We start from the raw sequence: 72,089 nt of genomic DNA on the forward strand, positions 1-72,089 counted from the left end.
ATTTGCAATTCAGAACATTTTTTCCCACAGAAATAATAGGAAACTATAATATTCTAAGTACCTAGTTCAGCCTCATTATGGTTTAAAGAAGGGTTTGTGGGCTGGCATGAGAATACAGCAGAGTATAACATTGCATATGTGGGAAAATTTCATTCTGAAGTCTAAACTGCTGTTTTTTAGAAGAAACTGTTAGAGCACCCTGGGATGTGTGGGCCTGGGACTGTTTGCCTTTCGCAAAGCTACGCTCAGAGCTTTGGAGGCGCCAGGGAAGAGAGGCCTGGTTCCTGATCTTAAGGCATTTGCAGTGTGCGCTGGGAGACAGAGACTGCAATGAAAAGATCATGATGCCAAGAGAGAAATGGCATGGTGTCACATTCCCAGGCAACATTTTCATACCTTCATCTATGCATTCTTAAAAATCATTGACTTCATAGTATTAGATAGTACAGTGTTTCCTAACTTCATAGTATAATTATCTTTCTTTTATCTTTTTCATTAATATATTTTAAATATTTTTCTAAAATAATATGTAATTGTAGTAGAACATTAGAGCACTATAGACTTATTTATAGTGACAAAAATCACTGGAAAAAACTTGAATGGCTGTTTGTAACTGAATGATTGAATTAACTATGGTTGATCTATTCTCTCGAATGTTATACAACAACAAAAATGAACGAATTGAGAATATCTGTTAACTGGGTGCGGTGGTACACACCTGTAATCCCAGCACTTTGGGAGGCCAAGGTGGGCAGATGGCTTGAGCTCAGGAGTTTGAGACTGGCCTGGATGAAATGTCTTCCCTACAAAAATACACACACACACACACACACACACACACACACACACACAAAATTAGCTGTGTTCATGGCATGCACCTGTAGTCCAACTACTCAGGAGGCTGAGTTGAGAGGATCACTTGAACCCAGGAAGCAGAGGTTGCAGTAAGCCAGGAGTGCACCATTGCACTTCAGCTTATGTGACAGAGTGAGACCGTGTCTCAAAAAGGAAAAAAAAAATCTGTTGATCTGGAAAGAGGACAGGATGTATTGTAAAGAATGAAAATCAAGATGCAAAGAAATGTTCATATTATAATCTCCTTTTTGCAAAGGCAACAGTGACACCGCCCAAAAACGTTTGAATTAAAAAAGATAAAAAGGTGTATATGCCATGCTACTAACATTGGTTACTCTGATGATGGGTCAGTTATTAATTCTTTTTTATATTAAAAAGAGTGAAATTTTTAAAACAAAATGAAAATGTAAAAATGAAAAAATTAAAATCAAATCACTAGTTTCTGATTTCTATTTTATTAGATTGTGTGTGTGTGTATTTGTGTGTGTGTGACCTGCCCCAGGTCATTAATCATAAGTAAGTATTTTGTAGCTGCCAACTATGTTTATGTCAGTCCAAGGGTCTTCTGGCAGAAGTCCTTTTTTTGTTTGTTTGTTTTTTCAAGACAGAGTCTGGCTCTGTTCCTCAGGCTGGAGTTCAGTGGTGCAGTCTGGGGGCACTGCAGCCTCGACTTTCGAGGCTCAAGTGATCCTCCCACTTCAGCCTCCCGAGCAGCTGGGACCACACGCATGTGGCACCATTCCTGGCTAATTTTTTGTATTTTTTGTAGAGACAGAGTTTTACCACATTACCCACGCTGGTCTCGAACTCCTGAGCTCAAGCCATCACCCACTTCAGCCTCCAAGAGTGCTGGAGAGTACAGGGATTACAGGCGTGAGCCACCACGCCTGGCTGCAGAAGTCCTTTTTTACCCAAAGCCACCCAACAGACCCAAACGGAGACTTTTAGCTAGCAATCAATTCAGTTCCCTCTGAGGCTGCCTGCTCTCCCTGTGAGAGAGCCCCATCTTAGCCCTTCCTGTGTATCTCTGCTGCCTAAAGGATGAGAGTTTCCTAAAGTGTCCGTGGGGGTGGAGGGACATTCCTCTCATGTTGGTGTGAGCCCTGCACCTGCTCTGGAGGTCCTTTGCCTTATACCACAGAGTTCGCCTACATCACCTTAGAGAAGTGACTGGATGCACCCCCAGGAAGGAAGCCAGCCACTGGTGGGGCCAGGCGCACTGAGCACTTGGGAAATGAAGAGCTGTGTACATTTCTGCTCAACGCTACTCATAAGCCCACAAGGCCAGTTCAGAGGCTTCAGGGAGAGCAGGTGCCTTTATGCACTTTCCGCTGTACCTCTTCTGATGTGCAGGAGATAGAGGTCCCTCATTTCGAGGTGACACTGGCATCAATCAAGCACAGAGCTAACCAACTGCCGATCATAAATAATGAAGCCAGTGACGACACCCAAGGAAAGGTGCAGAGAGCTTCCCCCAGGGAGTGGGATTTAAGCTCTACCTTACAGAACAGATTGAAAATAAAGAGCAGAGTAATCAAAATTAGATTCATGTGTGTATATGTATCTGTTGCTGATGTCCAGCCTTAAAAAGCCTTGACAGAAGGCTTCAGACTTAAACATCTTCTCACTCCACAGAGAGCACCGATCTGGCAAACCCCTTTGGTCCTCTAGTCCAGTCCAGCTCAGTTTTCAAACCAAGGGGATTTTGCTGAATTATATATTCAAGATATCAGTAGAGTTATAAAAGAAGGGTTGTTTCCCAGTTAAACTTAGGGATGGGAAGAGTAATCCTAGCTCCAACATATGGAAGAAATATGTGCATTTAATCAGATCTCTAAGGCAGCTCTTCAGCCTCTGAAATTATAGATGGAAAACTATTTTCTCAAGATACTTCAACCGATTCCTTAGGAATGAGAGAGAAAAGTTATGGTCACCAGATAAGTGACTGCAGACATGAACTCCTTGGCCCCTCTTACAGCATTCATCAGTGGATGGGCTGATGTAATGAGTGGTTCACTCATTCATGGTCACATGCAGGATATACAGAAGAGTAGCCTCAAGTTATTTGTTAACTCAGTGTTTTACTCATGAGTTAATTTAATTACATGGCTATGTCTATTCCATAACACCAAACATCTGGTGAAAACTAAAGAAGGCAATGTCTAATATCCAGATGTTTACCTTGTGGTCATACAGGGAGAACACCTGTGCACTAAAGTAATACTCTACCCAGGTGCTTGGTAGTATGTGCCCGTAGCCCTTCTGTGGAATTCATCTCTTCCACATAGCTGATGTAAAGCCCAAATGACATTAAAAATGTATCACTAATTGTAGGCTTCAATTTTTAAAAAACAAAGGAACTACTGAAATCCATGATGTGGTGACCCATGTTTTCTGCTATAAGAGACCTGGTTTCAGGCCGGGCGGAGTGGCTCAAGCCTGTAATCCCAGCACTTTGGGAGGCGGAGGCGGGTGGATCACGAGGTCAAGAGATCGAGACCGCTCTGGTCAACATGGTGAAACCCCGTCTCTACTAAAAATACCAAAAATTAGCTGGGCATGGTGGTGTGTGCCTGTAATCCCAGCTACTCAGGAGGCTGAGGCAGGAGAATTGCCTGAACCCGGGAGGCGGAGGTTGCGGTGAGCCGAGATCGCGTCATTGCACTCCAGCCTGGGTAACAAGAGCAAAACTCTGTCTCAAAAAAAAAAAAAAGAGAGAGACCTGGTTTCAGAATAACCAAGCAAAGACACACCCACCGGCTGCCTTCTCTCAAAAATGACTCAGAACCAGCAAGAGAACAAGTCACAGAAATACACCCCATCCTTGGGAAACTAAGAAATATCTATAAACATGAAATATGAAAACAGAATTTTGGAAGAAGGAGACATATTTAAGGTGATAGATATCCCAGTTACCCTGATTTGATCTTTACATAATATATGAACGCAACAGATTATCACATGTAGCCCTAAAAACATGTACATCTATTCTGTGTCAATGAGAAAAAAAGACTTTGGGAAAAGGAATAACAGATGACTTAGCAGAGAGAAGGAAAGTCAAATCTCACTGCCCACAAAGGGAGTTGTTGAAGGGCTTTTTCTGGGAGGTGAGCTAACGTTCCATAGAGAAGCTTCAAAGGCAAGGCACAGGAACAGGGCAGACCAGGCAGAAGCAGAGCAGGACTAAGCTAAAGCCTGATAAGGAACAGTTAGATCACTCCAGTTCTGAGTCTCCATCCAGTTCCCAAGTGGCTGGTTGACTCCTCTCACTACAGATACTGAAGAGGACAGAAATGGAGTTCTTTCCAGGCAAAATGATTGAAGATCAGGCAGCTTCGTAAATAGTAAGACATCTCCATTCCCACTCCCCTACTGCTCAGACCCAGAACAGCAGCCGCCAGAGTAAAAGCCTCAGAAAAGAAATTGCAGGATGCTATACCAGAGAAAACACTTGCAAACTCATGATATCTGGAGATCCTCAATGAAGCTGGTACCTCAGTTTTACTCAGCAAAGACCACTAGTGTCATAAGCCCAACACATGTACACAGAGCTTTCTGGTCAGCCTTTTTGATGTCTTCTTATTTTTATTATTATTTTTGAGACAGGGTCTCACTGTGTCACCCAGGCTGGAGTGCAGTGGCATGACCTTAGCTCACTGCAGCCTCGACTTCCTGGGCTCCAGCAATCCTCCCACCTCAGCCTCCCAAATTGCTGGGATAACAGGCATGAGCCACTGCACTGGCCCTTGGTGCCTTACTTTTAAAGAGTGGACACCCACGGATTAAGAGACACTCAAGGGAGAACTCTTACATGACCAAGATGAAAACAAACAAAATAGAAGAACGAGAGAAAAGCAAGATGATACAAGAAAAAAGGCCTGTGGCAGAGGCTCATGTCTGTAATCTCAGCACTTTGGAAGGTCAAGGCAGCAGGATCACAAGGTCAGGAGTTCGGGATCAGCCTGACCAACATTGTGAAACCCCGTCTCTACTAAAAATATAAAAATTAGCCAGTCATGGTGGCATGTGCCTGTAACCCCAGCTACTCAGGAGGCTGAGGCAGTAGAATCACTTGAACCCGGGAGGCTAAAGTTGCAGTGAGCCCAGATTGCACAATTGCACTCCAGCCTGGGTGACAAAGTGAGACTCCATCTCAAAAAAAAAAAAAAAAGAAAAAAAGAAAAAAGACTGCAAAAAACCTTTGATTAATATCACTAGTGATGTGAGGGAACATATTTCATCTATGAAATAAGAGCAAAGTAATATAAAAATGAATAATTAGAGAACAAAAGCTCTCAGAAATAAAAATATGATAGAAATTTAAAATCAGTAGAATAATTGGAAGATGATATGGTTTGGCTCTGTGTCCCCATCCATATCTCATCTCAAATTGTGATCCCCACATGTCGAGAGAGAGACCCAGTGGGAGGTGACTGGATCATGGGGGTGGTTTCCCCCGTGCTGGTCTCATGATAGTGATGGAGTTCTCCCAAGATCTGATGGTTTAGAAGTGTGGCACCTCTCCCTTTGTTCTCTGTCTCTCCTGCTGCCATGTAATACGTGCCTTGCTTCCCCTTCACCTGCCACCATGATTGTAAGTTTCCTGAGGCCTCCCCAGCCATGCTGAGCTGTGAGTCAAATAAACCTCTTCCATTTATAAATCACCCAGTCTTGGGTAGTTATTTAGAGCAATGTGAAAACAGGCTCATACAGAAGACAAGGTCGAGTGAATCTCATGTAAGATATAAGGAAATAATACAGAAATGGGCAGTATCCAAAACAAATGAAAGAAAGAACCAAGGAAAATAGAGGGTCAATCCAAGCGATCCAATATCCAATGGAAATTCCAGAAAATGAAATTGAGATAACAGTAGACAGGAAGCTAGCAAAGACATCATATAACAACATTGCCTAAAAAATTGCCAAGAGCATGATTTTCCTAATTTAAAAAGCATCTCTATGTATAGCACAATATCTGAATGAAGATCAGATGTGGAGATTAAGACCATCATCACAATTAAGGACTAAAGGGACGGCTGGCCACGAGAGAGTAAAAGCACTGGACTAGAAATCCTGGAGGAAACTGGACAAGACATAGGAAGCAACTGTTTTCAGACATTAAGTAATAGGCAGCACAAGACTATGGTCTTGAGAAGAAAGAAACAAATGAAGTCAGCCCTGTGACCATCTATGACAGAGGCAGTTTTCATCTTGCAGTTGCAGTGATGGGAGGACTCAGAGAGAGCCAGGAAAGGGAGCTGAGAAAACAAACCTCAGAGATCAGAGAGGCTGAGGCCGCTGGAAGCTGTGAAGCAGAGTTCTGGAAGAGAGGTGATTACACAGAGTCTGTCTGCTTGAGCATTTGCTGAATATGGGGCCACGTATGTGGACAACAGTATTCCACTCTGCAGGACAAAGAATGACCAAAGCATGGTAAACTAAATATTCCCAGAGCTCTCATGGGCCTTAGAACGGATCGGGCTCCTGAGAGCTAGAATGGAGCTTCCTTACTGATTAACCAAGGCATTTCTGTCTCTCTGGTAAGGCTGAACAATGCTTGGACTGAAAGCTATTTTAGCCTTGCCTGAGCAAAGCTAAAAAACAGTTCTTAAGGGATCAAGCTGGTCTGTAAGTATAACTGCCTGCCTGAATAAAACCAAAGTATTATTAAAGTAAGACAAAAAAAAAAAATCAAGTAAACAAAAATCCAGACACACAACAATGCAAAATTCACAAAGTCTAAAATCTAATAAAAAAATCACCAAACATGTCAAAAAGTAAGAAAATATGACCCATAATCAAGAAAAACAATCAATCAATAAGTACAATCACAGATAAAAGCCAGAGATGATAGAACTGGAAGATAAGAATGCTTTTAAAAGAGCTATTATGATCGTGAATGCATATCTCAAGGAAAATATGAAGCTAATGAGGAAATAAATGGAAGATATTAAAGAAGCAAATGAAATTTCTAAGATAGAAGTACACCATCTGAAATGGAAACTTCATTTAGTGGAGCCAGGGCTGAGATCTTGGTTTCTAAAGCCATTCTCAGACAAAAGGAACCAGGCCTCCCTGGAGAAATGACTGATTTTAGGACCGTGACAGGGAATATACAAGATGAGGCTGGAGCATCTTGTAGTGCCAGAAGGTTACAAAGTGTTGAAAAGAAATGATCGTTTAAAGCAAGTTTGTGGTAGATAAAAATTTTAAAAAAAGGAAAAAGATGATAGTATGTAAGGAAGTGCTAAAAAGTCAAATGTCAAATCAGAGTCCGAAACGGTCTTTAGTGTCGGAGGGCTCGCCTTTTGTTGGCTTGCTTTTGTTTTTGTTTTTCTGAGGCTGTTACTGACACAGAAGCTTCTGAACTCTTGCACGGAGAGTATGGGAACTCTGGCGAAATTGGGCGGGTGCAGTTCCATCTGTGTGGCAGCCTCGTCTGGGCCACGGTGTACCCACAGCATCCTGCTCCTCTCCAGAGGTTTCTTCAGACATCGCAGTGTATCTGGCCATGTCATTTGTCACAGGTGCAAAAACAACAACTGAGAGCCTGCAACTGCGGCCTGAGTGCCAGCGACGGAATGCTGCTCCTCCCAGGCACAGTTAACGAGGCGCTCTTGCGCTCTGGCCCTGCTCCTTCCAAGAAGACAGGCACAGAAACAACCACAATCCCACTCCCTCAGCCACGGCCACACTCCCTCAACCACGGCCACACTCCCTCAGCCACGGCCACACTCCCTCAGGCACAGCCACACTCCCTCAGCCACGGCCACACTCCTTCAGCCATGGCCGTCTGTGTGGGCAGCAGACCTGAGCACTTCCTCAGACCTTCTTGATTTCCCTTCCCCTGACTCCCACCCGGCGGCAGCGTGGCTTCTCTAGGCCTACTGGGGACTGGGTACAGGAAGGAGACACGTGGCCAAGGGCCTGAGGCAGGTGGGCAGCCTGTGCCCCCCAAAGTACACCTACTCTGGGTAAGGTGCCTCCTAGGGCCACCCCAGCTTGGCTCCAGGCCTCAGCCTCTGCCACCTTCAGGAGCCCCAAAAAACTGTATCAAGAAGGAATAAGGCACTGCTGAAGATAGAGTCCACAGCTGCAGGCCATTCACATGAATTTTCAAGAAAAAAAAAATCTTGTTCATGCCCTGATTAAAGAGGACAACTAGCAGCAGAACAATAACCGCCACTACAGACATCACAACTGGTTCAGCTTACACAGTTCTGACTGAAAAATTACGTTGAACAAACTTTCCCCTTGATGGGAGCCAAAACTGTTGCACCCAGATGAGCTGCAAAGAAGAGTAGAGCTTTCTATGGATATTTTAAACAGGAGGGGTCAAGATTCTGAAGGATTTCTTCAAAGAACTGTAACAAGAGGGGAAACATGGCTTTACCGGTACAATCCCGAACACAAAGCACAATCAAAGCCCTGGCTACCAAGAGGTGGAAGTGGTCCAGCCAGAGCAAAGGAAGACTGGCCAAGAGCAAAGGTAATCATTTGGGGCAAAGCTCTAGGCATTTTGCTTGTTGACCTTCTGGATACCCAAAGAACAGTAACACCTGCTTATTATGATGGGAGTATTTTGAGGAAGTCAGCCAAAGCTTTAGCAGCCAATTGCCCAGGAAAGCCTCACTGGAGACTCCTCCTCCACCCGGACAATGCTCCTGCTCATTCCGCTCATCAAACAAGGATATTTTTGCAAGAGTTTTACTTATTTTATTTTTTTGAGACGGAGTCTTGCTCTTCACCAGGCTGGAGTGCAGTGGACCATTCTCAGCTCACTGCAACCTCCAACTCCCTGGTTCAAGTGATTCTCCTGCCTCAGCCTCCCGAGTAGCTGGGATTACAGGCACACACCACCATGCCCAGCTAATTTTTGTATTTTTAGTAGAGACAGGGTTTTCACCCTGTTGGCCAGGATGGTCTCGATCTCCTGACCTTGTGATCCACCCACCTCGGCCTCCCAAAGTGCTGGGATTACAGGCATGAGCCACTGTACCCAGCCACAAAAGCTTCAAAGGGAATCATCAGGCATCTACCTTACAGTCTTGATTTGACTCCTTCTGACTTATTTTTGTTCCCTCATCTTAAAAAAATCATTAAAAGGCACACATTTTCCTTCAGCTAATAATGTAAAAAAGACTGCATTGACATGGTTTGATTCCCATGACCCTTAGGGGTATTTAAACTACTGGTTCTATTTATGTAGAGAACCCTAATACCATAATCTATAGGTATGTCTGTCTGTGTATACACACAGAGAGAGCAGTTTATTACAGGAATTGGCTCATGCGTTAACGGAGGCCAAGAAGTCCCACCACCATGTGTAAGCTGCAGAAGCCAATGGTATCATTCAGTTCAAGTCTGAAGGCCTGAGAACCAGGAGAGCTGATGAGCTAAGTGCCGGATCAGCTCTGAAGCCCCAAGGACCAGGGCCACTGATGTCTAAGGGTTGGAGAACATGGATGTTTTCATTCCAACAGAGAATGTTTGGCCACCCTTTGTCTTTATGCTCTATTCTGGCACTTCCTTAGCAGAGTGGATGAAGCCTGCCCACATAGAAGAGGGAAGATCTCCTTTATTCAGGCTACAGACTCAAATGCTAACCTCTTCCTAAAATACAGTCATGGACACACCCAAAAATCATGTTTTACCAGATCTCTGGGTACTAGATGTTCCTTAGCTCAGTCAAACTGACACCTAAAATAAACCATTATGTGTGTGTGTGTCTGTGTGTATCTGTGTGTGCCTGTATTCTGTCATTCTGTCACAGATTCATTAACAGAACTTGAACATATGTCTACTTACTTTTAATGACATTATCTGACCTGTTTTAAATAGAACAACCCATTTTAGAGATTTAGAGAAAGCCAAGTATTCTTAGCTTTGTCCACTGAGGAAGGAAAAAAAGCGCAAGTCACTGGCATTCTCAGTATAAAGTACATGCCAGGCAGTCCTGGATCCTTAAACAGTCTCTCACCCTGAGAGGTCATTCCTTCTGAGGTTGGAGATGGAATTCCCAGTGTTGTGTTTTACCATCTTTGCCTGGTCTGCTGGAGCAGGCTCCTCACTGTTATCTCTGCTTCTACTTTTTTTTTCCCAATAGTTCAATCTGTTCAGAGGTACCAGAGTGTGATTCAAATATATCATGTCACTTTCCTGCCTAAAGTTCTTCACACATTCCCCATAGCAATTAGAATAAAATGCACACCCCCTTCAATAGCCTACAAAACCTCTCTCTGCATGTGGTCTGGCCTTTGCCTAACTTTCTAATTTCATCTGCAACTATTCTTTTCCCTACTCACTATGCTTAGCATAGAGGTCTCCACACCACAGCCCACAGGCAAAAGGCAGCCTACTGCCTGTTTTTGTGCAGCCTCTGAACCAAGAATGGTTTTTATATTTTTAGATGGTTAGAAAAAAGAAAAGCAATATTTTGTGACACATGAAAATGAGATGCAATTCCAACTTCAGTGTTGGTAAGTGAAGTTTTGCTGCAACACAGCCATGCCCATTCATGTATGTATTGTCCGGGGTTGCTTTTAGGCTAAAGAAGTAGCTCTTATTTTTTAGAGCTCAGCTGTTGCAACCAAGGTTAAATGGGCCACAAAGCTAGAAATACTTGCTAGCTGGTCCATCACCAAAGAAGGTTGCCGACTTCCGCTTTAGCCATACTGAAGTTCTTTCTGTTGCTGAAACTCACCCTGTGCATTCCTTCCTCAGGGCTGCCTGTTTCCCAGTCTCTATTCCTGGTTTGTTCTTCTCTAGTTTCTCACATGGCTGGTTTGTTCTCATAAAGTCTAGCTTAACTTGGACAAAACCAGGTCATATACCATCAGACTGTATCTCCTTTCACAAGTGACCGGTTTCCAAACCCTGCCTAGAGGGATTTGGTTTCAGAGTCTCTCATTTTTATCTGGCAGTAGTGAGGGAATGAAAAGCTTTCTTGAGGCCACGGTGGGTTCTGAACTCCATCAGCCTAGTGAGTTCTCCTGCAACTGGCATAAATCAAACTTTTCCAACCCCGCAGCCCAGGGGCTGCATGAGGCCCAGAATGGCTTTGAATGTGGTCCAACACAAATTTGTAAACTTTCTTGAAACATCATGAGATTGGGCTGGGTGTGGTGGCTCATGCCTGTAATCCCAGCACTTTGGGAGGTCGAGGCGGGCACATCACCTGAGACCAGGAGTTCGAGACCAGCCTGGCCAACATGGTGAAACCCCATCTATACTAAAAATACAAAAATTAGCTGGCATAGTGGCATGCACCTGTAGTCCCAGCTACTCGGGAGGCTGAGGCATGAGAATTGCTTGAACCCAGGTGGCAGAGGTTGCAGTGAGCTGTGATCATGCCACTGAACTCCAGCCTGAGTGATAGGGTGAGACTGTCTCAAAAAAAAAAAAAATCATGAGATCGGCTGGGTGAAATTGTTCATGCCTATAATCCCAGCACTTTGGGAGGCCAAGGAGGACAGATCACCTTAGGTCAGGAGTTCGAGACCAGCCTGGCCAACATGGCAAAATCCTGTCTCTACTAAAATACAAAAATCAGCTGGGCGAGGTGGCTCATGCCTGTAATCCCAGCTACTCGGGAGGCTGAGGCAGGAGAATCGCTTGAACCTGAGAGGCAGAGGTTGAGGTGAGCCGAAATGGCGCTATTGCACTCCAGCCTGGGCAACAAGAGAGAAACTCAAAAAAAATGCATCATGAGATTTCTTTTATAATCGTTTTTTAGCTCATCAGCTATCGTTAGTGTCAGTGTATTTTGTGTGCCCCAAACCAATTCTTCTTCCCAGGTAAGAAAAAGCCAAAACAGTGGACACCCCTGATACAAACGGACGTTCCTCCCTCTTGCACCCAGGAGACTAAGAAGCTGAAGGAAGAGGCTGTGTGTTCTGTATCCCTGACTCGGGGGAACAAACAAGATGTCGCTGAAACTCTCCCCATGGTCATTTCAGCCACATCTCCATCACGTTATAGCCAGCAAGCCCGCAAGCACAACCCAGAATTCTTTTCTTTTTTCCCACTCGGGAAGAATGCACCAACACATTTGCATTTATTTATTTATTTTTTTTAGCAAATGACAAAGACCCAGTTTACCAGCTTTAGTTTTTGAAACCTAAGCTTAACATTACATATTTAAACAATTGTCAAAACTAAGTTGCCAGCATTCATGCACAGCTAGAAAACATCCCGTAATTTATATTAAACCAGAACTGTATTACCATCAATGCGTTAATATCTTCCACCACTAAATACTGAAAGAAATGGAAATTATTTCTGTAGAAGATTCGTCCTGGCAATGTTAACTTCACAGCCGGCCGACACTACGTGGCTCACGTTTCAGACACAATGAAAAGCAGGTCCATGCTGGTGTTCGTGTTCCATCTTGTCCTACGCTAAAGAGTCAAGACTCACCTTGGAGTATGTTTAATAAAAAAGCAAAGTGCATACAGAGATTTACAACAATTTTAAAGACAAAAAAAAATGGTCCTATTATGTGGTCCTAACAATAAATTCAAAAGTCTATGACAAATAGAGGCTCCAATGACCTGCTTATAAATACTTTAGGTACAATTGTACTGAAAGTCGAGTTCATTTGAAATCTTCAAAAAAATGTTCCCGTTAATCCTCAAATGGTGCTTGTTATAGTTTAACGCTTCTGTTAAGTGCACGCGTTGAATTAGTTGTTATCCAAGCGCAGCAGCTGCTCCTTACCATTTATTGTTAAGGACTTTACTGGCTGTCTTCTTCAACTTCTACTCTTTCTTGACCATTCTCGACAATTCTCTTTGTGGTGATTTTTCTGCCATTAACTATTTTAGTTGAAGTTGATATCGGTTTGAAGTTGCCCAACCCACTACCGCCAAATGACGCAGAAGAAAATGAAGTGAGGCCTCCGTGACCCAGTGACCCAAATGAATCCTGTATCAAAAGAAGGAAATGCACTTCCAAAAGATGGAAATCCACTGAACGTGGAGAAGAACGACCCCATCCCTCGGCTTCTGCTTCCTCAGGGACCCCTTCGATTCCCAAAGAAGTCCTCAAAAAAGTCTTCAAAGAAGTCAAATGAAAATGGGTCCCTTCCACCAAAAACTCCCTGAAGACATCATCTGGGTTACTGGATGTGAAGCCAAATTCAAATAACTGTCAAAATGACTTCCACCTCCTCCTCCACCATTTAGACCTTCCTTGCCGTATTTGTCAGAGATTCCTGTTTCTCAGCATCCAACAGCACCTCATACGCCTCCACTACTTGTTTGAATTTTCTCTCTGCTGCCTCTTTATTCTCAGGATTTTTATCTGGGTGCCACTTCAGTGCCAATTTATGATATGCTTTTTTAATATCCTCGGGTGAGGCATGTCTCTGCACGCCTAGAACTTCATAGTAATCTACCGTGTTTTAAGAGATTGTTGGAATAGGTCCGAGGACGAAGGCGGTCGGGATGCAGGGGAGGCGGGGTGATGGCCTGAATCTCCCCACGGCTCCAGCACTGCTGCCACAGCCCAGAATTCTTAATGGAACTGTGGACGTGGGACTTCCAACAGAAGATGAGGTTTGCTTTTGATTACAGGGCACTGGTTCACTAAAGAGGATATCAGTAGGCCCTCTGGATAAAAGCCACATTTATCCTGATGTGGAGAGAGGTCTTCCGAGCTGAGGTCAGTGCACACTGTCTACACCACGTGTAGTGCAGTGTGGTGTAGACAATGTGCACTGACTTCAGCTCGGAAGACCTCTCTCCACATCAGCTGCAGGTGCTCCAAGTCACCCACGCAGTCTGAGCCTGTCTCCTCATCTGTAAAATACCAACCGGCCTAATCCTCTTAGAGATTGTTTAAGGATCTGGTGAGAAAATATTTTTACAACTGCTCTTTAAACGAAGTCTTAAAGAAATACAAAATATTTTACTCGCCCTTTCTCAATGGCATGAACACAAAATTCTGCTTAAGAAATAGCATCATGAGGCCAGGCTCGGTGGCTCACGCCTGTGATCCTAGCACTTTGGGAGGCTGAGGCGGGTAGATCACCTGTGGTAAGGAGTTCCAGACCAGCCTGGCCAACATGGTGAAACACCATCTCTACTAAAAATACAAAAATAAGCTGGGCATGGTGGCGGGCACCCATCCTGTAATCCCAGCTACTCAGGAGACTGAGGCAGGGGAATTGCTTGAACCCGGGAGATGGAGCTTGCAGTGAACCGAGATCACACCACTGCACTCCAGCCTGGGTGATAGAACAAGACTCGGTCTCAAAAAAAAGGAGAAAAAAGAAAAGGAATACCACCATGGACAACTTCCATGATTTTGTGAGCATCTCGAGAGCATTTAATCAAGTTGGCACGTCCTTAAAGGTATTATTTTAAATATATATAGGAGAAAAAGATACATGTGAGGTTTGAGGGATGTCGCTTAGAATGCAAATACATTCTGTGACATGCGGGGTGGGGGCCGACTGTGGAGGCAGAGACGAGAGAGGGAGATTCTGAAAAAGGAAGCTGCCAGGATAACAGATCGAAGCCAGACCGGGAGAGAAACGCATCCAGACCTCCTGGGTAAGGATAACTCTCACATTTACATGACAGTTTTGATTTAGAAAGTGTATGTTTTCCAAAGCAATTCGGTGAATGGGGTTCACGATAGGAATCGTTGCAGGGTTACTGAGTACAGCGAATACCAAGAGGAGTTTCATGACAAAGGCTACTGTCTGAGGGCCTCTTTTTTTTTTTTTTTTTTTTTTTTTGAGACAGTCTCACTCTGTCACCCAGACTGGAGTGCAGTGGTGCAGTCATGGCTCACTGCAGCCTTGACCTCCCAGGCTCCAGCAGTTCTCCCGCCTCAGCCTCCCAGGTAGCTGGGACTACAGGCGTGCGCCACAATGCTCAGCTAATTTTTTACTTCGAGACAGGGTCTCACTCCATCACCACAGGAGTGCTGTGGTACAGTCACAGCTTACTGCAGCCTCAAACTCCTGGGCTCAAGCAATTCTCCCTCCTCAGCCTTTGGAGCAGCTGGGACTACAGGTGTGCAACCCCAAGCCCACCTAAATTTTCATTTATTTTTCAGAGATGGGGTCGCACTTTCTTGCCCAGGCTGGTGTCAAACTCCTGGCCTCAAGCAGTGCCCCTACCTCAGCATCACTAGGATTACAGGCATGAACCACCATGCCTGAAGGAACTTTTGAATTGGCATTTAGAAGAAAATGCAGCAAGTCCTGAGAGACTGAGGACTCTGCATGGCTCAAGGCCTGGTCTGAACATAAACTGTATCTCTATTAAGGCCCACGTGAGGGCCCCGAGGTGCCCGGCCCTGGAGTCGGGGGATGTGGGTCCCAGGCAGTGCTCTGACGGGCCTTGGCTGAGTGAAGCTGCTGTCTGGGAGTCAGTTTTCTGCTTGGTAAAATTAGGACAATATGCTCTCTTTCGGGGCGGTGGAGTGGGGGGGGGGGGTGTGAGAAGCAGAAGTAATGCATGAAAAGCAATCTGCACCGTACCCTGCATGAAAGCAAGCTGCTGTTCCTATTCAAATGTGCCAGGCCAGTTACTGCAGAGATGTACACTTCATGAAAACACCGTCACCTTCACCAGGCTGCAGAGATACAGTGTTACGGCACAGCTGAGATGAGAAGCTGACTGACCCTGTTAAGAGGACCTGGACATGACTCACAGTAAGAGCACGACAGGAAGAGGGGGAAACACCTGCTTCCCCGGGTGCCAGGGCGTACAGAGAATCTTCACTTGGCTGAAGTCTCACAGTGAGTCTGGGGTTTAATTCAGAGGACTGGAGAAGGCTGGTGCCATGGGAATTGTTCAGAATGGGGGTCCAGGGCCAACAGAGAGAACCCTGACTGTGTTCAGGAAGAAAGGCGAACCTTTGAGCCAGAACAGCTGAGCTAGCATGAGGTCGGAGAGGTAGGAGTTACATGCAGAAAGTGGGCCATGAGCCGGGAGAGGCCTGGTGAGGCGGCTATGCCCACACTGATGATGCAGGTGCCTGGGGTCAGGGCGTGGCAGGGGCACTGGCTCATGGCACAGGGCCCAGCCTTATCACCCTCTCCACCCATCACGCCTGTCCACACCTTTCTGTGCGGGTCCTTGCCCAGCCTGGTCACACTCCACTGGCATCCACGGCTCTGCTCTTTTCCTCACCTGCAAAGGGCAAAACAAAGCAGGCAGCAAGGTTAGGCCAGGTGAGAGGCCACTCACCCTGGCCAGTAAGTGTGGGTGAGCCAGGGCAGGCCAGCGCCCCAGCAATCCAGAAGTCCCCTTGGAACAGATGGAAAAGGCAGTTCCACCCAGCAAGAGCCAATCCTCTTGCCCACTTACCAATCCCAGTCTCTCCACACAGACCTCCAAAGCAACTCCCTAGGCATCTTCAAAGCCAGAGACCCATGCGCTCTAATGAGAGACAGCCCCGGGTTCCACTTCATCTCCTTGAGACTACAGCTTGTGCTTGCTCTCCCCACGGCCACCTTCCCTTCCCGACTGCCAGCGGCAGCCGGCAGATCGCCATTTCCATGCGGCAGCTCAATGTGCTCAGCCAATGCATAAAGGAAGCCAGGGGAAGGTTATCAATAAATAATGGATCAAACAGTGAGGGTGTGAAAGGTGAATACTGGATGTTTTCCGGGAGTTTGCGTAGTCATTCATATACATGTAGACTTTGGAAATTTCCAAGAAAGAAATAACAGCATGTGGCATGTCTCAAACTTGATCGTTCTATAGAAAATATTATGAGCTGACTGTGCACGGCAGCTCACGCCTGTAATCCTGGCACTTTCCAAGATCACAAGGTCAGGAGATCAAGACCATCCTGGCCAACATAGTGAAACCCTGTCTCTACTAAAAATACAAAAATTAGCTGGATGTGGTGGCACGTGCTTGTAGTCCCAGCTATTCGGGAGGCTGAGGCAGGAGAATCACTTGAACCTGGAAGTTGGAGGTTGCAGTGAGCCAAGCACTGCACTCCAGCCTGGAGACAGGGTGAGACTCCATCTCAAAAAAAAAAAAAAAAAAAACGAAAATGTTATGAGCTCAACTGTGCTTCCCCAAAACTCATACATTGGAGATCTAATCCCCAGTACCTTAGAATGTGACTGTATTTGAAGATAAGGCCTTTAGAATGCAAATCAAGGTATAAAATGGGGTCATGAAAGTGGGCCCTGATCCAGTATGATGGGTGTCCTTATAAGAAGAGGGGATTAGGACACAGAGAGAGACGCTGCATGTGTGCAAGCTCAGATGAATGACCATGTGAACACACAGCGAGAAAGCAGCCGCCGTCACCTGCGAGCCAAGGAGAGGATTCAGAGAAACCAAGCCTGACAATACCTTGGTCTTGAACGTCCTGCCTCCAGAACTCAGAAATCTATTTCTCTTCTTAAAGATCCTGGTCTACGGTATTTTGTTATGGCAGCCCTAGCAAACTCACGCAGAAAACCTCTTAGGATCTGCATGATCAGTTTAGGATGTGCTGAAATAGTATTATTAATCATTTCAATACTGTATTACTTATTTTTATTTTTTTGAGATAGTGTCTTGCTCTGTTGCCCAGGCTGGAGTGCAGTGGCATAATCTTGGCTCACTGTGACCTCTACCTCCCAAGTTCAAGCGATTCTTCTGCCTCGACTTCCCAAGGAGTTAGGATTACAGGTGCTCACCACCACACCTGGCTAATTTTTGTATTTTTTTTTTTTTAGTAGAGACAGAGTTTCACCACATTGTCCAGGCTGGTCTTAAACTCCTGACCTCAAGTGATTCACCTGCCTTGGCCTCCCAAAGTGCTGGGATTACAGGCGTGAGCCACCGTGCCTGGCCCAGTACTATTTTATTAAAGTTTTATTCTATGTATCTATTTTTATTTATTGGTTGTCTAATGTCACTGATTTCTAAGCACTAACTTTCCCCACCTTTGGTTGAGTTCTTTGCATCTGATTCACATAAATCCTGAAATAGTACCTACTCTATAAATAGACAAACGCTTCCTGTGCATTCTCAGCCTGGACTCATAATCCCTCCCCGGCCAGCTCCTGGGATGGCTTTGTACCGTGTCAGCGTACCTAGGCTGGAACTATGTTTCTCAGAAAATCTGACCAAAGTGTGGAAGGTAGAGTGAAACAGCAATCATGTTTACAGTCAAAAAGTCTGCGTAGGGCCCAGCACAGACAGCGCTGTGGTGGCTCACACAGGATGCCCTACACTCACTGGCTCCATTTATTGTTACAGGGCAGCGGCTGTGCCTGCGTTTCCTCAGCTCCCACCAGAACCGCTTCTTCAGCTTCTCAGAATCCCGGGTTTATGAGCAATTCCATGGTGAAGGGCACTAGCTCTTCTGTAGATCATCTCCATTGTCAGAGCTGGCATGCGGGAGGTCTGAGGGGCTGGCACGGAAGGCGTCAGTTTCCATCCACCCTCAGGGGTTCTGTCTCCTCCCTGCAGGTGCGGCTCATGCCCGCCCTCTCCCACTTCACACCCATGTACCAGCCCTGCTGACTTCAGGCACACTTCAGGACACAGGGGCAGCAGGTTGCAGCTCTCATAACAATGTGTATCCTAATCTCTTTAATAAATTCCTGCTTTTGGCTGGGTGTGGTGGCTTCTGCCTGTAAACCCAGCACTTTGGGAGTCCAAGGCGGGCAGATCACCTGAGGTCAGGAGTTTGAGACAAGCCTGGCCAACATGGCAAAACCCCATCTCTACTTAAAAAAAAAAAAAAAGAAAAAGAAAAGGTCGGGCACGGTGGGTCATGCCTGTAATCCCAGCACTCTGGGAGGCTGAGGCAGGTGCATCACGAGGTCAGGAGTTCAAGACCAGTCTGGCCAAAATAGTGAAACCCAGTCTCTACTAAAAATACAAAAACTTAGCTGGGTGTGATGATGTGCGCCTGTAATTCCAGCAACTCAGGAGGCTGATGCAAGACTCCATCTCAAAAAAAAAAAAAAAAAAAAAAAAAAGTTAGCTGGCCATGGTGGTGGCACCTGTAATCCCAGCTACTCGGGAGGCTGAAGCAGGAAAATTACTTGAACCTGGGAGACGGAGGTTGCAGTGAGCTGAGATCATGCCATTGCACTCCAGCCTGGGGGACAAGAGCAAAACTCTGTCTCAAAAAAATAAATAAGTAAATTCCTTGTTTTGCTCAAAGTGGTTTTGCGTCTGTAATCAAACTTTAATGATACAGATGTTGGAACCATCGCAGGTGGCACTGGCTTTGGGACCGGGCAGTGAATAGAAGGTAGAAGAGCTTTGAGAAGTGTGTCAGCAAGGGGTTCAATAAACATGACGAAAATATGAATGAAACCTGGAAGAGAAAAGACAGGTTTATGTACTGGTGAGAAGTTCAGCAACGCTGAAACCCAGGATAACTTGGAAAACAGAAAATGCATCAATGAGCTGCATGACTGTGTGGAGGGAACTGACAGCACGCGGGCCACCTAGCTTCTGGATGCTGCAACAAAGTAAGAGAGAATGGGCCGGGCGCGGTGGCTCATGCCTGTAATCCAGCACTTTGGGAGGCCAAGGCAGGCAGCCCACGAGGTCAGGAGTTCAAGACCAGCCGGGCCAACATGCTGAAATTCCGTCTCTACTAAATATACCAAAATTAGCCAGGCATGGTGATTGGCACCTGTAATCCCAGCTACTCAGGAAGCTGAGGCAGGAGAATCGCTTGAACCCAGGAGGCAGAGGTTGCAGTGAGCTGAGGTCACACCACTGCACTCTAGCCTGGGTGGTGGAGTGAGACTCTGTCTCAAAAGAGAAAAAAAAAAAAAAAAAAAAAAAAAAAAAAAAACAGAGAGAGAGAGAGAATGAGCATGAGCTAAGGAACCAATGGTGAAATATAAAGGTGGCATGATTTGCAGGATTTGAAAAAAGAAAAAAAAAGATTTCCCATTCCCAGCCTCTCCAAATGGCAAACACCTCAAAAATTAAGAAATGGCTTGTGGTTCTGGTTCCAGTTAAGATAGAGAGAGCCAATGCCATGTAGCTCCCCAACGGGTTCCTTCTAAGAATCCCAGAGTGGATATGTAAAGCAACTTAATAGGAAATCTTCAAGGAAATAATAGCAGGTGGGTTGGAGAGGGACAGCCAAACTCCAAGAAAGATGAATCAGGTGGGGAATTTCCTCTTTTTCCCCTTTCATGTCTCTTGACATAGATGCAGGGCAGCCAAACCCAGAACTGCTTAAGTGGTTAAGACAGGAAAAGTTTCAGGAGAAATTCTCCTTCTAGTCAGTGAAATAGGAACAGGGGTGTCTGCACGGCAGAGCGAGTGGGGGACATCTGGCTTTACTCCATCCTGACCTGTCCTGATGCCATAAAGGAGAAAGACTGAGGGGTCTTTGGGGAGGAGATGAGTATATTGCAGAGGGAAGGGTGTGGGTGACTGCTGCCAGAGGACAGGTTGGTGGACCACATTATCCAAACACGGTGCAAGAGCACCCCCCAGCCCACCTGCTCTTTTCATAAAGTGATCTTGTCATCTCCCATCAAGAGGTGAAGTCTGTGTCCCTTCCCCTTGAACCTGGATGGGCTTTTGTGCCTGCTTTAACCAAGAGAGGATCGGAGAAGTGACACTCTGTGACTCTGAGACTAGATTCTAAAAGGCAATGCAGTTTCCTGCTGGCTTTTCCTCAGGACACTCTCTCTTGGAAAGCAGTGGCCATGCCATCAGGAAGCCTTGACCATGTGGTGAAGCCCCAGCTGAAGTCCTAGCCCCAGTAATCCCCAGACTGTAAGAGATAATAAGAATGAATGATTTTTGGTCTTTCATGCCTCTAAAGTTGTGAGTGTTTGTTACAAAGCAACAGCTATATAACTATCTACCAAAGACCTGAACTGTAAACCAGGAAGCCAGTTACTTTACAAGGATTAGGTCTTTCCAAAGACTACTTACTCCATCCTCAGCAGCCCCCTCCAGTATCCAGGTCCCTTAGAGGCTACTGGATGAATAAGAAAACAGAGCACAGAGACCCACAGGCCTGGTGACACCTACTGAAGCTTCTGCCCCAAGCTGTGTGCACCAGTGACTGTCATTTCCCTTCCCACCCAGCCCCCAGTGCTGTCTCATTCCTTCTGGAGAGGGTTTACGTCTACCTATCTCCTGCTCTTAATAGTCAATCTTTCCTAGATAAAGCAAGCACAACAGATTCATGGTCTTCTAGGTTAATATGCTTACTATGTTCAGCCTCACAGAAGTTACTACAGATGTCCTGATACAACACACTGATTCACTGGGGACATCTCTCCTCAGTCAGTAATTTACTAATTATTCATTATTCTGACTTCACCCTCTCCCTTTTGATTCTCCTTCATTGTAGTCTGAGAGGTTAACTTATCTCTGAGTTGTGACTGCCTTAGTGACATCCATGGACTGATATACATGGTGCGCCCCACATATCAGCCAAAAGCAATGCCTAGTGTCCTGTCTGGGTGCCAGCCAAAGGGTGCTGATGCATCATATCTTGAGAAACCGTGACGTTTAGCGCATGTAGCTGTTATATTTTCATTCTGAGGCACATGGGGCTGATTTGCTGCGTTGAGCCACACTTTAGCATAACCCCTCTGGTTACTCTCGGTCCCTTGTTATAGAACCAACAGGTTCATGTTCCCATTGTGCAGTAACAGATCCATTACACAGAGACAGCAGGGTTTGCAGCAGAGAAAGTTTGAGAATCACAGGGTGCCAAGCAAGGAGATGGGTGGAGACTCTCAAATCCATCTCCCCAAGGAGTTCTTGGCTGGGGCTTTAAAGGGGACCATGAAGAGCAAGGGATGGGTAATTGGGGTCGCTGATTGGTCAGGGAGGCGGATAAAATCATCAGGATGTGAAAACTGCATTCTTTGGTGAGGCAGCCTCTTGTGGGGTCCATTGGACCAGCTGAGACAGTAGTTTCATCAAGATGCAGAAACTAAAGGAGTAGCTCAAAGACACAACTGAATGTTTCATAATTCTCAAGTTGTTTTCTATAGAGCAGTTAAGGGGAACTATAATCTTGTAACAGGGTCTACATGATCCTAGGACAACAATAGTTGTTCCTCAGACAACTCTGAGGAAGCAGATCAGAGCTGGCTACCCTCATGGTCAATGCTGAATGTGATGCAAGCTGGGTTTATTTTAATGTCTCCCCCTTCCATATTCTCTGATTAATTTTATAAAGTTGATGGGGTCAGTTCCACCCTTTTATTCAATTTTCTGTTCTTTTTTTTTTGAGATGGAGTCTTACTCTGTTGCCCAGGCTGGAGTGCAATGGTGTGATCTCGGCTCACCACAACCTCTAACTCCCGGGTTCAAGTGATTCTCCTGCCTCAGCCTCCCAAGTGGCTGGAATTACAGGCCTGTGCTACCACGCCCAGCTAAGTTTGCACTTTTAGTAGAGATGGGGTTTCTCCACGTTGATCAGGCTGGTCTCGAACCCCTGACCTCAGGTGATCTGCCCACCTCGACCTCCCAAAGTGCTGGGATTATAGGCATGAGCCACTGTGCCCAGCTCCTTTTTAAATCTTTCTACTCCCTTTCTCCTCAATCTTATGTCATGGCACTCTCACGTAAGTACTAGCTGCACTGACAAACTGCTTCAGTTCTTTTAGGGAAGCAACAAAGGTTAAATCCTTACTTTTGGCTCAGAACTTTCTTCAGTTCTCAGACATGTGACATCTTGGAGCCTCAGTTTCCTCATCTGCAAAATGGCAACAGCCACTATTGTCACTTGTTTTCTTCCCAAAATGTTCAAATAATTTCATGTGGGTGAGAACACGATGAAAGGCTTGGCAAGCCACACGAATGTCAGGAAAACATGCAGATAATTTCCTACAAGAATAATTAGGCATTCACTTTCATTCATCCAAATGCCACCTTTGTTCCTTTCTTGCAAGTTAAGAGACATGTCAGGTGCAGAATTCTTAGGGATCAGGGTTTTCTTTTTGCTGGGCAAGAAAAATATACCCTCAAGTGCTTTGGGCAAATAGTTAATTCGGTTTTCCTGTGCTCTACAATTAAAGCCTTATCTGGAATAGTTATGGCTTTGTATCCTTTCAGCCATTTTGATGCTAATCAAGAAAAGTTCAGCAAGGATGAAACTCTAAATATCTAGTACTTTATTTCATGAGCATCTTCATTAATAGTTATGGCTCATTACATGACTGGCCTTCTCAAAAGCAAGAGGAGGCAGATGTGACACAAGCCCTTGGAGAAGGAAATTTGGAACCCCAAATAAGTAAATTTCATCAACAATCTCACATGAAATGACTGTGGGATGCAGGCAAATGTTCCCCTGCCTTCCAGCAGGAGGGCTTTGTCCTCGTGTGTAACCTTTCAAAGGCCCTGGCTCCTGAGAGCCATTTTTCTCCACAGCAAGGATGCTTTTGCAGCTGCTGTAAGGTGCAGGGATTTCATTTTAAATACAAAATATGCTCCAGTTTCTGTAAGAACCTGCAGCTGTTTGGCCACTCTGTGCAAGAGGCTGAATGTTGCGCATTGTCCCTGGGGCTGCTTTAGACCAAAAGCAAAATATTTTCCACTTCCAAGAATTGGTGAAGGGCCACCTATCAGATGAATGTAAAATAGTTCTCCAATTAAGCTCCATACCTACAGAATCCACTTTGAATGTGAGAAGAAAGGGGCACAAGTTAGCAGAGCTGTTCTTGAAAAACGCTGTTCTCGAGATGACAAAGCTCTGTTCAGAGCAGCCTACAGCCCTATTTCTGAAGAAGGAAATACCTGCATTCAGGAGGAGGACTGCAAAATCCTCATTCCCTCTAGGCAAAAGGAGAGAGAAAAGTTGGGATTGTTCAGTGTTCTTATCTAACGCTGAACATCTAGAAGAAGTGAATGCCTAACTCACAAGTAGTGTACATGGTCAGTAGGCAATAAATGTTATTGAAGGAATGAGCTAATGAATACCGCAAAATGCTAACATTTTAGCTGTAAAAGTGATTTTCTTTACAAAACTCCATCAGCCTGAGTTCAAACTGTTCTTTATGGTTCTGAGATGGATGGCAGGAGAAGGGGTAGGCTCACCTGGAAGTCCACCTGGCAGGCTAGCTGCAGCAAACCCGGCAATACTGGGGTGAGACTTGGCATTTAATGGGATCAGAGGTCCCGGCAGGCTTTCCGTAGATCCCGTGACCTCTTCTATTCATGCACTTCAGGAACAACTATTGGCCAAATGCTGGTTTATTGCCAGGCTATCACTTTTTCTTCTTTTCAAATTATTCGGAATTGACCGCACCAAGTTAGCCACATTCCAAACACTTGCACCAATTATCTGTAACACCAAATGTCAAATCATGGCGTTTAGTTGTGTTCTGGAGAAATATCTGAGTCATGATTCTAGATTAGGGAAATCTATAGAAAAAGAAGTCATGGCATGATTACCATTGTCTTCAACCTCTTCTGTCTCGCTTTTGTTTCTGTTAGAGACGGAATAGAATCAAAATGTCAAGGTCTTGCTTTATGCCATTTGGTTGTCACATATAGCCATTTCATTTTTCCCCTTTCAGATGGGACTCAGGTGGCAAGGTGGCAACCTTCAGCAAAATACTTTGCACAGAACCAAGAAGTCCTTGAGAGGGGTGCCCTTTGGGGCCTAGGACACAAGGTTACACAAGAGGGTTTGGTGCACAGAGGTGCTGCATTTGAGCCCCTTCCTCTCTGTGTTCCAAACTGGAGGTTCTGTGATCTGTCACAGTGTACTTTCTACAGGTAACACGCTGAATGCCAAAGTCAGCTGTCACGTAGGTGTTCGATGGTATCTTTTTTGGTGTGTGGAGCACCTTAGAGACAAGGTAGGACTGAAGCCTGCAGTCTCCCAGAGTGGGACACCAGGACCCCAATAGTAAATGTCTTAACGCAAAGCTGTGACTCGCAGGCATCTGTCGGGAATCCTCATCTCACTGCATTTGCCCAAGAGCTGAAGGGACTTTTACAATAACGCCCTTCAAACTGGAAGGGAGTGACCATTTAAGATCCTTGTAAGGCATACTAAGAAGATAAAGGAAGGAGGAAGAGCCAGGAGAAGGGAAAGGGAATATTCCATCAGCCACTCTCTTCCTTTGAACCTAACCAGACAGCCTCAGCAAGATCACAGATCTTAGAGTCCTTGAGGCAGCTGTGACATCCAGGGGTCTCTCTGGACAACTCCTGCCCAAAGATGTCCTTCATACACTGAACAGCTGCTCCAATCTGACACTACTTCTCTTCTCCACATCTCTGAGCTTCTTTCCAGTGACGTCCCTCATCTTAGGCTGGTGCTGATGAAACCCAACCGCATCACTTAGGCCTCTTTTTTTAGCTTCTTTTTATTATGAACCTTTTCCTCTGAACACATTTAAGGGGGCGGTGCAAAAGTGTACATGTGAACTTTTGCTTGTCTGAATTGAGAAAATGACGAAGCATTAGGAACGTCCTAGTTTTGAATATGCAGTATCAGCAGATCCTTCTGTGCAACTCTCCCAGAAAGGGTGCGACTCTGCGCATGCATGCCTGTGCCATCTTGGCACCTCCTCCCTCAGGTCCCCTCTGTCAGCTCAGCCTAATGACTGGTCCTCACCGATTGTTCCTGAGTGGAACTGAGATATTAAGGTACATTTTCTAAATGTGGAGTTTCCTATTCAGGACTTCCCAACTCATTCCTGTACCACCCCACTAGAAGGAATACGGACAGACTCACTCACTAAAATGGTGAGGCGAGTGCCCGCAGCCGGCCAGGCTGAGCCGTTTCTGAAGCTCAGAGCAGCTATGACTCATCCCTCCTCCAGTCCGTTAACTTCCCACTCCTGTCACTAGACCAGCTACTCCTCGCGCTCTGACTCCTACAAACCCACTTATTTTCAAATTTGCTCAATAACCATGACATTCAAACCCAACATGCTCCATGCACAGGATGCTGTGAAAACACACGGTGAGAATTAAGGGTCCACAGAAGAAATAATGGCCACAGAGCGAGGATTGTTTCCTTGGATGCTGGGTGATGAGAAGTAACTGCTAGTAAGAGACAATAGCAAGTTTTAGGACATGTGCCATCTGGCCCAATTGAGTTAAGGGAATGCAGTCATCCTAACTGGTGGTTTTTGGAAAGCCACACAACATTTTAATTGAATGCACAGGCTCCTGCATGATTAGGAACATAATACTTTGGTGCCCAGGCCGGATTGAGCTGGTAACAATGAGCTGAAATGGCTTCCTGCCATGAAGCAGAGAAGCTCAAGCTTATTCTCCCTGTGACACTTCCAGGCCCTGTTGCAAAGTCACAAAAGAAACTCAGGAAGCCAATTTTCAGAGGTTTAGAGCTTTCCTGCATGGTTCTAACTAACTGTGTGATACAAAAATGCAATGACTGCATAAGGAGGATTGCAGCTGGATTTTGGAGAAACTCTCTGAAGAGTGGACAAGAGGAACCAGCAGTCTGGTGCAAAGTCACTAAAGCAAGTAGCAAGTAGTACCACTTCCTCCCATCCTCCCATCAGACACCATGGATTTACAGGGGTCTCCAGTCATGCAGCCACTTCACAGTTTGCATCTTAAGCCCACCCAAGATATTGTCAATAAGATATTGTCTTGAATTCCCAGCCAGAGTCCAGGGGATACAGACGTTTCCAACACTTTGAAAACAGGAAATATTCAACAGAGTCATTCAGCAAATATTTATTCAGTGCCTACCACATTCCAGTGACTGGTAATTGGCGTGGATATCAGTCCAATAAAATTAACCATTGGACTAACATTGGGAACCCCTAAGAGACATATTCAACATGAGCCTGAATTAAAAACACAACTAATTGGCAGGGCACGGTGGCTCATGCCTGGCACTTTGGGAGGCCAAGGCGGACGGATCACAAGATGAAGAGATAGAGACCATCCTGGTTAACATGGTGAAACCCAGTCTCTACTAAAAATACAGAAATTAGCCAGGCATGGTGGTGTACGCCTGTAGTCCCAGCTACTCGAGAGGCTGAGGCAGGAGAATTGCTTGAACCCAGCAGGCAGAGGTTGTGGTGAGTCAAGATCATGCCTCTGCACTCCAGCCTGGCAACAGAGCGAGACTCCATCTCCAAAAAGGAAAACAAAAAGAGAGATGGAAAATATAACTGATTTTCCATATTGTGATTTTTAAAATGCATTTGCTTTAAAAGTTAAATCAAATGGGCCTTTCACTTGAAACTCAGATCTGGCCATTTCTATGCGACTGTCAGTGGAAACTCACTGAGGCGGCCCTCAGAGCAGCTCTTTCATCTCAGCGTGTTTACACCTGAACTTCCTGATGAATCACAATTATTGATTAGTATATGTTGCATCCCAGGGATGCTTGATTGTGGTGGATAAGCCTTTTTACATGCTGCTGGATGTGGTATGTCAGTATTTTATTGAGGATTTTTGCATCAATGTTCATCAAGGATACTGGCCTGAATTATTATTTTTTGTTGTTGTTGTGTCTCTGCCAGGTTTTGGTATCAGGATGATGCTGGTCTCATAGAATGAGTTGAGGAGGAATCCTTCCTTTTCAATTTTTTTGGAATAGTTTCAGTAGAAATGGTACCAGCTCTTCTTTATACCTCTGGGAGAATTCTCAGCTGTAAATCTGTCTGGTCCTGGCTTTTTTTGGTTGGCAGGTTATTTATTGCTGCCTAAATTTCAAAACTTGTTACTGGTCTATTCTGAGATTCAATTTCTTCCTAGTTGAGTCTTGAGTGGGTGTATATGTTCAGGAATTTATCCATTTCTTGTAGATTGTCTAGTTTATGTGCATGAAGGTATTTATAGTATTCTCTGGTAATTGTTTGTATTTCTGGGGAATCAGTAGTGATAGCCCCCTTATCATTTCTAATTACGTATATTTGAATCTTCTCTCTTTTCTTCTCTGTTAGTCTAGCTAGTGGTCTATATATTTTATCAATTTTTTCAAAAAACCAGCTCCTGGATTTGTTAATTTTTTGAAGGGATTTTTGCATCTCTATCTCCTTCAGTTCTGCTCTGACCTTGGTTATTTCTTGTCTTCTGCTTGGGGTTGGTTTGCTCTTGGTTCTCTAGTCCTTTTAGTTGTAATGTTATGTTTAGTTGTTAACTTGAGATCTTCCTAGCTTTTTGATGTGGACATTTAGTACTATGAATTTCCCTTTTAACACTTCTTTAGCTACAACCCAGAGATTCTGGTATATTGTATCTTTGTTCTCACTAGTTTTAAACAACTTCTTGAGTTCTGCCTTAATTTCATCTTTTACCCAAGAGTTATTCAGGTGCAGGTTGTTCAATTTCCATGTAGTTGTGTGGTTTGGAGTAAATTTCTTAATTTTGAGTTCTAATCTGGTTGTACTGTAGTCTGAGAGACTGTTACGATTTCAGTTCTTTTGCATTTGGTGAGGAGTGTTTTACTTCCAATTATATGATCAACTTTAGAGTAAGTGCCACATGACAATGAGAAGAATGTATATTCTGTTGTTCTGGGGACAAAGCCCACATTTTTTGCAAACTCCAACAAGATTAAAGGCAAGATTATTATAAGCAGAGCTGTCTTGAGCTGTAGTGATGAAGAAGAGATCCTGGTTGTGAGAAGTTAGTGTGCCCACAAGGATAGAGAACAGGGACTTTTGTCTGGTAGTGGAATTGTTTCGTATCCTGTTTATGGAGATGGTTTGTAGGGATGAACTTATACATGTATTAAAATTCATAGAAGGTACACCCCCACAAAAAGTCCATCTGCAGTATAATTTTTTTTTTTCAGACAGAGTCTTGCTCTGTCACCCACGCTGGAGTGCAATGGCATGATTTCAGCTCACTGCAACTTCCGCCTTCCAGGTTCAAGCGGTTCTCCTGCCTCAGCCTCCTGAGTAGCTGGAACTACAGATGCGCACCACCATATCCAGCTAATTTTTGTATTTTTAGTAGAGATGGGGTTTCACCATGTTGTCTATAACTATCTCAATCTCTTGACCTCGGCCTCCCAAAGTGCTGGGATTACAGGCATGAGCCACTGCACTGGGCCTTAAAAGTTTTTTTAAAAACAGAGCTGCTTCAACCGAAAAATTTTCTGCTATTCAATGTGGATGACACTGAAATTGACCCAAAAACTTAAAAGTAAAAATCTAAGCTACCTTTCCTTCTCTAGAACTGTACTCGGTCATCCGTAGGCAAAGCTGTGCCTACACAAAGGCCCCTCCCTACCTACCAACACCTTTTCTGAGCATCCCTTTCCTCTCTGGATCCTCCCACACAGCTCTGCAAACAGGGCATGCATGGGCCCATGCTGCCTTCCCCATAAATGCACACGCTCTGTTCTTTGTGATAATCAGGCCCACTGCCCCTAATGCCTGCACTAGGTAGCTCCTCCTATTCCAGAACCCTAATCTATTTATCAAAACCTCACTTCCTGAGAGGTTCTGCTCTAGTTAACTGTGATAGTAAGAGAGTCCAATAAACCCATCCTCACCACACAGAGCTGTTAATGACAAAGAGTAATTGAATGGACAGATATATCAGTCAAGCATAGGCAGATCATGGGGAACTGGAGGCAGGGAAGCTTTCACAACATCATTTGCCTCACTCCTGGTAGGTCTGGCTGATTCTGGCCTCAACACACACCTAAGCCATCTCAGAAACCTGTCATCCCTTTTCTTAAAAGTCTTCAGAATGGCCGAGCGTGGTGGCTCACACCTGTAATCACAGCACTTTGGGAGGCCGAGGCAGGTGGATCACTTGAGGTCAGGAGTTTGAAACCAGCCTGTCCAACATGGCGAAACCCTGTCTCTATTAAAAATACAAAATTAGCCAGGCATGGTGGTGCATGCCTGTAATCTCAGCTACTCGGGAGGCTGAGGCAGGAGAATCGCCTGGGAGGTGGAGGTTGTAGTGAGCCGAGACCATGCCACTGCACTCCAGCCTGGGCAACAAGAGCAAAACTTCATCTCAAAAAAAAAAAAAAAAAAAGTCTTCGGAATATTGAAAGAGGTTATGCAAGTGTGAGAGCGAGGGCTCAATTTCGCTGTGAACTTCAAACTGCTTCAAAAAATAAGGTCTTTTCTTTAAGTCTTCACAGACTTCTCAGTATATATGCTGCACAGTAATTCTTTAGCATAGTCTGGACAAAGCTGACTATATTATTCAATAGAGTAATAATAAAATAACAAGAGCTAGTATGTTTTGACCATTTATTATATGACAAGCACTGTTCTAAGTACTTCATATATACTTAGAAGTTACTGCATTTAATTTTCTAGCAATCCTAAGTGGTAGACACTGTTATCATTTCAATTTTACAGGTGAGGAAACTGAGGCAAAAGCAGTGAAAGCAACTTGCTGTGGTAGACACAGAGGGGTGCCACCCACACCCCTGTCAGACCTGGCCTTGTTGCCTGGCTGTGGGGAGGGGACCAATGCCGTGAGCCTTCTGCTGCCAGCTGTTCAGGTCAGCCTTAGATACAGAGCCCCTCATTAAATGAGGGGCTTCCCAGGCCACACACAGCAGGCCTAGGAGCCAGGCCTGTGTGTAAAGGTCTGGCCATTTCAGCCCAGTGTAGGCGTGCTGACTGTCGGGCCCCCGGGCCAGCTGCATCCAGCCAGTATCTCCTTCCCACCCCTTTCTCTGCCCAGTCCTGCTCCACCATGGGCCTGCCCTGTGTTGACCCTTGCAAATACCCTGCACCCCAAACTCTGTCTCGGCACCGGATTCTGGAGGACCCAACCTATAGCACTTGCCAAGGGTCACGCGGCAGCTAAGTCATGACCCTACAGTTCAAACCCTGATAGTCTTACGCTCTTCCACATTATTATATGCTGCCTCCAAATACAAAAACAAATCTAGAACTCTCCTATAGCAATAGGTTAAAACTATTACTAAGAGTGTCAGAAATTTTTCCTTTAATTTTTAATAATAGCTTCATTGGTATATAATTCACATACCACAAAATTCATCCCTTTAAAGTACACATACAATTCAATGTTCTTAGCACATTGGCAAAGTCCTGTAATTATGACCTCTATCTCATTCCAGAACATTGCACTACCTCAAAAAGAACCCCTGTCCCCATGAGCAATCAATTCCCACTTGTCTTTAACTTTGCTCCACCTAAACAATAATTCATGGAGTTAATCTGTTCTTGCCAGCTGTGAAATGTATCCACTGTGATCGAAGATACAAACTCTCTTAATTTCACTTCCTTTTAAAGATTAAATCCATAAACATGTTCACATTCTTGTTTGGTAATCTCACTCCTGGGAATTTATTCTAAGAAAAAAGTAGCAAAAGATGGGAGGAAAACAAAATGGTTTGCTGCAGCATCCTTTAAAAAGCTAAGAAACTGGAAACAAATGGAAACAAATATTGTCCCTCACGGGTGATTGTTTAAACTATGGCACATTAACAAAATGGAATATTGTGCATCTATCAGAGACTAAATTGCAACAAGAAAGATGTTTGGTATAACATTAAGCATAAAAGCAGAAAATAAAGTTGCATCTACAACTATGTAAAATATGTATGTATGCATAAGGGTCAAAAGGAAATGGAGAAAAATGAAAACACTTGCTGAACAGGATGTTGGAACTGTGAATTATTTTCATTCTTCTGAGTTTCTTTATTATTGTCAAAATGTGGTCTTTAAAATAAATGAGAATTAGAGGGAAAACATGCATGTATCTACTCTTGCCAGGAAAAATTCTCACTCAAAGGGATGTGCTATGACAGAAAATGATTGTTAAGGGGAAGGACTTTGTAGGCACATGGACTTGGACTTCAATTCTGGCTCTGATGCTTCTTGAGATGCGACAACAGGCAGTAGCCTAATTCTGTTAAGTCTAGTTTTCCACAACTGTTAACGGGCTGATACAGTCATACCCTACCCCACAGGGCTGCTGTGAAGAGAGGTGAGATAATGGAGCCCGGCACTCCCTTTTTTTTTTTTTTTTTTTTGAGACAGGGTCTCTCTCTGTCGCCCAGGCTACTCTCCCAATTACATATGTAATGTTCCACAGGTCCCTGATACTCTGCTCAGTTTTCAATTATTATTATTCTCTTATCTCTGTGTGTCTCATTTTAGGCAGTTTCTATTGTTATATCTTCACATTCACTAGTCTTTTCTTTCCTTTTTTCTTTTTTTTTTTTTTTTTTTTGAGTCAGAGTCTCTGTCACCCAGGCTGGAGTGCAGTGGCATGATCTTGGCTCACAACAACCTCCACCTCTAGGTTCAAACAATTCCTCTGCCTCAGCATCCTGAGTAGCTGGGATTACAGGTGCGTGCCACCATGCCTGGCTAACGTTTGTATTTTTAGTAGAGATGGAGTTTCACCATGTTGGCCAAGCTGGTCTCTTTGGCCAGGCTGGCCTCGAACTCTTGACCTCATGATCCACCCACATTGGCGTCCCAAAGTGCTGGGATTACAGGCATGAACCACAGAGCCCGGTTCACTAGTCTTTTCTTTTACAATGTCTGATCTGCTATTAATCCCGTCTGGTGTATTTTCATTTCTGCTATTTTAGTTTTCATTTCTATAAGTAATGATTTGGTATTTTTATATCATCCATATATCTATTTAACTTTTTAAACATATTGTATAGACATAATAGCTAATAATAATACCTAATAAGGTTAACTAATAATAATAGTGAATCTTTGTCTATAATTGTATCACCTGTGTCAGTTCTGGGCTAGTTTTGATTGATTGATTTACCTCCTAATTGTGGGCATCATTTTCTTGCTTCTTTTTTTTTTTTTTTTTTTTTTTTTTTTTGTGACGGAGTTTTGCTCTTGTTACCCAGGCTGGAGTGCAATGGCGCGATCTCGGCTCACCGCAACCTCCGCCTCCTGGGTTCAGGCAATTCTCCTGCCTCAGCCTTCTGAGTAGCTGGGATTACAGGCACGCGCCACCATGCCCAGCTAATTTTTTGTATTTTTAGTAGAGACGGGGTTTCACCATGTTGACCAGGTTGGTCTCGATCTCTCGACCTTGTGATCCACCCGCCTCGGCCTCCCAAAGTGCTGGGATTACAGGCTTGAGCCACCGCGCCTGGCCCTTGCTTCTTTTTTTTTAATCTGACAATCTTTGATTGGATGTCAGACATTATGAATTTTACCTTGAAAGGTGCTGGATGTATTTATATTCCTGTATTCTTGAGTTTTATCCTAGGATATTGTGAAGTTACTTAGCAATGATTTGATTATTTTGAATCATGCCTTTAAAATATGTTAGGCTGGACTATAGCAATGTTTTGTCTATAGATAGTCTCGCTACTGGGGCAAATCCCTTTATGTCCTATAACAAATGCCATGCACATCGTGATGCTTTCCACTTTGGTTGGAAGGAAGAGCACTATTTCCAGTGCTATGGGAGTACCAGGCAATGTTCTCTCCAACCCTTTCAGTGGGACCATGTGCTAATAATGAATTCTCAGCCAAATAATCAAGGGTACCCTCTGCAGATCTCTAAAATTCTGTCCTGTCTGTGTGTGGCTCTCTCTGTTTTGTAAAATCTAGCTACCTTGGTCTCCCTGGACTCTCAGCTCCAACACCTCGACTCATTGAGTCCTCCTGGGCTCTGCCCCTTTCCCTTGCTGAGGGCTGAAAGGAGAGGCAGTAGGCTTCGGTAGTCATATGGCTCATTCATTTGTTTTTGGCTCTGAGGTATCATTGTCTTTTGTTGCCTGATTCCTAGAGTCTTTCAAACCACTCTTTCATATGTTTTGTCCACTTTTCCATTATTTTATGCAGGAGAGTAAAAAAGGTCCCTGTTACTCCATCTTGGCTGGAAATGGAAGTCTCTAATCTTGCTACATTTCTGCATAAAACTTTCTGTCCGGAAAACAAATTAAGGGGGGAAAAAAACCTTTGAAAAGAGTCTTCTGTTTTCACTTCATTCCTTCCTGTTATTTCTCAAATTCACTCTACTCTTTTGTCTCCACACTGCTGAAAACGTGTTCTTCAGTGACCTCCAATACATAATTCTCAGTCCTCATTTTACTCACTCTCTCAGTTTATGACACAGTTTTGCTTCGATCTTGAAACATTTTCTTCCCTTCTCATCCAAGATACTGCACAAACTTTCTTGGCTTTCTATTGTCCATATCTTTGTTGTATCCACTTACTCTTTCCAACCTCTAAAAGTTGGAATACCCCACAATCAGTCTACAAATCTTTTTTCTCTGTTCACATCCTTTTCTTTATTTACCCTCATTCACTCTCAAGATGTTGAATACCATCTGTACATTAACTCAAATCTTCAGCTCTGATCTTTCCCAGATATAGACATAATTATAAATACACACATATATATGTATGTGTAATTTTCTACTTGTCATTTCCACAAGAATTTCTAATAGGTATCTCAAACCTAGCATGTCCCAAAGAAAATAATTTATTTTCTGCCCTAACCTGTTCTCTTTCTTCAGGGTTCCCCATCTCAGCAAATGAAAACAGCACTCAGTTGCCTGGGTCAAAATTTATACTCGTCCTTCACTCTTCTCTTTTGCTTACACCCCATATGCAATCCACCTGTAAACTCAGGGAGTTGTAACTTCAAAAATCCCACCACTCCTTACCAATTCTATGGCTAATACCCTATTCCAGGCACCCCCAAACTACAGCCCGCGGGCCGCATGAAGCCCCCTGAGGCCATTCATCCGCCCCCACCCCCGCCGTACTTCAGGAAGGGGCACCTCTTTCATTGGTGGTCAGTGAGGGGAGCACAGTATGTGGCAGCCCTCCAACAGTCTGAGGAACGGTGAACTGGCCCCCTGTGTAAAAAGTTTGGGGATACATGCCCTATTCCAAGCCACCTTTCATCTTTCACCTGGACAACTAAAGTAGCCTCATAACTGTTTTCTCTATAGTATATTCTCCATACAGCAGCCATAGCTTTACTTTTAAAACATAAGTTATCCCAGTTGGCATTTTTGTAGAAATTGATGATATGATTCTAAAATTCATACCAAATTTTGAGAGACTCTGAATAGCCAAAACAATTTTGAAAAGGTAGAACAAAATTGGAAGACTCATACTTCACAATTTCAAAACATACTACAAAGCTATAGCTATCAAGCTTGCACTGTTACTGGGATATGGATAAACACATAAATGAATGTAATGAAATGGAGAGCCCTGAAGTAAACATACACATCAGTGGTCAGTTGGTTTTTGACAAGGATGGTAAGACAATCCAATGGAACAAAGTATAGTCTTTTCAACCAGATATCCACATGCAGGGTAACAACACATTTGGATCCTTCCTCACACCATTTAGAAAAATTAACTCAAAATGGATCAAAAATTTAAATATAAACGTTAAAACTATAAAACTCTTTGAAGGAAACATAACTGTAAATCTTCATGTACTCAGATTAGGTAAATAGGTAAATATGCTATGACACCAAAAGCATAAGCAATCAAAAAAAAATAAATATACTGGGCTTCAGCAAAATTTAAAGCCTTTGTGTTTCAATGGATACAATCAAGGAACTAAGAAAGAAAAAATATTTGCAAATCACATATCTGATGAAAATCAAGTATCAAGAATATATTTTTAACAACTCTTGTACTCAATAGTAAAAAGGCATAATCCAATTTAAAATGAGAAAATATTTTCTTAGTCCATTTTGTACTGCTTTAACAGAATACCTAAGACTGGGTAATTTGTAATAAAAGAAATTTACTGGCCAGGTGCAGTGGCTCATGCCTGTAATCCTAACACTTTGGGAGGCTGAGGTGGGCAGATCACCTGAGGTAGGGAGTTCAAGACCAGCCTGACCAACATGGAGAAACCCTGTCTCTACTAAAAATACAAAATCAGCCAGGCATAGTGGTGCATACCTGTAATCCCAGCTACTCGGGAGGCTGAGGCAGGAGACTCACTTGAACCAGGGAGGTAGAGGTTGTGGTGAGTTGAGATTGTGCCATTGTACTCCAGCCTGGACCACAAAAGCAAAACTCCATCTACAAAAAAAGAAAGAAAGAAAATAAAGAAATCTATTGCCTCACACTTTGAGAGGCTGGGAAGTCCAAGATCAAGGGGCTGGCATCTAGCAAGGATTTTCTTGCCACATCATCCCATGGCAGAAGGGCAAAGGGAGTGAGAGGGCAAGAAGGAGCTGACTTGTGCTTTATAAGAAATTCACTCCCACAATAACAAACCTACTACCTTGATAATAGCATTAATCCAATCATGAGAGCACAGCCCTCATGACCTCTTAAAGGTCCTACCTCCCAACACCACTGCACTGGGGATCAAGTTTCCAACACACGAACTTTGGAGGATATATTCAAACCACAGCAGATTTGAATGGACATTTCTCCATAGATATGCAGGTGACCAATAAGCACATAAAAAGATGTTCAATTTCATTAGTTCTTAAGGAAATGCAAAATAACACTTCGTGCACACTACAGGTCTATAATCAAAAAATAAAAAATAGTAAGTATTTGATCCTGGGCTTCCGAGTACCATGAGAAAAAAGAAAAACAGAAAAAAAGAGAAAAGAAAAAAATAGGAAGTGTTGGTAAGGCTGTGGAGAAACTGGAACCCTCATACACTGCTGATACAGATGCTGTGGAAAACAGTCTGGCAGTTCCTCAAAAGGTTAAGTATGGAGTTACCACATTAACCAGCAATTCTACTCCTAGATATAAACCCAAGAGAAATGAAAACATACATGCTAGTAAACACTTGTACACAAATGCTTATAACAGCATTATTCATAATTGCCCAAAAGTGAAAATGATCCAAATATCCACTAACTAATAAATAAAATGTGGCATATCCATACAATGGAATATTATTCAGCTACAAGAACAATAAAATGCAGCTACATGCTAAAACATAAATGAACGTTGAAAACATTATGCTGGCCGGGCGTAGTGGCTCACACCTGTAATCCAAGCACTTTGGAGGCCAAGGCGGGTGGATCACCTGAGGTCGGGAGTTCAAGACCAGCCTGACCAACATGGTGAAACCCCGTCTTTAAAAAAAAAAAAACAAAAGAAAGAAAACATTATGCTAAGTGCCAGAAGCCAGATACACAAGGTCACATATTATATTATTCCATTTATGTGAAATGTCCAGAATAGGTAAATCCATGGAGACAGGAAGCAGATTTGTGGTTTCTGCCTGGAACATGGAAGTAAGGTAACCACTATTAATGGGTCTGCTAAGGGGCTTCTTTTAGGGGTGATGAAGTGCTCTGGAATGATACAGAGGCAAAGGTTGGCAATCTTGCGACTATATTAAAATCACCGAATGGTTCACTTTCAAAGGGTAAATTTGATGGTATATAAATGTGTCTCAATTTTTAAAATAAAATATAAGATCTTGTTACATCCCTGTATAATACTTTCAGTGAATTCCCATCATATTTTCTTTTAAAATAAAGTCCAAAGTCCTTCCTCATCCTACAAGGTTCTGAATGATGCGGACCCTGCTTTCCTGTGTCCTGTCTTCACCTGCCATCTTTCACAGTCCTCTGGCTCTACACTCTCTGCTGTTTCTCAGCCCACTCCTGGTGAAGGCCCTTGCCTTTTCCATGTCTTTATTTGGAATGTTCTTCCCCAAGATCTTTACCTGGCTCGTTTTTTACTTTTATCCTGGAAAAACGTTCAGTTGTCACTTCCTCTAAAAGACCTTCTGCTAGCATCCTGTCTAAAATGACAGTACCATTATTCTCTAGCTCTCTATCCTGTGTGATTTTCTCCACGGTACGTACCATTGCTGGCCATTATCTACTCTGGCCGCTGCTCATTGTCTGTCCCTCACTAGCATGTAAACTGTTCAAGGGATGGGACTTTTCTTGTGTCTTGTTCACTATTGTATCCTGCACCTATTTTCTGTGTCTGAGACCTAACAGATGTGCTGTATTTATTTGTTGAGTTAAATAACAAAGGTGAGAATACACATGGTGGGATGAAAAAATATTTTAAATACAAAATGCCTTTAACTGCTTCCCTTATTAAGGAAGCATGACATAATTCAGATCAGAAAGTAAGATTCACAACCACTTAAAATGGATGCTAGAGAGGGGGAAATATTCAAAATTTCTAAAATTTTGTCAACACTAAATGATGAATGACCTCCTAAGACAGCCTTTGTTTACAGGACACATTGGTAGGATTTTGGATACATAAAGCTAGGTCCAAAGCCGAGATGCTGTGGGAGGCCAAACTGCTCTGTATGATGAAGAGTAAAGTTATAATTTCCTTGAAGATGTAAGGAAAAGAAGCTCAAGAAATAAAAAATTGGATGCTCCATAAAAAATCAGGGCTCCAGGCCGGGTACCATGTCTCAAACCTGTAATCCCACCACTCTGGGAGGTTGAAGCAGGTGGATCACCTGCTTAGGAGTTTCAGACCAGCCTGGGCAACATGACAAAACCCCATCTCTACTAAAAATACAAAAATTAGCCAGGCATGGTGGTGCATGCCTGTAGTCCCAGCTACCTGGGGGGCTGAGGGAAGAGAATCACTTGTATTCAGGAGGCAGAGTTTACAGTCAGTTGAGATCATGCCACTGCACTCCAGCCTGGGCAAGAATGAGACTATGCCTCAAAAAAAAAAAAAGAAAAGAAAAAAGAAAAAAAAAAAGAAAAGAAAAAATCAGGGCTCCAGATGAGTTGGGAAAAAGAGGTGAGGAGGCTAGAGTTGGAGGAAAAAGATATTTGTTAAGGATCTGGTGAGGCTCTGTCCTCTGGAAGCTGAGACAGTGAAGTGGGTGAGAACAAGAAGTGAGTCAGTGTCCCTGGGAAGTGGCTGGAATCTTGGAAACAGCTCAATTATTCTTAGAAAGTGACCTCAGCTGACATACCTCAGGAACAAAAAGAACAATGTTTAAATAGAACCTGAATTATCTCCCTCTCCTATTAAGAACCTGATGAGGATAAATATTCATGGCCTCCCCCTTGAAAAACATCACAATTTGATGTGTAGGCCCCCTGGGTTGTGCCGTGACTGATCTGAGGCTGTGAAGCCATGTTAATAACAGAGGATGAGGCTTCCATCTCTGCCAGACGCATTAATTACCAGAAACAACCAGACTTGGATGTGCTTCCTTCAAAACAGAATGAGTGAGGGGGAGAGTCCTACCCAATTTTATCCTGGGCTGTTCCTGATAGGAAAGGATTTATCAAGATATTTTAATGCTTTGGACAGGACATCAATTAGGTACATCTTTAATTTGAAAATAATAAAGTTGGGCTGAGCACAAGGCCCATGCCTGCAATTCCAGCACTTTGGGAGGCCGAGGTAGGAGGATCACTTGATCCCAGGAGTTCAGGACTAGCCTGGGCAACACAGCAAGACTCCACCTCTACAAAAGATAAAAATAAAAAATTAGCTAGGCATGGTGGCACACACCTGTGGGTCCCAGCTACTTGGGAGGCTGAAGCAGGAGGATCACTTGAGCCCGGAGGTCAAGCTGAAGTGAGGCATGATTGCACCACTGCACTCCAGCCTGGGCGACAAAGTGAGACTCTGACTCAAAAAATATATAAATAAATAATAATAATAAATTTGAAAGCGTTGTTTTAATTCTTTATTATAAGCATGTCTAAACCTAAATACACAGAAGAGCAATGACTAATTCAGTTTAAATCAGTATTTTTTCCATTTGGGAACAGAGCACAGAACAGCGGTACTTTCATGATTCCATCTCTAACATTTAGGTAAGAAAATATCTTGTAGTCTTAAAGTAAGGTCGAGGCGACTGCTGTTCTCCACTAAAGTCCATCCATCCTGAATTGAATGACACTCAAAAAGAATGTCACCACGTACTCCACAGCCCTCTGTGAGGAAATGGCCTTGAGTCAAAAAAAGAACTGCTGGAAGCCTCCATCATTCTTAAACTATGGCTCTCCCTCCCATTTGTTTCTCATAACGACAGAGCAGAACAGAAACCAAGAAACAAGATCACAGCTCAGAACGCTGCAGCTATTTTTTTCACAATCTGCCCACTTCTTAAGTAAACATGAAATATTATATCTAGCTATATTCGGATACTACAGGAAACAGAAAGACCAGAAGAAAAACCTCAAACACCCAGCCTTCATCTTTCTTGTACATGAAATCTGCTTTTTTTCCTAACTACAAATATCTCCTTGCAAGAAGTTAAAATTGGGCATGATGTCATAGAATGACCAGTTGCACATTTTTTCGGAATTAGCATTTTTCAGATAAACACACAACCTGCATATCAGGAAAATTACCATTTATCAGAGGAGAACCAATTCTAAAAGTTCTGTTAGAACACCAGAAGTTGTATTGATATGTAAACAACACGACATAATCGAGGGTTCTGTGTGAGTGTATATTCCTTTGGATCTTTTATGAAACGATTCAGCTATACATGGTAACACTTACGGTCGAGTTGAGTCAGTGTCTTTATGGTGCTTTGCTGGAATCTAACATCTCTCTTGTCCAAAGAAACAATCTCAGCAGATAACAAAAGAATCCTGGTGAGCTGAACATTGGCAGCAAAGGGTGCACTTTTTCTCTCATGTATCAGCTGAAAGCAAATGAATGGCACCTCCGACCTAGAACCAACTAACCCTGCACTTTAAGTGGCAGCTTGGGGCAAACTGAAGGATTTGATGTCAATTACTCTATTTTTCTGGGCTGTACATGCTGAAGAGATTTTCATTCTGTTTTAAAACAAAACAAAAGGATCCATGCCCTGACTCTCTGTACATCCCAAACTTCTGTATTAACATCCTTTCAGATTTTAACATTCCAACTTCACAGGCTAGACTTAAATCCAAAAATGTTATTTTTAGTACACTTAAAAATTTCTTACAAAGTTCTCCACTTTGATATTGAATAACAATGATGACGATGATAACAGCCACCTCTTAATAAACACTCACTATGGGCCAGGCACTATTATGGGCTAAGCCTATTATATGCATCAACTTTTCATCGCTGGTACAACCCTACATGCTAAGTAATACTATTCCCAGTTTACAGATGAAGAAACTGAGGTTCAAGGAGATTGGACAACCTGTCCAAAGTTACACAGCTAAGTATGAGGTAAAAGGAACTCACACCCAAGTCTGTGCTCCTGCTTCACTAATTCTTCAACCTCTTAGATATCAAACTCTGAAAATTTTCTTTTTTCCTATAATCTGCCATCCTGCTACCCTTTTCTACTTCTCTCCTACTGAGGCTGTTCAGGAATATCTCATGATGAACTCCAGCTCTTCATTCAAAAAAGTATTTACTGAGTGCTCACATTAATGCTTCATTCAGTTATTTGCAAAGGTTTCTTAAGAGCCCACTGTGTGCTAGATACTGTGCTAGGTGCTGAGGATTCATCAGTTCACAACATTGACAAAAATGCCTGCCCCAGTGGCGCTAACATTCCAGAGAAGGCAAAAAGACAATAAACGTAAGAGATAAGAAATACAGTGATGGTTCAAAGATAATAAATGATCAAGGAAACTAGGATAAGGAAAGGGGGAGAAAGAATGCTAGGGAAGGTGTGCATGTGTGTAGGATTGCCATTTTAATATTATGAAAATATAGGCTGGGCACAGTGGCTCACGCCTGTAATCCCAACATTTTGGGAGGCCAAGGGGGCGGATCACCTGAGGTCGGGAGTTTGAGACCAGCCTTACCAATGTGGAGAAACCTTGTCTCTACTAAAAATACAAAATTAGCCGGGCATGGTGGCGCATCCCTGTAATCCCAGCTACTCAGGAGGCTGAGGCAGGAGAATTGCTTGAACTCGAGAGGCAGAGGTTGCAGTGAGCTGAGATCATGCCACTGCACTCCAGTCTGGGCAACAAGAGCAAAACTCCATCTCAAAAAAAAAATAAATTAACAAAAATAGAAAACATGACATTTGAGTAAAGACTTTCTGGGGTATGAGGGTTAGTTTTATATTTGAACTTGGCTAAGCTATTATTATTATTATTATTATTTAATTCCATTATTTAATCAAACACTAATACAGGTGTTACTGTGAAGGTATTTTGTAGATGTGGTCAACTCTGTTTCTGAATGTCATTTCTAGCGGCCCTGGTCTTTCACTACCCTGGACACTTTACTGATTACCAACTCACTCACTTATGGGAGACTGTGGCATTTAGGAACTATGTTGACATACTTTATTTTGAACTGCCTTTACAAAAAGTGTCAAGCAGGGAGGACAGGTAATATCGCCCTTATTTTACAGTCAAAAAACTGAGACTCAAAGAGGGAAACTAACCTGTAAGAGATTACAGAATTAATAACTAGCAGAGCTGGGTGTCAAGGCACCATCCTATCCTTCTTAACAAAATATTGGAAAAGGAATTTACAATCACTTCTAATTGCTCACCTTCCAGCCACTACTCACTTTCCACCCTGATGTATTTCAATCTGACACAGCCCTAACTCAGATGTTTTGCTTTTTGGGGGGTGAGGTGGGGCTGTAGTTTTCCATGAATTGCATACATTAAAGGGTGTCTGTCAGTCAAGCGACGCAACAAGGAGACGTCTGATTTCCCCAGGACACCGTCTTCAGAACCACCACATTAACAAAAACCAGCCAAAAATAATCAACCACTACAAAGTCCACAGCTCAGAACAATCTCTAAAGGAAGCCCAAAGGTTAAAATACCCAACAGTCTCCTCTACAGTCCTCTAAATTTCCCACTAAAATCCCTTAAAGATAAAACATTCACCACAAAAATACTATCCAGGATTGTCAGCCTATCCCACATTCTGGGACGGATTCCTGTAACTCCAAGGACGATGTGACCGAGGCCAAGAGCCAGCAGGAACCACCTGTGCTGGGCCGGGCCCGCGCAGTGAGCGGCAAACAGCTCTCTCCCGGTTCAGAGAAGCAAGGTCTGTGCACGTCAGAAAACTACACAGCCGTCTCTCTCGGCGGTGCCTGCTGCTTTTTTTGCGAAAAAAACACATAAGCTATTCCCAATACCTTCCCAAGCAGCCGACAAACAAGGGCTCTTGTACCTTAAACTTCCCCCAGACTGGGCGGTGCCCTAAGACACAGGAAACGCCCGGCAGGAAGTCGGGCTGCGGCGACGGCGGCGCGGTGCATCCTGGGAGTTGTGGTCCGCTCTCGGAGGCGCAGGCGCAATGGTGACGGCGGGGAGCCGGGGGCCGCAGCGCGGATTGTCCTTTTTCCTGAATGACACAGCCCTCCTTCCACATCCACGGGGAATGGGTTCCAGGACCTCTGCTGATGACAGATCCGGGATGCTCAAGTCCCTGATAGAAAATGGCGTAATATTTGCATATCGCCTACGCGCATCCTCCGTGTACTTTAAATCGTCTCTGGAATCTCTCTAATACCTAATGCAATGTCAATAATTGTTATACTGTATTGTCTAGGGAATCCTATTAAGGAAAAAAGTCGGAACATGTTCAGTACAGATGCAATTTATTAAAAGATATTTTCGAGTTGTGGTTGATTGAATCCACCGGTGGGGAACCCGTGGATACTGAGGGCCAGATGGATGAAGGGTGTCGGAAAGTCAGGGGGTGCCGTTAGGAGACCTCGTTCCGCAGAGGGAGGGTGATCTGGTGAATGTCTGCTGCCAAGAAAGGCGAGGCTTGGCTTGGAAACGGGTGTCGGCCTCCGTCCAGTCTCAGGTCTGAAATGGAGTCAGGTAGCCCCCAAGTGGACAGAGTCGGGTGAAAAATAACCCACAGGATCTGCAAACAGGACTGTGGAGCTGTAACTAGGCGTGGTAGAATCATGGAAGGCAAGCGACGCAGACTCAGAGAAAGAACAAACCTCAAAGTCATCTACCTTATGAATAGAACATTTTTAATAATTTTTGGCTTCTTCAAAAAATATCCCCCCCCCCCAAAAAAAATGTACAGCAACAAAGCACCAACCCATATTACATACAGGACTTGTAGGCAGATGAAAGTATGGCACGGTCTGGAATCACAGACATCAAAATGTTAAAATTAAGCTTCTTTGGATGAGAGGGTTATATTTTATAGAACTTTCTTGTATTTTCCTCATTGTTTACAAGAATAAAATAATTTTTTGTTTGAAATATTTTAAGTATAAAGAAAAGCATATAGAGCAATTTTTTAAACACCTTGGCATCTACTGCAAAGTTTTATCATATTTACTTCAGATCCTTCCTCCCTCCCTTCCTTCCTTTTTTCCTTCCTTTCTTCCTTTTTTTCTTCCTTCTTTCCTCTGTCTTTCTACGAAAGAAAAAAAAATACAGAAAAAAAAAAACCCTTTACAACTAGGGTCCCTTATGCAGCCTTTTGTCCTCTGCAGAGAAATGCATACATCATAGATTCTGCAGGGTATTTATGTATATATCTGTGTGTTTTTGTTTTTTGGGACAGGGTCTCACTCTGTCACTCAGACTGGAGTGTGGTGGCACTCATGACTCACTGCAGCCTCAACCTCCCCAGGATTAAGGTGATCCTCCCATCTCAGTCTCCTGAGTAGCTGGGACTACAGGTGCACGCCACCATGCCTGGCTAATTATTATTATTATTTTTTGAGATGGAGTCTTACTCTGTCGCCAGGCTGGAGTGCATGGTGTAATCTCAGCTCACTGCAACCTCCACCTCCCGGGTTCAAGCAATTCTCTTGCCTTAGCCTTCTGAATAGCTGGGATTACAGGTGCCTGCCACCATGCCCAGCTAATTTTTGTATTTTTAGAAGAGATGGGGTTTCACCATGTTGCCCAGGCTGGTCTCAAACTCCTGACCTCGTGATCCACCCACCTCAGCCTCCCAAAGTGCTGGGATTACAGGCGTGAGCCACTGCACCTGGCCAATTTTGTTTGTATTTTACTGTAGAAATGGGGTTTCACCATGTTGCCCAGACTGTTCTCCAATTTCCAGGCTCAAGTAATCTGCCTGCCTCGGTTTCCCAACGTGATAGGATTGCAGGCCTGAGTCACCATGCTCAGCTCAACGAATGTTTTAAATCAAAATCATATCAAGTATCTTATCAGACTACAGTGGAATCAAGCCAGAAATCAAGAAAAAGAGAAACTTCAGAAACTGTACAAATACATGGAGATCAAATAACCTGCTTCTGAACAACCATTAAGAAAAAAATTTAAAAATTTCTTGAAACAAGTGAAAACATAAACAACATTCAAAAACCTGTGGAATACAGCAACAGCAATGCTAAGAGGGAAGTTTATACCAATAAATGGCTACATCAAAAGAGCAGAAAAATGTCAATTACACAACCTGATGATGCATCTCAAGGACCTAGAACAGCAAGAACAAATCAAACCCAAAATTAGTAGAAGGAAAGAAATGATACACATCAGAGTGGAAATAGAAGGTTGAAGATTATATGGCATATATAAAGTCTTAATAAATTTTAACAAGAAGCCCTTTTTTCTTTACATTAAATAGAAGGATCTCACAAGAGAGAAAGCCTACTACTTAAATAGAATGTAGTCAAACTAGTTATTGGGACTGTGCTTTAACCTAATTAATCAACTCCTTTAGGGGAGAGGAGAGGAGGAGTAGATTCTAATGAGACAACCACTTGGGAATTTAAATCTACAATCAAAGAATATATAGTTGGAGCCAAAAGATGAGGTTATTAATTAGAGAACTTGGATAAAACCCAGGAAATTCAGAGAAGGGAAAGCTGGAATTTTCTGAAAGTTAGGTATAAACAAGCAAATATGGAGTCCAGCCTAGAGCAACTTTTTTGTGATTTTTTTATTTCTTCAATTATTTAAGATTTGACTGTTAGTGTATTTATATTATTGATATCTTTATACTATTATTTGGCTTATATGGATTTATTGAAGTATTATATTGATTAAGATAATGCTACATAATAAATAACAAAGAAATAAAATGGTAACAGTCAATTCTCAATTATCCGTACCAAGGGAGGGGAGGGGAAGGCTGAGTACAAATCATTAAGAACAATTAATCCCTCTGGGAGCGGGGGGAAGCGGGGGTGGGGGGAGGAGCGGGGGGGGGCGGGGGGGGGGGCTGGCCTATGCTTTTAGTTGCAATGGCACGTCAATCCTGACCCAGCTGTCAGCCAGACATCTGAACTGCTGAGTCAGTTTATATCACAAATAAAATATCTAGTGAAAAAGAAACTTCACATAAAAAGTTATGTTTTCACTTTATCAGCAGCAAAGTTCTTGGTCTAATATAAATACTACTATTATGGTCAAGTGTGGTGGCTCATGTCTGTAATCCCAGCACTTTGGGAAGCCAAGGCAGGCAGATTGCTTGAGGCCAGGAGTTTGAGACCAGCCTGGCCAATATGGCGAAACTCCATCTCTACTAAAAGTAGAAAAATTAACCAGGGAATGGTGGCGCAGGCCTGCAATCCCAGCTGCTTGGAAGGCCGAGGCACAGGAATTGCTTGAACCTGGGAGGTGGAGGTTGCAGTGAGCAGAGATCAGGCCACTGAACTCCAGCCTGGGCAACAGAGCAAGACTGTCTCCACAAATGACTACTGCTATGGTGACTTTTGCCTTTGAAAGTTCAGCAAACACGGGTGAAATGCGTGCTACGGGAAGGGGTTGTGTGCTGAGTGCCAAGTAAATGCAACTACCAACCAGGGCAGCTCAGACCTCGTGAGTGAGGCACCACTGTAGAGGGCTGAAACCCTCCTGTGCGTGCGTCGATTTCCCGGCCAGTGGATACTTAGAAGACACATATTATCTTGTTCACATTTCATTTTCGAAGGGGTCATCTCCTCAGAAACAGCATGGATCACAAAAAATGAACAGGGCGCGGTCTGTGCCTTTGGGAGCACGTCATCCACTAATATATATTCTGATTATCATAATGACGCTATTAAGCAAATTAGGAATGATTTTTCAAATGTAACAGAAGAGGAAACCAAGGCACAAAGAGGTTAAATAATTTTATTATTTCCAGTGTAACTAAATTATCTTTGAATAACATACTATAGCTCAGTCCTACTCACCTAAATCTAGTGTTCCTTTCTTCCACTAAACTATTCAATGTCTTAACCTCATGGTGTCTTTTTTTACTCAAGAAATCAAAGCACTTTGATTACATTACCTGATCCTTTTTTTCTGCGCGTAAATTTTATCTCTGTGTTTGGGTGTTTCAAAACTAATTTTGCACTGAGAAGTTTACTTTAGTGTGTTTTACAACAGTGAACTCTGCTGAAATGATTTCCACTTAACTGAGTCTCCCAGTTGACCTATAGTACCCATAACCTCAATAATATTTCTGACTAGTGCCGTTGGCTCATGGAGGTTTTTCTCCAATAGGCCGACTTCCTTTTTTCTTACGTTAGTTGAGATGTTCGTTTTCCAGAGTTAGTTGTTGTCTCCAAACCCACTGGCACCATTTGTACTTACTGTTAACATGTAATTTAATTAAGCTTCAAGAGAGGCAATGAAATATGAGTCAAAAGGAAAAGAGACTTGCTGTTTCAATGATAATCAAATTGAGTGCTTTGAGGAAAGGCAAGAGAGGTAAGTGACTGAGAAATGCTGTTTCTATACACAGAATACTCTATACACAGAATATGCTATACACGGAATACTTTTCAAATACATTAAAGTTTTTTATATTCTTTTTTTTTTTTTTTTTTTGACAGAGTCTTATTTTGTTGCCAGGCACCAGGCTAGAGCGCAGTGGCACAATCTTGGCTCACTACAACCTCCACCTCCTGGGTTCAAGCAATTCTCCTGCCTCAGCCTCCTGAGTAGCTGGGACTACAGGTGCACGCCACCACACCCAGCTAATTTTTGTATTTTTAGTAGAGACGCACGGTTTCACCAAGTTGACCAGGATGGTCTCGATCTCTTGACCTCGTGATCCGCCTGCCTTGGCCTCCCAGAGTGCTGGGATTACAGGCTTGAGCCACCGCGCCCGGCCAGTTTTTTATCTCCTTTAAAGAAACAGACCCTGGAATTTGGAGATGATACATATGGGGATGATTTATGCAAGAAAGACTTGATAGGGCCAGGAGCGGTGGCTCACACCTATAATCCAGCACTTTGGGAAGCCTAAGTGGGTGGATCACCTAAGGTCAGGAGTTTGAGACCAGCCCGGCTAACATGGTAAAATCCTGTCTCTACTAAAAATATACCACAAAAAAATTAGCCAGGTGTGGTGGCAGGCACCTGTAATCCCAGCTACTTGGGAGGCTGAGGCAGGAAAATTGCTTGAACATGGGAGACAGAATATGCAGTGGGCCAAGATCACACCACTGCGCTCCAGCCTGGGCAACAAGAGTGAAACTCCATCTCAAAAAAAAAAAAAAAAAAAAAAGACTTCATAGAAATGAGGTCAGCAGATCTATACAAAGAGCAAAGACCTTGGCCCTACCTTTAAAAGATGGATAAATGAGTATATTTTTATTTTCAGTTACAATGTTTAACATGTTTTCTATTTTTTAACTCTCTACTTTTACTAACTTTTATAATTATACAACTACCTAGCAATGTCAGTCACATCAGTTAAGAGAGCTTCTGCTATATTCTTTGACATAATTGAAAATAATCTTCAGGAATTTAAAAATTCCCCCTGGATTAGACAGTGAAGCCGATTATTATTTTGGATGATTTGCTTAATTTTTGATTCTGTAGTTGACTATGCAAAAATTTTTCCAGGATAAATTCTAAGTTAACAATTTTTTTTAAAAAAAACAGCCCTACTTTTTGAAATCCTGATACACTATCACACCTCCTTAAAAGAGCATTCGTGGTAGAAATGGACACATTAATAAACTGAGAGACAACCTGAATTCAGATGAAACACTAGCTTTATATCCATAATGCACCAATTATTAAATATATGAAGTTTTATTTCAAAAGCCTGAGCTTTAAACCTACTGCAGATTAGGGCATTAAGAGGAGCTGATGGGGTCTATATGTATGAAAACCCACTGAAGTTGACCAAACTGAGATACATATTAAGTAACCAAGAAACTCAACTTCACTAGCAATCTCTTAAAAATGCAAACCAAAACAACAACAGAAAATGCCGTGTTTTGCCTATCAGATGAACAAACTTTTAAAAGAATGTAATATGTGTGTTGGTTAGGATGTGGAGAAATGGATATAGTGGAAAGGTTTATTGGTATTGTTTTAAAGGAGATTTGGCATGATACTAAAATTATAAATACACTTCAAGTCAAAATGTCTGCTTCTTGTTATTTATCCTAGAGAAACATTTGTACATGTGGCAAAGAGGCATGTAAACGGACATTCATCGCTTTATAATTGCAATCATGAAAGATCAAAACCAACCTAAAACTCAGCGAAGAAGAAAACAATGACAAGAATTACAACTTATCTGTAGGATGAAATATGCTGCAGCAGTTAAAGAGAACAAGATAAATCTAATACGAAAAGCTCTCAAGGGCATACAATTTAGTGGGTGAGGGGAGGAGTAACCATGGGATAGAAATACATCATATGATGTGGTTTATGTATGAACAAAAATATTAATGTGTCAAATGCACTGAAAGGGTCTGAAGAATCCACCTGAAATGAGTAAGTGTCTGCCTCCAGAGGGAAAGACTGGGATTGAGGCAGTGGTCAAGATGGGTTTTGCTTACCTTCCTGTTTTAACTGAAAATGTGTTCACGTATTACTCATACATTTCAAATATGTACAAAATAAAAAGCATTAAGAAAGCCAAAGTTCTCAAACAGGTTAAACACAAAAGGAAAAACAAACGGCAAAAGAAAAAGTGAGAAAAAGTTCCAAAACTATTTTTGAAGAACAATTTTCAAGGATTATTAATAGCTCTGTCCATGGATAATGAAACTCCGAATTTTTTTTAACTTCTCTTTCTACTCTCCCATATTTTTAAAGTTTTTTTTATAATGGAAGTACATATAAGAAACGTTTAAAAGACTAGGAAATGGCTGGTAAATCCTAACTAGCATGTTGCCACCTTTAATTCTTCTGTTTTTTTTTTTTTTTTTTTGAGACAGAGTCTCACTCTGTCACCAGGCTGGAGTGCAGTGGCGTGATCTTGGCTCACTGCAACCTCCGACTCCTGGGTTTAAGCGATTCTCCCGCCTCAGCCTCCCAGTAGCTGGGACTACAGGCGCATGCCACCACACCCACCTAAGTTTTCGTATGTTTAGTAGAGACAGGGTTTCTCCGTGTTAGCCAGGATGGTCTCCATCTCCTGACCTCATGATCCGCCCGCCCTGGCCTCCCAAAATGTGGGGATTACAGGCGTGAGCCACCGCGCCTGGCCACCACCTTTAATTCTTATTCTGACTGAGAGCACATAGTCCACTTGGAGTATGTGGAAATTTCTGATAAATCCCCGGGGAAAGTGATATTTGAGGTGAGCGGCCTGTCTGAGGTCATGTGACAGACCAACACATGGATGTGTTAAAAACCAATTCGAAAACATTTTACATTTTAATTATCTTTTTTTAAAGCCCCGATTTGTAGTGTTTGCTGATTTCCATAGTGTTATAATTTGAATTGTGTCCTCAAAAAGATATGTTGAAATCCTAACTCCCAGAAGCTCAGAATGTGGCCTTATTTGGAAATAGGGTCATTGCAGATATAATTAGTTAAAATGAGGTCATTCTGAAGTGGGATGGGCCCTTAATTTAATACAACTAGTGTCCTTATAAGGGAGGAGAAGAGACACAGACACACCCACCAAGAATGCCACGTGACTCTGGAGGCAGAGATGGGAGAAACGCATCCGCAAGCCAAGGAGTGCCAGGGACTGGCGCCCCCACCAGAAGCTAGGAGGAGGTACAGAAGACTTCTACCCAGAATCTCGCAGGAAATATATCCCTGCCCACCTTCATTTTAGATTTCTGGCCTCCAGAACTAGAAGAGAATACATTTCTGTTGTTTAAAGACACACAGTTTGTGGTACTTTGCCATAGGAAACTAATACATACAGTATTAGTAGCCTAGGAAACTAATACACACAGTATAAACAGAGGTTGAGTATCTCTGATCCAAATATCCAAAATCCAAAATGTCCCAGATCCTGAAACTTTTTGAGTGTCAACGTGACACACATGGAAAATGTCACAGCCGACCTCATGGGCTGGGTCGCAGTCTAAATGCAGTTGATGCACAATAGCAAAGATAGAGAATCAACCTGAGAACGAAGAAAATGTGGTGTATACTCCATGGAATACTACTCAGTCATTAAAAAAAGAATACAATTATGACTTTTGCAGCAACATAGATGGAACTGGAGGCTACTATCTTAAGTGAAATATAACAGAAAGAGAAAGTCAAATATCACATGTTCTCACTTCTAAGTATGAGCCAAATAATGTGTACACATGGGCATAGAGAGTGGGATAATACACACCAGAGACTCAAAAAGGTAGGAGGGGGTAGAGGGTGAGAGATGAAGATTATCTATTAGGGACAACATGCACCCTTCTAGTGAGGACTTCATTGTAAGCCCAGACTTCACCACTATGCCATATAGCCATGTAAGGTAACTACACTTGCAACCCCCAAATCTATAAAAGTAAAAGTAATTTTTAAAAAGCCTGTTTCACCAGGCGCAGTGGCTCACACCTGTAATCCCAGCACTTTGAGAGGCCAAGGCGGTTGGATCACCTGAGGTCGGGAGTCCGAGACCAGCCTGACCAACACGGAGAAACCCTAGCTCTACTAAAAAAGTACAAAATTAGCCAGGCGTGGTGGTGCATGCCTGTAATCCCAGCTACTCGGGAGGCTGAGACAGGAGAAATTGCTTAAACCAGAGAGGCAGAGATTGCAGTGAGCTGAGATCACACCATTGCACTCCAGCCTGGGCAACAAGAGCGACACTCCATCTCAAAAAAACCAAAACTTTGTTTCATGCATGAAATTACTAAAAAATATTGTATAAAATGAAGCCTGAGTCTCTGTTTAGAAGGTGTAAGTGAAACATAAACGAATTTGTTTTTAGAGATGGGTTCCATCCCAAGATCTCTCATTATGCATATGCGAATATTCCAAAGTGCAAAATCCAAAGCACTTCTGGTCCCAAGCATTTCAGATAGGGGATGCTCAACCCATCCATCACCAAGTAACACGACTTCCCTGAGGGCAGGGTTGGGATGGTGCATATGTGCCTATTCTCATGAGCCGGGGCAAGCTGGCTCCAGCACAGCGTGGAGCCAAAGACTGCTAATCTAAGGCATGGAAAGTTTTGAGTTTGTCCAGAGAAGAATCTGACATAGGCTTGACTGAAAACCATGGGTACAGAATTATCATCAATGGACACTGTCTTATTTTGTATGCATTTTACCTTTTAAAACCTCCATGTTGGGTTCCAGGAATACATTAACCTAACTCAGTTCTAGAGACACAAATGAGATCATGAACGCAAACATGCCAGATGACTATTCAGGTATCAATGACAATATGAGGAAATACAGTTCCAGGTGCTGTGTTGAGACTAATTCCATGTGTATTCACACCATTTCAGATGGGGATTTTAAAGCCATTCAGCATTGAAATAGCCTGGATCAAGACGGGCAAACAAACACAATGAAGTGCAGGCAAATAGTGGTGTCGGGACATTGTGGTCTTTCTGCTGAACCTCTCCTCTGTTCCCATCCTCCAGGGAGGTATTGGGCTTTGAAGTCAGTCACACCTGGGTTCTAATTCCAGCTCTGCCACTTACAGTCTTTTTTTTTTTTTTTGAGATGGAGTATCACTCTTGTTACCCAGGCTGGAGTGCAATGGCGGGGTCTCGGCTCACCGCAAACTCCGCCTCCTGGGTTCAGGCAATTCTCCTGCCTCAGCCTCCTGAGGAGCTGGGATTACAGGCGCGCGCCACCATGCCCAGCTAATTTTTTGTATTTTTAGTAGAGACGGGGTTTCACCGTGTTGACCAGGATGGTCTCGATCTCTTGACCTCGTGATCCACCCACCTTGGCCTCCCAAAGTGCTGGGATTACAGGTTTGAGCCACCGCGCCCAGCCACTTACAGTCTTTGTAGCTTGGACAAATTGCTTAAGCTCTAAAGCCTCAGTTTCCTCACCTGTGTAAAGGTGTTAAGATGACTTAGCTCCCAGGGCAATTATGAGGATTGACAGCATTGACACAATCCCTGGAGTGTGATAAACACTCAATGGACAGTAATCAAGCTGTGGCGGCCACTCCCTGGTGCGGAGCGTGGAATCAGGTGGCTGAGCGCAGCGTGCAGAGTACCTCAGCAGAAGCCCCCTGGCCAGGCCTGACTGCAGAGACAGCAGAGAGGGCGCGAGGGAGGTGCTGTGGCACTGTGTACCCCGCTCTCTGCTGTGTGCGCCTGAACTGGGGGAACTCCTGCCTCCTCCCTGCCTGGTGTGAACGCTGCTTCCGCCCAAGGAATTTGAGGCCTGAACTCACCCATGGTTTATTCACCCCTGACCAAAGCAAATGTGCAGTGTTGAGAAGAAACGACACTGTGAAAGATCAAGCTAGAACACAGAGCATTTCTGAGAAAGCTGGTGGTGCCCACTGTTTTGGCAGGCTCCGGAGCCTGGTTTTGCCTAGCCCAGGGCAAGCACAGTACTCTAGGAAGTAGTACCCGGGTGGGGCTGTTGGCAGCCAGGGAAGTGTGGAGCTCATTTTACCTGATTACCGGGGAACTGCCTGGGAGGCTTCACCTGTCATAATTCCAAACATTGCTGAGGAGACTTTGTCTTTACACTTTCAAGTGTAAAGGCCAGAGGATGCTGGTTGCTGGGAGTGGTGAGGGGGACATAAGCATACATTTTTGTCTAATTTTGTATATACTTGAAAATCTCCATAATAAAAAGCAGCACCAAAGCCAGGAGCGTTGCTGAGCGCCTGTGGTCCCAGCTACTCGGGAGTCTGAGCCGGGAGGATGGCTTGAATCCAGGAGTTCCAGACCAGCCTGGGCGACATAGGGAGACCACCACCTCTAAAAACCAACAACAAACAAAAAACCAGAAAAACCAAAACAAATAATTTTAAAAGAAACAAAAAGTTCAAAAAAAACTAAGAACCAGGAATAACCCCCACCACCCATCTGTTATGAGAATCCAACATCACCTCACAATACACATAATTGTGAGAATCCGTATCAAGGGTGTTTCTCAGTGCAGGAAGCTGCCATGCAAAAGGCAATATGCAGACATCTCTCCGAGTCTCTTAAAGCTCCAATGTTTGTAAATAACAAAGAGTGCCCTTCAGATTGACACATCAGGTTGCATGTCTTCTCTGTTTAAAATCACTCAGTAGGAATCGCCACACTGTCTTCCACAATGGTTGAACTAATTTACACTCCCAGCAACAGTGTAAAAGACTGGACAGGGAAAATGTGGCACATATACACCATGGAATATTACACAGCCATCAAAAACCATGAGTTCGTGTCCTTTGTAGGGACATGGATGAACCTGGAAACCATCATTCTCAGCAAACTGACACAAGAGCAGAAAATCAAACACCGCATGTTCTCACTCATAGGCGGGTGTTGAACAATGAGAACACATGGACACAGAGAGGGAAGCATCACACACTGGGGTCTGTTGGGGGGGACTAGAGGAGGGACAGTTGGGGGTGGGGAGTTGGGGAGAGATAGCATGGGGAGAAATGCCAGATATAGGTGAAGGGGAGGAAGGCAGCAAATCCCACTGCCATGTGTGTACCTATGCAACAATCTTGCATGTTCTTCACGTGTACCCCAAAACCTAAAATGCAATTTAAAAAAATAAAATAAAAAAACAAAAATAAAAAAATAAAATCACTCAGTAGTTTTTCAGGGAAGTGTCCCCTCCTTTGAAAGGAATAGCAGTTCCCTTACGACCAGGACCCATCTCCCCATTGCACTCGCCCACCTCCTATGTGCTGGTCTTCTCCCTCCAGCCCTACGGAACAATGTGCCTTTTCCTGGCATTTGCCTTCCCTCTCTTTCCTGGGTCCAGGCAATTTCCACCTCCTGGAAGGCGCCCCTCCCCACTCCCACAGCCCTGACCATCACCTACTCATCCTGCAAGTCAACCCTGAAGCCTTGTCTCTTGTGCAAAATCTCCAGACACCCTCAGCAGACCTCCTTCCAGGATCCTGTTGCAGGACTGTCCCTTAGTTCCGCTAAAGACAGGGTCCTGGCTGGGTGAGGTGGCTCACACCTGTAATCCTAGCACTTTGGGAGGCCGAGGAGGGCGGATCATGAAGTCAGGAGTTCAAGACCAGCCTGACCAACATGGTGAAACCCTGTCTCTACTAAAAATACAAAAATTAGCCAGTCGTGGTGGCAGGCACCTGTAATCCCAGCTACTCAGAAGGCTGAGGCAGGACAATTGCTTGAACACAGGAGGTGGAGGTTGCAGTGAGCCGAGATCACGTCACTGCACTCCAGCCTGGGCGACAGAGCGAACATCTCAAAAAACAAAAAAAAAGGTGGGGTCCTTGTCCGTCCCATGACCATGAAAATTTAGGCTCGCAGATGGTTTGAAAGATGAGTAAAGGAGGGTTTTATTGGGTGAAAAAGAAAAAAGGGAGGAAAAGTGACCCTCTGCAAAGCCAGAGTCGCTGCCCGTGCCTTTCCTGTCTAGCAATTAGAATGCCAGGTTCCACTCAGAAAGAGGTGGGGCCGGGCTCCTCCTCACTGTGAACGCAAGAACCTGCAGAGGGTCCACCCCAGTGCACAGACCGATTGGAGTTGGCCAGGGACTCCCTCCCACCTTGCTGTCTCATTCCCATTGTACATTTTCATTACCTCTCATTGTTTCTGTTTTTTTCCCTCCAAGAGAGGTGAGCCTCTTGAATGCAGGAGTGATTTTGTTTCTCTTTTTGTCTTCCCAGAGCATGGCATGCAGTTGATTTTTTTTCCTTAGACAGCTTTGTCGCCCAGGCTGTAGTACAGCGACATAATCTTGGTTCACCGCAGCCTCCACCTCCAGGCTCAAGAGATCCTCCCACCTCGGCCTCCCAAGTAGCTTGGGACTACAGGCACGCACCACCATACCTGGCTAATTTTTGTATTTTTAGTAGCGATGGGGTTTCGTCCTGTGGCTGAAGCTGACTTCAAACTCCCGACCTCGTGATCCACTCGTCTCAACCTTCAAGAGTGCTGGGATTACAGGCATGAGCCACTGCACCCAGCCAAAAATGCAGATAAGTAAATTAATAGTCTGAAGCATTGCAAAATATTGCTGAGAATATAGTTCATTAGTATCATCACTATAGAAGACGAAATAAACTCTGGTATTATTAAGAATATCATAGCTCTGACTAACACATACACAGAAAACTCATTCCATCAGAAATTAAATTATACTAATACTATTGACAATCACTTTTATAGCTGTCATTGCAAACTCAGAGACAAGAAATAAATTCATCACCAGAAAACATGAAACAAGTACTTAGCCTGTTGTTGAGAAGCCTGTAGTTGCCTTTTACTGAACGGCTCCTTGGTTCTTGGGAGAAAGTTTGAAACAGCAACTGGAAGGGCAGCTTTAACTTGAAAACTTTTATTTTTAGAGTCGTCGTGTTATAAAAGCTATTCTCACATAGCTAAGCTGTTGGAAAGACACCAGGTTTTGTGAAAGTTTTTCATTAAGTGTTTCATGTTGTCCTTACTCTAACCCCAAACAATGGCAAATGCTTCATAAGCCGCTGTAACGCTGACTCAGCGGATAAATTAATAAAAATTCTCCTTCTTTAAAGTCCTAAGCCAGAAAATATTTGTTCACATTGTTAACAGGAGTGAAAGGACTTGGATGGACCACCCAAAGATTCTCCTATTCCAGGGTAATCTTCAAAGAAAAACCATTTATTTCACTGTGTTTCTTGCTTACCCAGGTCAAGAGTTACTGATACTAAGACATCGAACTGCACAGAGATTGGATCCAGAGCAGTAGGAGATCGTATATAAAACATGGATCCCACAGGGAATTGGGAGACAGAGCAGAAAAATGATTCATCTGTATCAGGGGTGGTCTGCACGTTGCAGGATGTAGAATGTAGCTGGTGAAAAGAGGAAGAGAATTAGAAAAAAATTAATGCTCCTGCAAGTTTATTTTCTGAACTAGCCAAAAAGTCACACATGAATATTCACAGTGGATAGAATGATCAGAGCAGAAATATCAGTTTTGGCACAGTTATTGGGATTGAGGGGGAATTCATTTTAGCTTTAATTTTAGAATAGATTTCATTACTTTTAATTAATTCTTTTAAAGCTTTTAATTTTAAAATAGCTTTTAATTTTTATTGTGGCAAAATTAATTTTGCATAGCATAAAATTTGCCATTTAACTTTTTTTTTTTTTTTTTTTTTTTTTGAGACGGAGTTTCACTCTGTCACCCAGGCTGGAATGCAATGGTTCAGGAAATTCTCCTGCCTTAGCCTCCTGAGTAGCTGGGATTACAGGCACGCGCCACCATGCCCAGCTAATGTTTCGTATTTTTAGTAGAGACGGGGTTTCACCATGTTGACAAGGATGGTCTCATTCTCTTGACCTCGTGATCCACCCGCCTCAGCCTCCCAAAGTGCTGGGATTACAGGCGTGAGCCACCGTGCCCAGCCACCATTTAACCATTTTTAAGTGCATAGTTCAATGTCACTAAATACGGTCACCTGATTGCACAGCTATCACCACCATCCATCATCTCTAGAGCATTCTCCTTTTCTGCTGCCCAAACAAAATGAGATAAGTATATTAGGAAAGTCCCTGTTCAGAAGGTTGCCTACGGAGGTAAAAGGGACAATTTTACTTTGCTGAGGGAAATGGTGTGGTAAGAACTCTTGGCAGGAAGACCCCCACTTACCCTGACACTGAGAGAAGGTATAAAACTCTGTACCCATTAAACAATAGCTCTTCATTACTCTTTCCTCCCAGTACCTGGGAACCATCATTCTACTTTTGGTTTCTCTGAATATGACATTCTAGGTACCTCATATAAGTGGAATCATGCAGTATTGTTTTTTTGTATTCAGCTTCTTTCACTTAGTATTTTGTCAACATTCATCCATGTCAATGAATGCTTCCACTTTTTGGCATCGTGAATAATGCTGCTATGCACATGAATTTGCAAACATCTGTTGAAATCCCTGCTTTCAATTCTTGTGGACATAAACCCAGAAGTGGACTTGCTGACTCATACGGTACTTCTGTGTTCCATTTTTCTTTTAGGGACCACCGAACTCTTTTCCGTCATGAACATACCATTGTAGAGTCCACCAGCAATACACAAGTGTTCTGATTTGGCTACATCCTCGCCAACACTTATAATTTCCTGTTTTTTTGCTAATTGCCATCTTAACAAATTTGAACCACCATCTTATTGTGGTTTTGATTTGCATTTTCTTAGTAATCAATCAGTGACGTTGAGAGTCTTTCATGTGCTCGATGGCCATTTGTACATCTTCTTTGGGAAAATGTCTATGTAAGTCCTTTGCCTATTTTTTAATTGGGTTGTTTATTGTTGAGTTGTAGGAACTCTTTATATATTCTGGATCAAATATCCAGATAGATCAAATATCACTTATCAAGTACATTATTTGAAATATGATTTTTCATTCTGCAGGTTGTCCTTTGATTGCACAAAACTTTTAAATTTTGCTGAAGTCCAGTTTACTTATTTGTTTCTTTTGTTGCCCATGCTTCTGGTGTCAGAAAGCTTTGTTTATAATTTTAAATATATCATGTCTCCTGCCTCATGTGTACCACTGGACAAGGTCCCTTTTACATGCTCAGCTTCTGTCAGAGGTAAATGTATTTTGAAGTGGAGAACAAAGATAATTGCAAAATTGGCATGGAGAACTAAGGTAATTATGAAAGTTCCAGATACAAAGAGAGAGGGTTCAACATGCCAGCTGTTCTCTACCAATCTGTCCTGGAAGTCTTCTTTTATGATTACCTAAATAATGCAGGGGATGGATGCAAGACACACAAGTATTCCAGGAGCATGTAAACAAGGTACAGAGAAGAGGACAAACAAAATGAGATAAGTATATTAGGAAAGTCCCTGTTCAGAAGGTTGCCTATGGAGGTAAAAGGGACAATTTTACTTTGCTGAGGGAAATGGTGTGGTAAGAACTCTTGGCAGGAAGACCCCCACTTACCCTGACACTGAGAGAAGGTATAAAATAACTTAATGGGAAACTATTAGGCCAAGATGGCTCCCAGGGCCTGGGTTCCTACATAGACAAAATGAAACAAGCTTAGCCCATCACAAGTGACCAGCTGAGTATTACCTGTGTAATGAGAGACCTTCCCCCAGGATAGTTCAAATAATGCAACTGCCCAAATTTTTGCCAGTCAAATCGTTTCTCTACTTTACTTCCACATTCACCCTATAAAAGCCTTCCCTTCAAACTCCTCCAGTGGATCCTCCAATCACATTCAGTTTGGAGCTGCCTGATCCATGAATCTCTGTTTGCTCAAATAAACTCTTTAAAATTTTAATATGCTTAAGTTTATCATTTTTGTTTTTCTTTTTAAAAATTGAGATGGGATCTTCCTATGTTTCCCAGGGTGGTCTTGAACTCCTGAGCTCAAGGGATCCTCCCGCCTCAGCCTCTTGAGTAGCTGGGACATGTGCCTCCACACCCATGTTAAATTTATATTTAAATGAGGATTTGAGCCCTTTCTGAAATTTACTTGTGTTAAGACATGAACCCTAAGTGATATTGAAGGCTCATTTTAGACTGTCAAACACTTTGGTCTCTGGACCACCATTTGCCCTTCGTGACCTGCTCTCCTAAGAAATTCAAGTGAAATTCTAATTAGTTTACCCTCTGCTGATCAGGGAAAGTTGCTCTGGGTACAAGTTCAAGACAGGCACTCACACCTTCCTACCAGCTCCTCCAGAGATTCAACAGGACAAATCTTGCCCTCTGGGGGCCTAGGACAGAGCAAGGCCTCCTCTTGTGATTGGATCATTCAATTTCTTCCCAGGTCTATTCTCTCCCTATATGAAGACACGGATGCTGGATAGACACTCATCAAAGACACATCTCCTCTAGTGTCTGGTCCCTTCACTACGGATCTCCTGGTCATTTCTGCTGTCTAGACTATCCCCTCTCTGTGCTGACCTTGGAGAAGTGAAGGCTGCTCCCAAGGTGCCTAGACTTTTTGCTGCTTCACAATCACACAATTTCACCTGGAATAGGAGACGGCAGGAAAATCATTCGTGATTACCATTCCCCTCTGAGGGTCTCCAGATAATTTGATCGCTGCCTCCCAAGGCTTTATTACCTGGCCAGTTTCCTGCAGAGATGAGAAATATTTCCACTGAGGACAAGATGCACTGCCTGACATGAGCTTATTGCAAGTTAAGTCTCCAACCTGGTTGAGAAGGGCCATCTACCTTCTGCTCATGGGTTGGGTGCTCATGACAGGGACACAAGTCTTCCACTCCAAAGCCCAGATCAGGAGAGGCAGCTTCACCAGGGGAGGGCGCCAGACTCTGTGATGAGCCGGGAACTGGCATGCAGCCGCCTGGGTAGACGCGGTGGTGATGAGGACACTGAGTGGCAGGGAGAGTGCTACCCTTGGTATGAAAAGCATTCATCATGGTATTTAAGTGACAACACCTTGAAGCCATGAAATTCACTGAAATCAACTTGTTGTAGATCATCTGTGATTTGTAATTTTGCAATTCAATTTTTGTTTTTTCCTGATAGCAAAAATTCCTTGTAGCCAGCATGATTGGAACTGAGGGAGTTAGTACCACCCTGGTAAACCATACAAGTTTCTAGTTGAGAGTTTTGGCCAAATTTTCATAAATTAGCTACATGAGCCTTTATAAAGGGTCAAAATCCAAACCTCTGACCTGTCTTCTCCTGACCCTGTGTCTCTCCCACCTGATTCTTTCCCACAGCTCTTCTAGTCTATAAAATTTCAACTAGTGGTGTCAACTAGTGTCTGTTTTTCTTTAATTGGAGTCAAGGCCTCTGGAGAGGGCAATAATGAAGCATGAGAAGGGAGAAGAGCATGAAGTTTGGCTGTACAGCTACAAAAACAAGCAAACAACAACAACGACAAATAATAAATCACATTGCATGCAAGTGAGTCTACAGGAATTGTTGCTGCATTTGCAATATTTTTAGGAAGAAAAAATAAGTCTGGTACTATGATTTTTATTTTACAGATAGAAAACCTAAGATGTGTCATTTTTTCCCTCAAAGTCACACTGTTAAATTGAGGCCAGGTGCAGTGGCTCACGCCTGTAATCCCAGCACTTTGGGAGGCCAAGGTGGGTGGATTGCCTGAGGTCAGGAGTTGGAGACCATTCTAGCCAACATGGTGAAACTCCATCTCTACTAAAAATACAAAATAAATAGCCTGGCGTGGTGGTGCACACCTGTAATCCCAGCCACTTGGGAGGCTCAGGCAGGAGAATCACTTGAACTCAGGAGGCAGAGGTTGTAGTGAGCCAAGATCATGCCATTGCACTGCAGTCTGGGTGACAGAAACAAGACAAAACAAATTGAACAGTATAATGTTAGATATTTTGGGGAAGAATGTGGAGAATGAAGAAACTGTTCATGGAACTTGAGTCTTCTGACTTCCAGATCAGATTCCATTAAAAACACTATTCCTTTTATATAGGTCTCAGTCTTTGTGTCAAAATGGAGATGCATTGGCCTGGGCAACATAAGAAGACTCCATCTCTACAAAATATATACATATGTGTATATATATATATTTTTTTTTATTTTTTATTTTTATTTTTAATTAACCAGGCATGGTGGTGGTCAGGCTGGTCGTAAACTCTTGAGCTCAAGGGATCCTCCTGCTTCAGCCTCCTGAGTAGCTGAGACTACAGACATATGCCTCCACACCCAGCTTACATTTATCTTTAGACAAGAATTTGACCCCCTTCTGTAATTTACTTGAGATAACATATAAACCCTAAGTAATATTGCAAGCTCATATTAGACTGTCAGGCCCTCTGGTCTCTGGACTGTAGTCCCAGCTACTCAGGAGGCTGAGGCAGGAAGATCGCCTGAGCCTGGGACATCGAGTTTGCGGTGAGCCATGATCATGCCACTACACTCCAGCCTGGGCAACAGAGTGAGACTCTGCCTCAAAAAAAAAAAAAAAAAAAAAAAAGTAGATGCACCTGGAATCTAAATAAACTAATTGCTAATCTGTGCTGTAGGCAGATTTATGACTCATTCATCTCTGAAAATCTTATCTACTTGTTTAAGTCAGTTGATTTCCCTGAAACCTGATACTGGTTACCTAATACCCACAGTTGCCATTCAATACCTTTTCTTTTTCAAGAGATAGCAGAGAAAACAATCTTAGCGTTTCAGGGTGGGTTTTATTTGCCCATGTGTAAACATTTATGTCATACATTGTTTGATCTAAAAAACATTTGCCAAAATAAAAGGCACGCCATGCTCATGGATCAGAAGAATCAATATTGTTAAAATGGCCATACTGCCCAAAGCAATCTACAGATTCAATGCTATTCCTATCAAACTACCAACGTCATTTTTCAGAGTTAGCAGAAACTAAAATTCATATGAAACCAAAAAAGAGTCCAAATAGCCAAAACAATTCTAAGCAAAAAGAACAAAGCTGGAAGCATTACATTACTTGACTTCAAACTATACCATAAGCCTACAGTACCCAAAACAGCATGGTACTGGTACAAACGGAGACCAATGAAACAGAATAAAGAGCCCAGAAATAAATCCACACACTTACAGCCATCTGATCTTTGACAAAGTCAACAAAAATAAGCATTGAAGAAAGGACTCCTCCCTATTCAATAAATGGTGCTGGAATTACTGGCCAGCCATATGCAGAAGAATGAAACAGGACCCCTACCTTTTACTATATTAAAAAATTAACTCAAAATGGATTAAAGATTTAAATGTAAAACTCAAACTATAAGAATTCGAGAAAACCTAGGAAATGCCATTCTGGACATCAGCCTTACAAAAGAACTTATGATTAAGTCCTCAAAAGCAATTGCAACAAAACCAAAAATTGATAAGTGGGACCTAATTAAAACTTTTTGGGGCAGAGTAATGTCTCATGCTATCTCCCAGGCTGAAGTGCAGTGGTGCCATCTTGACTCACTGCAACCTCTGCTTCACCCCCGCTACAAGGGCATGCCACCACGCCTGGCTAATTTTTTTCCGTGTTTTTTTTTCCTTCTTTTTTTTTCTTTAAGAGGTGAGTTTTCACCATATTGCCCAGGCTGGTCTCAGACTGCTGGGCTCAAGTGATCCTGTCACCTCTGCCTTCCAAAGTGCTGGAAATACAGGCATGAGCCACCACATTCAGCCAGAACCTAACTAAAGAGCTTCTGCACAGCAAGAGAAACTATCAGCAGAGTAAACAGACAACCTACACAATGGTAGAAAATATTCAAAAACTATGCATCTGACGAAAGTCTAATATCCAAATCTATAAGGAACTAAATTCAATAAGCAAAAAACAATCCCATTAAAAAGTAGGCAAAAGACACGCAGAGACTTCTCAAAAGAAGACATACAAGGAGACATACTTCTCAAAAGAAGCCAACAAACATATGAAAATGCTCATCACTAGCCCTCAGAGATACGCAAATCAAAACTGCAATGAGATACCATCACACACCAGTCACAATGGCTATTATTAAAAAGTCAAAAAATAACAGAGGCTGGTGAGGCTGAAGAGAAAGAGGAATACTTAAACACTATTGGTGGGAATTATAAATTAGTTCAGCCACTGTGGAAAGCTGTTTTCAGACTTTCCAAAGAACTCGAAACAGAACTACCACTTGACTCAGCAATCCAATTACCGCCTATATAGCTAAAAGAAAATAAACTATTCTCCCAAAAAGACATATGCACTGATATGTTCATTGCAGCACTGTTCACAATAGCAAAGACATGAAATCAACCTAAATGCCCATCAATGATAGACTGGATAAAAAAAAAAAATGTGGTACATATACATCATGGAATACTATGCAACCATAAAAAGAACTTTGGGGCCGGGCGCGGTGGCTCAAGCCTGTAATCCCAGCACTTTGGGAGGCCGAGGCGGGTGGATCACAAGGTCGAGAGATCGAGACCAACCTGGTCAACATGGTGAAACCCCGTCTCTACTAAAAATACAAAAAATTAGCTGGGCATGGTGGCGCGTGCCTATAATCCCAGCTACTCAGGAGGCTGAGGCAGGAGAATTGCCTGAACCCAGGAGGCGGAGGTTGCGGTGAGCCGAGATCGTGCCATTGCACTCCAGCCTGGGTAACAAGAGCGAAACTCCGTCTCAAAAAAAAAAAAAAAAAAAAAAAAGAACTTTGGGAGGCCAAGGTAGGCAGATCATGAGGTCAGGAGTTTGAGACCAGCCTAGCCAACATAGGGAAACCCCATCTCTACTAAAAATACAAAATAATTAGCTGGGTGTGGTGGTGCACACCTATAGTCCCAGCTACTTGGGAGGCTGAGGCAGGAGAATGGCTTGAACCCAGGAGGTCAAGGTTGCAGTGAGCAGAGATGACACCATTGCACTCCAGCCTGGGTGACAGAGCAAGACTCCATCTCAAAAAAAAAAAAAAAAAAAAAAAAAAAAAGCAGAATCATGTCCTTTTTAGCAACGTGGGTGCAGCTAGAGTACACCATCCTAAGCAAACTAGCACAGGAACAGAAAACCAAATACTGCATGTTCTCACTTATGAATGAGTACTCATGGACATAAAGTTGGTAACAACAGACACTAGGTACTACTGGGGGGAGGGGGGAAAAGGGGGAAGGGGTTAAAAAACTATCAGGTGCTATGCCCACTACCTGGGTGATGGGATCATTTGTACCCCAATTCTCAGCATCACACAATATACCCATGTAATAAACCTGCACTGTACCTTCCGGAATCTAAAGTTGAAGTTGGAATTAATTAAAATGTTAATTACATCTTATTTAAAAACAAAGATAAATTAACTTCTTTCCAATTTCAATATACATTATATTGACATACATACTGTATTATCTGGTGAATTGTATTGATTGAATTTCACATTTTAAACTAACACTGAGTTACTGTGAAAAACTCCATCGAATCATAATGTATTATATTTTTAATATATTTTAATATAATTTGCAAAAATTCTGTTTTAAAATTACATCTATGTTCCATAAATAAATATGTAAAAAATTAAAAATGTTTGTATTATTCAAGTGAAGATTGTAGAGCTCTTTTTGAACATCTACTTAATCTCAACTAGCTTTAAATTCAGAAGTAGCAGCTCCATAGCAATTGAATTTATTTCTACTTTATCAATCACACCAGTCACCTTGAAGAAGCTTCATTGCTATCATCCAGTTTAGACTGGGATGTCACAAGTCTCTACACTGAGTAGTATGATACTATTCAAATAAAATCAAATTATCATAATGTCATGACACCTCCAAATACAAAAAGCAAACCCATGGATGTTAGGTTAAGGAGTAGAGACAAGCATTCCTAGTACTATCTTTTAGGGCGGACATATCCCAGCCAAGATGATTGCAAAATGAAATGCAAACCATATGGTAGAAGGGACGTGGGAATCACACAGATTGGCTTTTCATTCCAACTCTTACGTATACAAGCTGCATGGCTCTGGGTAGATTGCATATTCTCTTAGAGTTTCAATTCCCTCGTCTGTACAATGGAGGTTAACACCTACGTGTTACGGCTGACATGCAGATAAAAGAGAACCACACTTTGGGAGGCCGATGGGCAGACCACCTGAGGTTGGAAGTTTGAGACCAGTCTGGCCAACATGGTGAAACCCCATCTCCACTAAAAATAGAAAAATGGTGGTGCAGGTCTGTAGTCCCAGCTACTCGGGAGGCTGGTGTAAGAGAATTGTTTGAACCCATCAAGCGGAGGTTTTGGTGAGCTGAGATCAGGCCACTGCTCTCCAATCTGGGTGACAGACCAGGACTCCATCTCAAAAAAGAAGTTATTTTTACATTATTGTAGTCAACTAAGTGTCTAAAATGTAAAGCACATACCTTGCTTTGAAAATACTTGATTGCCAAAAAATGCTAACCATTGTCTAGGCCTTCAGCAAATCATAGTTGTTTTGCTGGTGGATGGTCTTGCCTCAATGTTGATGGCTACTGACTGATCAGAGTGTGGTTGCTAAAGGCTGAATTGGGTGTGGCAATTTCTTATAATAAGATGATAATGAAGTTTGCCAAATTGATTGACTTTTCGTTTCACAAAAAATTTCACTGTATCATCCTATGCTGTTTGATAGCATCTTACCCACAGTGGAATTTATATCAAAATTGGAATCAATCCTCTCAAGCCCGGCCACTGCTGTATCAACTAAGTATATGGAGTATTCTAAGTCCTTTGTTGTTCTTTCAACAATGTTCACAACATCTTCACCAGGAGTAGATTCCATCTCAAGAAACACTTTCTTTGCTCATTCATAAGCAACTCCTCACCCATCAAAACTGCAGCAATTTGGCCCTGTGTGGCGGTTCATGCCTGTAATCCCAGTACTTTGGGAGGCCAAGGTGGGCAGATCACCTGAGATTGGGAATTCGAGACCAGCCTGACCAACATGGAGAAACCCTGTCTCTACTAAAAATACAAAATTAGCCGGGTGTGGCGGTGCATGCCTGTAATCCTAGCTACTCGGGAGGCTGAGGCAGGAAAATTGCTTGAACCCGGGAGGCAGAGATTGCAGTGAACTGAGATCATGCCATTGCACTCCAGCCTGGGCAACAAGAGTGAAACTCTGTCTCAAAAAAGAAGAAAAAAAAAAGATTGCAGCAATTCACTGACATCTTCAGTCTCCACTTTTAATTCTAGCTCTCTTGCTATCTCTACCACAACTGTGGTTGCTTCCTCTGCTAAGCTCTTGAACCCCTCAAAGTCATTTATGAAGGTTGGAATCAATTTCTTCCAAACTCCTATTAATGCTGCTATTTTTGTTTTTTAAAGAAAAGGAAAATAAAATTTTGGCAAGGCCCACCCAGGTGCCAGACCCACTCCCACCAAAGAAAAGAGGTCTGGAGACATGGTGCAGTACACTACAGGCAGTGTCTAGGGCCACAAAGCAATAAGGAGCTCCAAGGACATTTCAGATCTGAAAAAGAAAAGAATAAAAATTCATTAAAATGTTAGGTCTGTACTATAAAAACTTTCAAAACTTCTATAGGAAAATTATATTTAGGCTGAGCATGGTGGCTCACACCTGTAATCTTAGCACTTTGGGAGGCCAAGGCAGGTGGGCTGGTTGAGCCCAGAAGTTCCAGACCAGCCTGGGCAACATGGCAAAACCCCATCTCTACTAAAAACACAAAAATTCACCGGGCGCGATGGTGCGCGCCTGTAATTTCAGCTACTCAGGAGGCTGCGGCACTATAATCACTTGAACCCAGAGGTGGAAGTTGCGGTGAGCTGAGACTGCACCACTGCGTTTCAGTCTGGGTGACACAGCAAGACACTCTCAAAAAAAAAAAAAAAAAAAAAAAGATTAGCATCGACTTCACTTTTACTTTTGTGATTTTTTCTGTTAAATTCAAGTAAAATACAACCACCCAAGTTAAAAAAAAAAAAATCTTGTTGAATTAGCTCAATGGTGGAATGGAGATGGTGAAGATAAGAACGGTGAATAGAGATGACTCAGCCTGAACAGAGAGACATAGGCTGAAAAAATGAATAGAGTTTCAGGAACCCTCGAAATAACAAAAGTTCTAGTGTTCGTTTCACTGGAGTCATAGAAGGAGAAAAGACATAATGAGACGCTGAAAAAAGCATTTGAAGAAACAACAGTTGAAAACATCCCAAATTTGGTGAAAGACCTAAGTCTTCAGATTCAAGAAAATCTGAGTAAACTCCAAGTTAAACAAATTCCAAAGCAATCCCTACCAAGACACATCATAATCAAACTTACGAAAGCAAAAGGCAAAGAAAACAACCTTATAGCAATCAGCAAGAAATGAAATGTTTCCTACAGGGCAACACCAACCCAAATAACAACAGATTACTCATCCAAAATCAGAGGCCAGAGGAGGTAATATGACATTTTTCAAGTGCTGAAGGAAAGCATCAACTGTGCATTCTATATCCAGAGAGAATAATCTTTGGAAAGGAAGGGGAATTAAATGAGAACGTCCTCAGACCAAAGAAAACAAAGAGAATTTGTCACTAACACACCTACCACTAGAGACTATCTGAAGTAATTTTTCCAGACAGGAAGTGATAACAGAAGAAGACCTAGAAATTCAGAGGAAAAAAGCACGGAATGGATAAAAATAAAGATAAATACAATAGACTCTCCTTCTTATGAATTTCTGAAATATTTGACAAAGCAAAAACTGTAATCACATATGTTGGAATGCTCAATGTAAGAAAGAAATATTTGAAACAATTATATCTAGAAAGTAGAGAAGATAAAGACCTAAAGGAAAGTAAGTTTTCAATGCTTCACTGCAAGTTGTTAAATGTTGATAGCAATAGGCTAAATTACAGATACATACTGTAAAACCTGAGCAACCACCAAGAGAACTATGTAAAGAGACATACTCAATACAGTGTGAGTTAAACCAGATGGAATTTTATTTATTTATTTTTAAGAAGGAGTCTTGCTCTGTCACCCAGGCTGGAGTGCAGTAGTGTGATCTCAGCTCACTGCAACCTCTGTCCCCGGGTTCAAGCGATTCTCTTGCCTCAGCCTCCAGACTAGCTGGGACTACAGGCACATGCCACCATGCCCAGCTAATTTTTGTATTTTCTAGTAGAGACAGCGTTTCACTGTGTTAGTCAGGATGATCTCCATCTCCTGACCTCGTGATCTGCCTGCCTCGGCCTCCCAAAGTGCTGGGATTACAGACGTGAGCCACCGCGCCCGGCCAAGATGGAATTTTAAAAGTGATCGAGTACCCCATGGAAGACTAGAACAGGGAAACAGGAAACAAACAGAAAACAAATAATAAAATGGCCGAATTAAGCTCTAGCACATCAAGAATTACTTTAAAGGCACATGGTCTAAGTACGTAATTTATCTTTGATGTAAAGGACAGAGATGGCAGTTTAAAGAAAATAAAACATAACCCAACTGCATAGCATCTACAAGAACTTCACGCCAAACACAGCATAGCTAAGTTGACAGTAAAAAAAAAAAAGAAAGAAAGAAAAGAAAAAGATATATCGTGCTAACATCAGTAATAAAAAAGCAAGAGCGGTTGTATTGATAACAGATAAAATAGATTTCCAAAAAAAGTTAATAAGGACATTACATAATGTAACGAGAAACATTACATAGTAATTTAAAAATCATTATGTAAAGAGATATATTACATAATGATTTAAAAAGCATCAAGAAGACATAGAGATGTGTATGCATCCAACAAGAAAGCTTCAAAATGCAGCAAATGCAAATTAATGTTTCTTACACAAATGAGCACCATAGTAGTCTCATTGACACAGAATTATTTTAGTCTATCCATCCTTCATCATCTTTATTTATTTATTTATTTATTTTGAGATGGAGTCTCATTCTGTAGTCTAGGCTGGAGTGCAATGGCGTCATCTCAGCTCACGGCAACCTCTACCTCCTGGGTTCAAGTGATTTTCCTGCCTCAACCTCCTGAGTAGCTGGGATTACAGGCACTCACCACCATGCCCAGCTTTTTTTTTTTTTTTTTTTGTATCTTAAGTAGAGATGGGGTTTCACCATGTTGGCTAGACTGATCTCAAACTCCTGACCTTAGGTAATCTGCCTGCCTCAGCCTCCAAAGTGCTGGGATTACAGGGGTGGGCCACCGCACCTGGTCCATCTGTCTATTTTCCCATCCTTCTATCTGTCCGTACATGTGGCCAGAGCAGAGAGAATGGCATGGTATTTTCCTGTGTTGATGACACTTATTTCTAGACCATGGAGGTGGCAATGCTTGTTGGTCTTCTTTGTTCTTTGTTACACTGATTTATTTTTTTAAAACAGCATTTTTATAACAATAAAATCATAAAAATAGATAAATAAAATAATCTAAAAATAACTGAGTTGAATATTTAAACTTTTAATCGACACTTCAAAGTAGATTCTTTTTTTTTTTTTTTTTTTTTTTTTGAGACGGAGTTTTGCTCTTGTTACCCAGGCTGGAATGCAATGGCGCGATCTCGGCTCACCGCAACCTCTGCCTCCTGGGTTCAGGCAATTCTCCTGCCTCAGCCTCCTGAGTAGCTGGGATTACAGGCATGTGCCACCATGCCCAGCTAATTTTTTGTATTTTTAGTAGAGATGGGGTTTCACTATGTTGACCAAGATGGTCTCGATCTCTTGACCTTGTGATCCACCCGCCTCCGCCTCCCAAAGTGCTGGGATTACACGTGTCAGCCACCGTGCCTGGCCCTTTTTTTTTTTTTTTTTTTTTTTGAGACAGAGTCTCACTTTGTAGCCCAAGCTGGAGTGCAGTGCATGATCTCAGCTCACTGCAACCTCTGCCTCCTGGGTTCAATCAGTTCTCTGCCTCAGCATCCCAAGTAGCTGGGATTACGCATGCTGCCACCATGCCTGGCTAATTTTTTTTGTATTTTTAGTACAGATGGGGTTTCACCATCTTGGCCAGGCTGGCCTTGAACTCCTGACCTCATGATCCACTGAAAGCCTCCCAAAGTGCTGGGATTACATGCATGAGTCACTACACCACACTCAAATTAGATTCTAATTAGATTTAGAACAGCATCTCATAGAAACAGATGTACTCAATTATGTTAACTATGTGGTTTCATTTAAGCAATTTTTTGTGTGAAGGGACACAAATTTAACCAGATTTTAACAGTGTATGAACACTTATTTATTAATTCAATTACAATTACAATACTCTCAACTCCTGATCTGAATAAAGAAGAGCATCCAGTCTCTGTTCTGGGGCACATGCATTATAGGTGTGTGGAACTACCGATGCCCTCAGCCGTGGGGCAGGCTTAGTGGAAGTGGAGCCCAGAGTGATGGAGTCCCTTGTCACAAAAGCCATTGTCCATTTTCTCCCAATTGCTATAGAAATATTATTTTTGGCTGGGCAAGGTGCCTCACACCTGTAATCCCAGCACTTTGGGAGGCCAAGGTAGGTAGATCACAAGGTCAAGAGTTTGAGACCAACCTGGCCAATATGGTGAAACCCTGTCTTTACTAAAAATACAAAAATTAGCTGGCCATGGTGGCACATGCCTATAGTCCCAGCTCCTTGGGAAGCTGAAGCAGGAGAATCACTTGAACCCAGGAGTCAGAGGTTGCAGTGAGCCGAGATTGCACCACTGCACTCCAGCCTGGGCAACAGAGGGAGACTCCATCTCAAAAAAAGAATAAATAATTATATAAAAAGTGGAAAGATAAACTATAAACTGGAAGAAGATATTTGCAGTACCTAAAACCTACAAAAGATTAATATCATATCAACAAAGTACAAGGAACTCCTATGAATTCATTTTTAAAACAGAAAATAGAAAAAACACATTAATAGGGATTTCAAAAAAAGAAAACAGCCCCAAAAATATAAAAATTTTCTCACCCTCATTAGTAATCAGGAAAATGCACAAGATACTGCATATCTATTCTCTCCACAAATATTAAGAAGTTTGACAATACCAAATGTATTCGTGCATTTTCATGCCGCTGATAAAGACATACTCAAGACTGGGAAGAAAAAGAGTCTTAATTGGACTTATGGTTCCACATGGCTGAGGAGGACTCAGAGTCATGGCAGAGGGCAAAAGGCACTTCTTACGTGGTGGCAGCAAGAGAAAAAGAGAAAGAAGCAAAACTGGAAACCCCTGAAAAACCCATCAGATCTCATGAGACTTATTCATTATCACAAGATTAGCATGGGAAAGCCCAGCCCCCACGATTCAACTACCTCCCCCTCCCCCAGCACAGGAGAATTCCGAGAGATCCAATTCAAGTTGAGATGTGGGTATGGACACAGCCAAATCACTTTATTCCATCCCATCCCCTCCAAATCTGATATCCTCATATTTCAAAACCAATCATGCCTTTCCAACAGCCTCCCAAAGTCTTAACTCATTTCAGCATTAACCCAAATGTCTGCTGTCCAAAGTCTGATCTGAGACAAGGCAAGTCTCTTCTGCCTGTGAGCCTATAAAATGAAAAGCAAGCTAGTTACTTCCTAGATACAATGGGGCTACAGGTAATTTGAGTAAATACAGCTGTTCCAATGGGAGAAATTGGCCAAAACAAAGGGGTTACAGGGCCCATGCAAGTCCAAAATCCAGTGGTGCAGTCAAATTTTAAAGCTCCAAAATGATCTCCTTTGACTCCATCTTTCACATCCAAGTCAGGCTGATGCAAGAGGTAGGCTCCCATGGCCTTGGGTAGTTCTGCCCCTGTAGCTTTGCAGTGTATAGCCCCCCTCCTGCCTGCTTTCATGGGCTGATGTTGAGTGTCTGCAGCTTTTCCAGG

The 72,089-nt window shown here is 42.9% G+C and overlaps 1 long non-coding RNA gene and 1 pseudogene across 3 annotated transcripts; both read right to left on the reverse strand.

Moving 5' to 3' along the window:
- Positions 1-11,904: 11,904 nt before the first annotated feature.
- On the reverse strand, positions 11,905-13,258 carry LOC101043981 (dnaJ homolog subfamily B member 6-like; annotated as a pseudogene).
- A 307-nt stretch (positions 13,259-13,565) lies between these two features.
- Positions 13,566-43,009, reverse strand: LOC120363548 (uncharacterized). 3 transcript variants are annotated; one of them, XR_012516937.1, is made up of 4 exons: positions 40,169-43,009; positions 22,465-35,761; positions 15,935-16,004; positions 13,566-15,444 (listed from the first exon to the last, which is right to left on the reverse strand). It is a non-coding gene; the product is annotated as an uncharacterized LOC120363548 (long non-coding RNA). The 3 variants fall into 3 exon arrangements; XR_012516935.1 differs by having other exon boundaries at positions 13,566-16,004; XR_012516936.1 differs by having other exon boundaries at positions 15,935-35,761.
- Between the last annotated feature and the right edge of the window lie 29,080 nt (positions 43,010-72,089).

The sequence above is a fragment of the Saimiri boliviensis genome, chromosome 3 (genome assembly GCF_048565385.1).
Source record: "Saimiri boliviensis isolate mSaiBol1 chromosome 3, mSaiBol1.pri, whole genome shotgun sequence".
In the NCBI taxonomy this organism is placed as follows: Eukaryota; Metazoa; Chordata; class Mammalia; order Primates; family Cebidae; genus Saimiri; species Saimiri boliviensis.